Genomic DNA, 54,000 nt, shown 5'->3' on the forward strand with positions numbered 1-54,000 from the left:
TATATTCTTACTGGGGGTTCAGTGTTTATGATTGGTTGAGAAGAAGCATGGGGGTGGCTTGTTGGAATGACGGCTACTACCTGGTGATTAATACCCTTATTCAATAAACATTCACACAGTTAATGCGACTCCAACATTGCTCTATGCTTCAAGGGCAAGAGGAAATGTGGGAAAAAGGATTTGCATTCACAAAAAAAGCGTGGGAGTAGCTTGCTTGTTGCGGCGGTTACTACCCCAAACCAAATAAGCCTGATTCTTCACTTTCAATGCATATCCAAGCAGCTCTCTGCTTCAATGGCAGGGCGAATGAAGAAAAGAGGATTTATATTCAGACAACAACCAACAAGGACTAAATTGCACAGGCTGGGTAAACAAATAAGCGTGGGAGTACCTTGCTTGTTGCTGCGGTTACTATCCGGAACCAATCAAGCCTGATACTTCACTTTGAATATATATACAGCGTAGCTCAGTGCTTCAACAGCAGGGGGATTGAAGAAAAGAGGATTTATATCCAGACAACAACCAACAAGGACTAAATTGCACAGGCTAGGTAAACAAGCGTGGGAGTAGCTTGCTTATTGCGGCGGTTACTACCCCAAACCATTTAAGTTTGTTACTTCACTTTGATGCAGCTCCAGCACTGCTCTCTACATCAGTGGCAGGGGTGGAAGGAAATTAGAACAAAAAAGTTACCAATAAGGGCCCTGACCTCAGCAGTATGAGAAAAATAAGTGTGAAAGCTTGCTAGGCAGACTGGATGACCATTTGGTGGTCTTCTGCCGTCATTTCTATGTTTCTATAAGTTTCGGTTATCAGTTTAATTATATTTTAAATCATATTCTAATCAAGTATTTTTTGCTAGTATGTCCACAGTGGCTTTTGAAGAGAATACTGGAGGGCTGAGGTCACTGCAGGGGGTATATCTAAGGTGACAGCTTTGAAATCTGACTCTGTCTCCATGTGCTGGCAGGGGAGCATAACCCATTGGTCCTAAGTCCATCTGTCTACACTAAGGAAAGCAAAATTATCAGATAAGTAAATTTCTTCATTCTTCTTCATCCAGTCAGGCCAGACCATCACAAGTGGGTTATGCACGCCAACCGGCAGATAGAGATAGAATTCAAAGCTCATTGATGTCACCCTTCATATTCCTCAGCTTACTGGTATTCCCTTGTCTCCAGTAGATGATGGACTTGCTTCCTGTGCTGGAAGCTGAGGCATGGCTAGGCCAGGTGAACAGGAAAATGAAGGGCTTCTCCTGAAGTGACAGCTTAGTTCTCCTTCCCTCGAGTGAGCATGGACTTGGAGTAGACTGCTTTGCTTCTTGAAGAGGCTCCTGAAGTGATAGATTTCTTCTTCCTCCCTCAATAGAGCCTAACCCTTTTCCAGAAGGTCTGCTAGGCAGCTCTGGAGGTGACAGCCTGAGCTTCCTCCCTCCATGGTGCAGGCTGGGTCAGAGGTTTTCCAGTTTGGTAGTTTCTTGACTTTTCCCCTTTCCTCACTTTCCCTCTGCCTTTTCCTCTTCCATCCACCCTGCTGTCTTTCACTCATCCCTTGCAAAAGAAAAGTATTATTTTCTTTGTTTAAATTAAAAAAAAAAAGAGCAAGCAAGCGAGTGGACAGGATGGTGCACAAGCCAGATATTCCACAGGAGCAGCTCTGATGAGTCTGGGGTGTTCCCGGCCAGGATGGTGAGCGTTTCAGCACCTTGGACAGTGCAATTACAAATGGGTCCCGAGGCTCTAAGGGGGCCTGATAGTGCCTTAGTGCAGATCTGGGTTTTTTTGTGAGGGGTTGGGTTGCTAACTCCAGGAGCGGGGAGGGCTGGGGGAGGTTACCCTAATTAAGTGATTTGTTCCCACTGGAAGAAAGGGCACAGCAGCCATTTTGGTCCATGCAGAGAACTGCATTCTGCAGTTCTTCCTGGCTTAGAGGCAACAAATGTGGGCTTTTGCAAGCAAGGAGTGGCCAGGAGGACAACGATTTGGAGCTGGGGCAGCCTATTGCCACAAGGGTGTTTAGCACCACATTTCACCCAGCCGTGTACTAGTTCCCGCCAACAGGAATGGCAGCCATGCTTAGGGACAACGAGAGTGAAAGAAGCAATACCCTCCCTCAATTCTGCGGCATGCAGTTAGTTAAGCTGCCTTTCTGAGAGCAGCTGAAAAGCTCTCAGTTTGGTCTAAGGAGGCTGCTTCTTCCTATTGAGTTTATGCAAAACAATAAAGAAGATTCCAGAATGGATGGTTGCCAATGCTTATGGTCCTTCCTCTGTAGCAGCCGTCTGTGGCAAGATTCTCAGTAGCTGATGTAAGGGGTTTTGCAGAATCAGTTTTCGGTTCTATAGCCTGCCTCAAGGCTTTTGCCCCTCCTTTTGCAGTATTTTTTTTTACTCTTTATTTACATCATCAGAGTAGATCATCACAACCCATATCATCCTTCTGTTACAGCTGTTCAGTATATTCAGATTATAAAGCTTAATACATCCAAGGTGTCCTAAGTTTCTGAAGAGATTGTTATTAACCCACACGAGCACAAAACATATGAACTGGTGAATATATGAGCAACCTAATGTATCGATAGAAGCTGGGAGTCCTGTGTATCATATCCCAATAAAGGAAAATGAATGAGGGTATGGATCCCTTCCCCAGTGAAACCAATAGGGTGGCCAAATCATCATATAGTAACACGTTCTGATCAGGTAGGTAAGTTCTATCAGAGCAATTTCATGTACCTGCCTATACCAACAGGCAACCACAGAGGCAGATCTCCATAGACTAGTTATCATAAACCTGAGTGCATGAATTTGTTGACCATTTCCCCAAAAAACAATGTTGGCATAAAGGTCTATATCCACTCCCAAGATGCGACGAATCTCTGTTCTGAACTTTTTCCAGAACTCCATCACAAATGGACAGGTTCACCACCTGTGCAGATAAGTACCTGTCTGTCTGCAGCTTGATGAGCCCAAGGAGAATCTAGAATAGAATAAAGGGAATCTATGCTCAATGGAGAATCTTAACCATCAGCTATACCCTTCTAGATACCTCTCCAATCTTCAGGTTTCAAATCCAATTGAAAATCTCTATTCCAATCTGACTCCAGTCCCAAAATAAGATCTCACTCCATCTGGCAACTTTGTAGCGCCTTATAGAATTTTGATATTCCTCACCTGGGGAGATCATCTTTGTGTAATCACCTCCACTGGGTTGGGAACCTGTGGTTCCCATCCTTTCTTCTTGTATCCCTCCATCTCTTCCACCATCTGCAGGAAGAAGGGTTAAGACTCCATCATCACCCTACATTCTGCCCTGACTTTAAAAGATTTAATTCCGACACTATCTTCCTCCCATAGTATGTCTCAGAAATTTCAGGCCTAGTTTCCACCATTCGATCACCTCCATAAGTAACGTGGAAGCCGCAAGCCTTAGATTACACCTTATGGGCATAAGTGCCAATAAAGGCTGTGATAAGGACCCAAGGCTCCTACTCGTTGATTTCCAGACCTTCAGAGTATGTGAAATAGGTAGCTCGTAAAACCCAGCTCTCCAAGGAGCAGTTCAGATTGAATCAATAACATTGGTTGGTCTAGCCTCACGTCCACCCTCAGCTTGTCACTCCGGATCTTGACCTTTTGCTTGGTCCTGTCCATGATTGCCTGACACCTGACTTCCTTCCTGAACCCAATTATGATTGCCTACCTCATGGACCTGACCTCTTGCCTAGACCCAGCTATTCTTGCTCGCTGCCTGTCCTGATCCTGGCCTTCCTCTGTCTTCCATAAGCTTGCCATCTCCTTGGTCTTTGGTGTGTTTCTGGGCTCTACCACGTCTGTCCTAGGAACCGGCCAAAGTTCTGCCATCTGTTAGAATCCAGGGCTCAACCTGCGGAGGAGGTGACTGATAAAGGTGAAGCTCCAGACTGTTCCGCTACAGGGCCTGTTGACCAGCTGCCAGTGTAGGCCTTGGGGGCTCACCCTTGAGGCTGCTTTAACTCTGCCACAGCACTAAGGGCTCACACACCCCCTTATCCCTTACCCAGGACATCAATCTGCGCAAGATGTTCATTTTCAGCATGCTTATTTTATCAGTCTATGAGAGAAAATATCCCATATCCTCTGGTCTTTCAGGATATGGTCTACCACTGGGCTGTAATTAAATTTGTATAAATCAGTTGGTCTATGATTCCCTCCCTTGCTTTCTCGAAGGATGAGAAGCATTGATGAATATCATTGACACTGGCAGATCCGACACCTCTGACTTGGAATAGTTAATCTTGTAGGCAGAAAATCTGTATGCCGACAAGATTGTCAACAGCTTTAAATCGGATGCAAGTGGGTTTGTTAAGAGTAAAACATCTGCATATAATGAAATGGTATGCTCTGTTCCTTCTGCCTTGAATCCCATCATGCCTGGTATAAGAACATAAGAAATTGCCATGCTGGGTCAGACCAAGGGTCCATCAAGCCCAGCATGCTGTTTCCAACAGAGGCCAAAACCAGGCCACAAGAACCTGGCAATTACCCAAACACTAAGAAGATCCCATGCTACTGATGCAATCAATAGCAGTGGCTATTCCCTAAGTATAATTGATTAATAGCAGTTAATGGACTTCTCCTCCAAGAACTTATCCAAACCTTTTTTGAACCCAGCTACACTAACTGCACTAACCACATCCTCTGGCAACAAATTCCAGAGCTTTATTGTGCGTTGAGTGAAAAAGAATTTTCTCCAATTAGTCTTAAATGTGCTACAGTATCTTCTGTGCCAGCACTGCTAAATCAAACAAGAGGGGAGAGGTGACAACCCTGTCTGGTACCTCTTGAAACAGGAAAAGAACCCTGGCTTTAGGGTGAGAATAGAGAGCTCAGATCCATACCTTAATCTCAGGTGAGAATCCTACCTTGTCAAGAATAAAGAACAAGAAAGGCCAATGTAGATAGTCAAAGGCCTTCTCTGTGTCCAAAGCTGCCACCAATCCCACCCCTCGCTTTTGCTTGGCCAGGGATGTAATATTGAACAGCCTCCTAGTATTAGTAGTAGATAAGTGACCTTTTATGAATCCAGTTTGATCCTCTCCTATCAAACCTGGCATTATAGTCTCCAACCTTAGTTGGAGAATTTTGGCTAATATTTTTATGTCAGCATTGAGGAGGGAGAAAGGCTGAAGAGGTTAGGGCTGTTCAGCTTGGAGAAGAGACGGCTGAGGGGGGATATGATAGAGGTCTTTAAGATCATGAGAGGTCTTGAACGAGTAGATGTGAATCGGTTATTTACACTTTCGAATAATAGAAAGACTAGGGGGCATTCCATGAAGTTAGCAAGTAGCACATTTAAGACTAATCGGAGAAAATTCTTTTTCACTCAACGCACAATAAAGTTCTGGAATTTGTTGCCAGAGGATGTGGTTAGTGCACTTAGTGTAGCTAACCACATCCTCAAAAAAAGTTTGGTTAAGTTCTTGAAGAAGTCTATTAACGGCTATTAATCAAATTTTACTTAGGGAATAGCCCCTGCTATTAATTGCATCAGTAACATGGGATCTTCTTAGTGTTTGGGTAATTGCCAGGTTCGTGTGGCCTGGTTTGGCCTCTGTTGGAAACAGGATGCTGGGCTTGATGGACCCTTGGTCTGACCCAGCATGGCAATTTCTTATGTTTCTTAAATCTTTTCCTTCATCTCTCTAATTTCTGGGATTAAACCCCCTCACCCTCTACCTATGGGTCCCACAGTGTTTAATATGGCCCTGCAAGAGGGTGAAAAGACAGCAGATACAGAGTGTTGCTAAAAATTAAAAAGGTTTTGTTGTCACTGCTATGAAATCCCACGTAGGATGGAGTAAGCATGAGTAGGGGACTGACCTCAATGCCCGGCCATGTTAACCTTGGGCTCCCCAAGAAATTTAAATTCTGGCCAGGCCCCTGGCTCAAGTTCCAACAGATTGAGACGCTGTGGGACAGAGAAATACCAGCTGTACTTGACTGTAATTCTCCTGAAACTCAAGTTTGCAAAGGTGAATACTAAAACCTAATTAAAATCCAAATCTTCCCCCCTACCTCGGTGGCTGAAGGGGCAGAAGCTAGGGGCCAAGGGCTGAGGTTTAGGGAGGACTGGCCCACGTTTGTTTATCTTTTCTGGGTTGGTCTTTTCCACTCCCTGCCTACCACGACCTATCTGTCCTGATTATTGCTGAGGAGCCTTGAGCAAGTCCGGAAACAGAGGGAAATAAATACGGAAGATGATGGCAAATAAGGATAAGAAGTGGATTCGTGCTCCTCCCGCCCTTGTTCCTGTATGGCCGCGACCGGTGACGTCACAGACTGCGACGGCTCAGGCCTCCCGGACGAATCTCGCACTACAAGTCCCAGCAGGCGATGGGGGAGGGATGACGTAAGGAACCTCTCATGGTACTACATATCCCGGCGTGCCGCGGAGCGGGGACGAGCCTGCCCCCGCCCCCCCTACAGGTCCCGGCGTGCAGGGTTGAGGTCCCGGTACTAGCCCGTTCTGTAAAGTTGCGGCATGGGCTGGCGGAAGCCGGTGATGCTAAGTTGGGCCCGCGTTTCCGGACTACACGGGGAGGCGGCGTCCCAGAGCCTGCTGCTCTTCCAGCACCAGCGGCCGCTCTTCTTTCGGCTTTTGCGCCTGTTTTGCGCCGGCCAGGCTGGGTTCTGGCTCTACCTGGCGCATTTCAGCTTCAGCACTCTGCGGGGAGCCCCCGGGGGGAGGAAGGCGGCGCTAGACGGGGAGCCCCCGGCCCTTCCCCTCCGCACCGTGCTGTGGCGCTGGGGATTCACCCTGAGCTGCCTGACCCTGGGTGAGAGGACTTCCCAAACCCATCCTGGGAATTTGCAACCAGTGGGGGGGGGGGGGGGGGGTTTTCAGGATATCCGCATAAAGTGGAGACCTATTAGATGCACATTTATCTCATGCATATACAAAGTTCACGGTTGTTGCTTGGGGTGGGGTGGGGTGGGATTGCTGTTGGGAGGGGATTGTCTGGGACTGCCTCTAGCTTTCTTTTGTTTCTTGTTGCAGGATCTGTGATCGTCATTGGGGGGTGGCTCTTCTCTCGGCGCTCTGTAAATCGGATCGTCTTGCATCGTGGCGGGCAACAGGTCACGGTCAGCACGTCTGACCTTTTCGGCCTGAGCTCGTCCTACACCGTGCCTTTACGTCACGTGTCCTGCATGGCGCATCGCAGCGAAGTGCCCTCCATGATTCCTGTCAAGATCAAAGGGTATCGCTTCTATTTCCTGCTGGACAAGGAGGGACAGATGTACAACCCCAAACTCTTCGATGTCACTATCGGCACCTATAGGAAACTGTAGATCTGACGGTAGTGAGTGCTGTAACAACACATGATCTTTATGCTCTTCTTAGGGAGAGTCAGAGAAGGGCAGAATCTCATCCCCCTGCTCTAGATATAGTGAAACAACATGTTGTACTATCCAGTGCCTGAACCTAGGAAGGAAACAGGAGGATCCCCGTTGTATCCTGACACCTGACATTTTTTGCAGATGAGCCAGACTGTTCTAATATCTTTGTCTAGGGTAAAAGCTCATTCAAATCATACATCTTATTTTATATTAATTAATGACCAAATTGTTCCGTGCCCTTCAGGTGTCTTCATTTGTGGAAGGAAGAAGGGATGGCTTGTGGGGTGGGGAGATGGTTTGTGATCTGATGTTGAAAGGAAGGAGTCTCTTCAATAGATGGTACTAATCACATGTGGTTATAAGTGCATGTGGATAGGTACTAAATATGCATTAGGCACAGTTGGCATGTCACCCTGTGTCATGATAGAAGTGCCAATCACTCCGTCTTAGGTCCAGCATGGCATTGTTCCCTGCTCTGTCCTGCATCTCAGTCTGAATGGATTGCAGGGGCTGGTCTCTTGTTTTATCATGAAATGAGCAAATGGTGTATTTCTTAGTAATGAAACATAGGAAGGGTGTGGGTGTCTGTCACTTGGATCTCAGAGCAAACACAGCTACTTGTATTAAAAAGCATGAAAGCCTTGCATTGTGTGTAGTGTAAGTAATATCGGCGTGCCACTTGGTGGTCCTTCTGCTCCCACCTAGACCGCTGCAGGGATCTTCCTACAGATTAAACCATACACAGCATCCTCCAGCAAAAAATATATTTATCCTGCCAGTAAAGACTTCACCCACTGTGGCAAGTAAGCATTCATATTGCAAAGGAATCTGAAGAAATAGTATCATGTATATTCACCCTCCATAAACCAAACACATAACATACACTGTAACAACTGTAGAAAATTAAACATAGGCAATTCTCATTGCAGTTTTAACACAACCCCTCCTATCTTCACCTCACATTGATCCAGGGACTGGTCTGTAAACAGCAGCTACTGCAGGGGGAATCCTTCTGTGGTCTCTCTCTGTCCCATTGGGGGCTGGGAATCAGATAGCTGTTCAGGATGCTTTGACTGCCAGCACAAGCAAGTCTTTCTTTCCTCTCTTATGCACTCCCAAAGCCTGCATTATTCATTTCAAAGACTCCTACTGGGAAAGATAGGAATTGCAGGAGCCGTGAAAGTCCTGCACCATTTCCAATAGCACTTCCTGCTGGGTGAGGCTGGAATTGCAGGAGCTACCAGTCAGAGCCTGCACTTCTATCCCATTTCCTTCAGCACCTACTGTTGGGAGAGGTGGGACAGGAAACTGTAAGCTCCCCCCCCCAGCTAGTACTGCCTCATTCCCTATAGCACCTTCTGTTGGGAGAAGCTAAGAACACAAGACCTGGGAGTTCCCCCAACAGCCAATATTCCTACACCATTCTCTACAATCCCTTCTGCTGGGAGTGACTGGGACTGCAGCAGCTGTCTATCCCCCTCTCTTCCAGCGAGTGCCCCTGTACTGTTCCCCATAGCCTTCTCCTGGGAGAGTAGGGGTTGCAGGAGCTGTGATATTGAGCCTTACAGCCACAGCTCCTACACCATTCCCTACAGTACCTCCTGCTGCGCTAGACCAGGGATTGCAAGCATCTGAGCTCCCCTGACACCAGCAACCATCTGCTTCTCTTTCTAAATGCTTCAGTGTCTGGCTTTTCCTCCCTCTATCTCCCTCCCCTTTGTTTTTTTTTTTGTTTACTATCTCTCTGCCTCCTCCCCTTTCCTTCTCTCTGGTCAGCTTCTTGCTTTGTGTGCTCAGTTTCATGCTGGCCCTCTGCTTTTGAGGGCAGCAGCATTGCCATGGAAACAGACACACACTCACCCTCTCCCTTCACATTGGCTGCCTGCAGGCAACAGTGGGCGCCTGACAGGGAGCAAAGGAGGAGGACTATTATTTTACCTGTGGATTTCCAGGGGAGGCTGAAGGAATGTGGAAAGGAGAACTGCTTTTCCATAGGCTGCAATCAGCATTTGCACTGACAAAGGAGACCAGCTTTTTTTTTTTTTTTTTCCCCCCAAGCTGGAATTAGTGTGCGTCTAAGCATTAAAAGAGGACTATGTTACCAGCCAGGAAATGGTTCTTCACTTGGCACCATGGAGCTTTTACTGGTCAGTGTGACCTCAAAGAAGCAGCGTACTGGAGCAGTGCTCTTGTTAGCCAATCACTGTTGGTGGGTAATCATCACTGATGGGCTCTGATTAGAGACTGTAAAGGGTCTTTAGAATTGATTTTCCAGTAAGAGTAATTGTTTTAGAGCAAGGCTAAGTCAGATTTTCCTGTTTCTGTCTCTGCATGTGGATAATGAGAGGGTAGATTCGGCAGTAAGTCAGGAAGCATTTGTTCACGGAGATGGCACTGGGTGCAGAGAGCAGGGCATAAACATAAGGACAAGGGGATCCTTAGCTGTGGGGAAGAGAAAGGTGATGCTTGGACTCGTGGGGGATCTGCTGGAGAATGGGGCAGAGGGGCTGTTGGTTTCTATGATGGCAGTACTGAGAGGGGGGGGGGGGAGAATGGATAAGAGCCTGGGAAGGGAGGCTGCCTGCCCCTGTGTTAGGGTTACTTGTGGGGCAGGCTGACACATTGTGGAATTCAGAACTACAAGTTCCAGCATAAACTGCAGCAGCAGCACTCGGGACTGTCAATTGTGACACGGAGTTACCAAGTAACACTGGAATCCTGAGCAGGGGGTTAGGGGAAGGGGAGGGAGACAGACAGACAGACAGAGCAACAGAGAGAAACCTCCACCTGTTCTACTTTGCTGTTCTTTTCACGCCCCCTGAATTCTCACCGGTGGTGAGGAAGGTGTTAAACTCTCTGAGACTTTGACAAAGGTGAGAAAATGTAGATGAAAGTTTGCAGTGTGATTCTCCCCTCTCTGCAGAGACAGCCCTTGGTCCTTTGCTTTACCAGCAGCTGGAAAGCGTTGGGGACGTGCTCTTCCAATGAGAAGAAGCAAAACAGCAATGAGAGAGAAAGTAAGGAGAGGAGGAGACTGCACTGCGATTCAGGAGAAGTCCTGATCCATGAGGTCAATGGTCTCCCCTGTCACTTGTCTCTCGCTCCTCCTGACCTGGGCAAGTATATTTGTCTCTCTGCTTGTCTTGGGGCAGTATGTGAGAATGTCTCATTGCTTCCTGTGTGATAGGGTGAATCTTTCTGGTTACTTGAGTGTCTAATCCCTCGAGGGGCAGGATATCTCTCTGCTCGCCCTGGTGTACAGTGACCTTTCTCAGTGCTCCCAATGGTTAAGAGGATCCATCTTTCATTGTTCTCTTTGGAGTAAGGTTGCTTTTCTCTCATTGCTTCCAGTGGGGCAGGGTCTCTACTATCCATGGTCTAGGGGGTCTCCCTCATTGCTCTCCATTTCGTAGGTTACCTCTGTCACTGCTCCCCATGCGGGGTAGAGTGTCCCTGCTCCCTTTGGGACTAAGTTGTCACTCAGCTCCCTTGAATTATAAAAGATCTTTCTTGGTGCTCTTCATGTTAGGGTGTTCACCTCTCCATTGCTTCTCCTGGGGTAGGGGGTTCTCTCTGTCAGTGTTCCCAGTGGTGCAAGGCTTCTCACGTTCATTGCTCTCTAATGAATGCGCCTGAGATGAATCTGCGTATAATGGAGCTCCAGCATATAGAACTAGGCCTCATGCGTATTCATTGAAGATATTCTGAAAACCCAACTGGCTGTTGCCAGGACAGGTTTGGAAAGCCCTGGGATAAGGTATTTCTTTCATTGCTCTCCACGGCATAAGGAATAAGAGAAAGAGGCGCCCTATTCCAGGTGGGGAGCAATGAGAGAAACACCTCATCCCAAGGGTAGGCCACGGAGCGTCACAAACGGGTCTGGTTTCCAGGATAACCCACGATGACGTTGCATGAGGTATATTTGCATGCACTGCCTCCATTGATCTGTTTGTGGCACTCAGGGCTGGAGCTGTCTACCCCTGTTTCTCTCATTGCTCCACATGGAGTAGGGTGCCTTATCTCTCTTATTGCGCCCCTTGGTGCTAGGATGTCTCTCTCGTTACTCCCCATGAGGTAGGGATTTTCTCTCATTGCTCCTCTCGGGGTAGGGCTTGACCTTTTATGTCTGACCCATTGCTTCCCTTGGCATAGGGTGTCACTTTTTTCCTCCCAAAGAAATAGCATAGGACTGGCTAATTCCAGTCCTAGAGCCAAAAGCAGGCCTGATTTTCAGATGGTCTATTTTGGAACAAAGAAGGGCGACCAAAATGATAAAGGGAATGGAGCAGCTCCCCTATGAGGAAAGACTAAAGAGGTTAGGACTTTTCAGCTTGGAGAAGAGACGGCTGAGGGGCGATATAATAGAGGTGTTTAAAATCATGAGAGGTCTAGAACGGGTAGATGTGAATCAGTTATTTACTCTTTCGGATAGTAGAAAGACTAGGGGGTACTCCATGAAGTTAGCATGGGGCACATTTAAAACTAATCGGAGAAAGTTCTTTTTTACTCAATGCACAATTAAACTCTGGAATTTGTTGGCAGGGGATGTGGTTAGTGCACTTAGTATAGCTGTGTTTAAAAAAGGATTGGATAAGTTCTTGGAGGAGAAGTCCATTACCTGCTATTAATCAAATTGACTTAGGGAATAGCCACTGCTATTAGCAACGGTAACATGGAATAGACTTAGTTTTTGGGTACTTGCCAGGTTCTTATGGCCTGGATTGGCCACTGTTGGAAACAGGATGCTGGGCTTGATGGACCCTTGGTCTGACCCAGTATGGCATGTTCTTATGCATGAGAGAGTACATACACTGTTTTTATTGTATACAAATGTATCTCATGCATATTTATTATGGATATCCTGAAAACAAAGCCTGTTTGTGGCTCTTGAGGACTGAAGTTGGCCACCCTGTTATTGTTCCCCCATGGGATAGGAGGGTGTCTCATTACGTCACTTGGGGTAGGGGGTCATTGCTGCTTGTGAAGTAGTGCATCTCTTCTTGCTCCCCATGGGATAGGGTTTGTGTGTGTGTCTAAGTGCTCCTCATAGGGTAGGGGTTCTCTCTCTCTTATTGTTTTCCATAGGGTAGAGGTTGTCTTCTTCCGTCGAAGCTCTCCTTGGATTAAGGTTTCTACCTCATTGCTTCACATGGGGTAGGAAATTCTTTCTCTTTTATGACTATCCTTGGGTTAACATGTCTCTCTTGTTGTATGCACCCTTTGAGATAAGATGTCTCCCTCTCATTGCTTCCTGTTGGTTAAGGCAGGGGTGGCCAACTCTGGTCCTCAAACAAACTGGCCAGATGTTCAGGATATTCAGAGTGAATATGCATGAGAGATTTGCATGCATGGCCTCCATGGAATACAAATCTATCTCATACATATTCATTCTGGATATTCAGAAATCCTAGCCCATTTGTGGATCTCAAGGACTAGAGTTAGCCACTCCTGAATTACACTACTCCATAGTGAATCAATGAATCTCGCTCTCTCTTATTGTTCCCCATGGGAGTAGGGCTTCTCTCTCCTAGCTCCCCTTGGATATAAGGTGCCACCTCATTATTTTCTGTGTGTTATGATGTCTCTCTCTCTCTCTCTCTCTCTCATTGCTTCTTTTGGGGCAAGGTATGTGTTTCTCTTTCTTATTGCTCCCCATGGGGATAGGGATTCTCTCTCATGGCTTCTCTTCGGGTAGGATGTCTTTCTTATTGAGTCGCTCAAGGTAAGGTGTCTCACTCTTATTGCTTTCTGCGGGTTAAGGTTTCCCCTCTGTTATTGCTGCCTCTGGGGTAGGGCATGTATCTGTTTCTCATTGCTATGCATGGAGCAAGTGTTCTCTCATGGCTCCCTTTGGGTAGGGTGTCCTCCTCTTATTATGCCCCTTAAGGTAAGGCGTCTCTCTCCTTGCTCCCCCATGGAGTAAGGTGCCTCTTTTGTTGCTCTCTGTGAGATAGGGTATGTCTCTCTCTCTCTCTCGTTCTCTTATCATTGTTCTCCATGAGGCAGGGTGTCTTTCTGCTCCCCCCCCCCCCCCCCCCCCCAGTGTAGAGTGAGTGTCTCTTTAACAGTCTTGCTCGATTCTGTAAATGAGCTGGGCGGGGAAGTTGAAGAGCAGAGGATTATTATTTTCTTTCCCTGCCTATCAGCTGTTGCAAGTACTGGAAGGAGATGCCGGGAGCTGCGTTGTGGGAAAGGGAGCGGAAGACGGAGGGAAGGAAAAACTATAGGGGGGGGGGGAGAGAGAGTGAGTGATAGGGGACAAAAATGGAGATATATAGAGGAGTGGGAATTATAGGGAGAGGCTTGGGGTAGGGAGAGAGAGAGAGTGTTGTCCTTGGTACTGACAGGAGTTGGCAGAAAGCAGAAGTCCCAGCTGGCAACAGCTTCCATCCTGTTCGCCCCCCCTGGCCAGGGAGCTTTGTCCCTGGCTGCAGGCTGGACAGCTTTCTGCATATTGCTGAAACATGGTGAGGACTGAACCTGATGACTTTGGATTATTATCTCTGTTTTGCCGATGTTTCCCCTCTCCCTGGAGAGCAGGATGCACAAGTGGCGTCTGGCCAGCTCCTGTAAGTTTCTGATCTTTTTTTGTCTCTGCAGGGCAAGTGGCATGAAGTGCACCTAGAGCCTGGCTATAGGCAGAGGGAACGACAGCCGACGTGGAGGTTAGGCTGCCCCCCGCTCCCATGCCTGTGAAAAGGGCCCTCCTGGAGACCGTGACTTCTGACTCCAGCACTATCCTGGTGATGCCCGGTGGCTCCCCAGCCCCGGGCTGCTGCTGCTTCTGCTGTGATCTCCCTCTGAGTGAAGACACCGCCCGCTTCCTTCTGCTGGCTGCTCTCATGCTGGGGTACCTGCTGTGCGGGGCAGCCATTTTCTCCGCCCTGGAGCATCCTGTGGAGCTGCAGAACCAACAGCGCTGGCATCGGACCCTGGCCACGGCCTCCCAGAAATTCAACGTGAGCCCAATGCAGCTCCGCAGCTTGCTCAAGGAATATGAGCTGGCCATGGCAGCGGGGGTTAGGATGGATGCCCTCCGACCCAGGTGGGACTTTCCGGGTGCTTTCTACTTTGTTAGCACCGTAGTGTCCACTATAGGTAAGAAATGAATCTCAATGTGCACTATGCACCTGACAAACTCTGCCTCTAGGATAGGCCACAGAGTAGCTGTGTGTGTGTGTGTCTCTCTCTCTCTCTCTTTCTCTCTCTCTCTATCCCCTCTCCCTCCTCTTTCTCTTTAACATAGAGGTTTATCTGCTCCTCTCCTAGGGGTCACAGTAGAGGAAGAAGGGCTGTTCCTCACCTCCCTGGGCTAGGCCTCACTGAAGATCGCTCCCAGCTATGGTAGCCCCAGCCTGTTGCTAAGCAACTCGGGCAGCAGGAAGGCAGTTCTGCTTTCTGGAAGCCCATCAGTCAGACAGATGTAATATTACACTGTTATTCTTGCCTGCTATTCTAGAAGAGCACCATCCTGGGGGCAGGTGATGAAGTTCCATGAATAAAGAATGTTGGGTTACAGTATTTGGGGTGCAGGCTTTCTGTTGGGTTTCCGTTCCAGCCTATATTGTCTGGAGTTAATGTTGGATCCCAGACAGAAACATTGAATGCATAGGCATGGTTTGACTGTTTAATCTGAGGTATGGGCAAAGGGGTGGGGGTCAGATTGTCAGGAAAGGGGGTACTAACCTTCTCCCCCCCCCCCTCACTCATGGATTAATGGGGGGGGGGGAGATATACTTTCTCTGCCCCCTCCACTCACATACAAATAGGCACTCTTATACTCTTGCCCCCTTTGTTCATGTGAGCCCAGTGCTGTCCCTTCCTGACCCCAGCAGTCTCCTCTTTCCCTCCCCCTCCAGCCTCCAAGCCTACATCTCATCTGTTAATCTACTGTTTCTTCACCTGTTTCTTGGCAATAGAAGGGGCAGCTTCCTTGTCCTTCTGGCCTATGTGGGACAAGGCCTGTGAAGCCTGCGTGGAACAGTGCAAGCACAGCCTTCTCTTCACCTTTGGGCTGCCAGAGGCATTGCCAATGTGTCCTTCGTCTGGCCCACATGGGCCACTTTCAAGCACAGTCACAGTTAATCCTTGATAAAGTAGGCAGCTGCTCATAGCTATCCATGGTTTGGGGTTTTGTTTACAATTTTTATTTTCTCATTTTATTTATGGACTAGCTGAAAGGCCCTATCACAAAAATAAAAGGCAGACGTGGCCGCTGCAAGTTAGGCTACCACAGCCCAAAGTGTCCCTCCCTGTGGCCAAGGCAGAGCCATGCCCCTCCCTGGTGCTTCTTCCTGCTTCATTGTCCCGTCACACTTTGGGCCTAGTCGGGCCCCCTGCACCACTGACCATCGGTAACCCGGGCCGCCACAGAAGCAGGGGGTGTGCACAGTACGTGGCTGACTCAAGACCGCCTGTGCTTACAGTGGCCTTCTGCACGACTGGGTGCATCCTGAGTCAGCCGCTCACTGTACATGGCCCTCTGTGCAGCAGGCGCGTGTCAATAGGCACAGAAGCAAGGGCAGCACAAGTTCTGCTCGGATGTGACTCATGCATGTGCACACCTGCCACATGAGAGAGACAGACATCACCTACACACAAACTGCTGCTGGAATATTGTTTTTGTTTTAACCCTGTTGTAGGTTGCTGTGATCAGTTTTCTGTAAGGGCAGTTAACATGGTTTTAAATTCAGTTACCGTACTGTATGGGAGATTGCGTCTGGTTGTGCTCCCTCTCTTTTCCTCCCTCCGTCTTTCCCATATTATTTTTTTTCTGTTCTCTTCCTCTTTCATCCGTCATCTTTCCCCTCTCTCTTGCCTCCTCCCAGAAGCTGCGAGAGATGCCGCTTGTCTGGATTTTAATAAGGCTTTTGACAGTGATCCATACAGCAAATTGGTGAAGAAGCTGGGCAGTAGGAGAGTGGGACAGAAAGGTGTAGATTGATTGAGGGACTGGTTGAACAGCAGGATGTGGAAGCAGTGGGGGGTCAATGGAGTTCACTCTGATGAAGATAAAGTGACCCAATGGGATACCCCCAAGGCTCAACTTAGGACTGGTGCCTAGCTACATTATAGAAGGTCTTGAGGGAAAAATGTACTCTCTGATAAGAGAAGACACACAGGAAGGGTGAAAAAAAAATGTAAGGAGTTGGAAATCGAGTTTCGCCGCTATGAAGTGTAAACTCCTGCCCACTAGTTGCGTATCTTTTAAAAGGACAATAATTGGAAACTTGTCAAACAAGAAAGAGATCTAGGAGTAATTATTTCTGATGACCTCCAGGTAGTCAAGCGATGTAATAAAGCAAGAGCATGCTTTGCGTATGTAAGTAGAGATATCAGGAAAAAAAGGAGATGGCGCCCTTGTGTTGGGTCACTATGTTGAGTTCCATAGGCCTTACCTTTATAAGAGAATTGAAGGAACCGGAGCAGTTCAGAGAAGGGTTCAAGAAATGGCGCAAGGCTTACAACGCCAACCCTACAAAGAAAGGCTCAACACACTCAAAATGCACTCCCTGGAGAAGAGGGGATATCATAGAAACATTCTGATATTTAATAAGCTTCAACAGATTTTAGGAAAGTGACATTTTCTATAGGAAAGGAGTTTCAAGAACAAAGGGCGACAAAGGTGACATAAGACAACAACAAAACTTGAATAAGAAGCAATATCCGACATGCAGTCAAGCTTCTAAGGCTACAGCGGGCATATGTCTTTAGTAGTGAGAACTGGAATAACTGGGCAAACTAGATGAACCGTTTGGTTTTATTCCACCATCATCTCTACCAGGGGGTGCGCAAACGGGGCGCCGCAAATGAGATTCCAGGGGTACGCGAATAACGTACCACGGGGGAAGGTGCATGCGGCCAGCAGTGGGCCCAATCCCACCAGCAGCTGAAAACACAGAGAGGCTTCATCCCGCCAGCGGCTGAGCAGAGAAGGGCACCCAATCTGTGCAGGCCCATGGGATTAAAATTTGTGAGAGTAGCAAGTGCTAATCCCGCAAAGTTTTAATATCATGGGACCTGCACAGAGGAGGAGGCAGCAGAACAGGCTTCAGGGTCAGAAGCAGCGATGAGTGATTGGCTCCTCCCCAACAGCCACGCGGCAGTGGTGATGGCGGCAGCAGGAATGAGAGAGACTCTGAGGCTGCTGGCAAAACAAAGAGAGGGAGCCTGCCTTCAGTATGTGTATGTGTATGAATGGGAGCTTGCCTGGGAGTTGATCTGTGTGTGTTTGTGTGAGAAAATGGGTGGTTGCCTGGGGGTTGGTGTGTGTGTGTGTGTGTGTGTGTGTGTGTGAAAATGTTCAGCTTGGAGAAGAGACGGCTGAGGGGGGGATATGATAGAGGTCTTTAAGATCATGAGAGATCTTGAACGAGTAGATGTGACTCGGTTATTTACACTTTTGAATAATAGAAGGACTAGGGGGGATTCCATGAAGTTAGCAAGTAGCACATTTAAGACTAATCGGAGAAAATTCTTTTTCACTCAATGCACAATAAAGCTCTGGAATTTGTTGCCAGAGGATGTGGTTAGTGCAGGTAGTGTAGCTGGTTTCAAAAAAGATTTGGATAAGTTCTTGGAGGAGAAGTCCATTAATGTCTATTTATCAAATTTACTTACAGGTTGACGCGCTAGCTTTACCCCTTATTCAGTAAGGGGTAATAGCGCGTCGAAAACGAGTGTACAACCCCCCCCCCCCCGAGATTAATAGCACCCACAACATGCAAATGCATGTTGATGGCCCTATTAGTCATTCCCGCATGATACAGTAAGTAAAATGTGCAGCAAAGCCGCACATTTTACTTTAAGAAATTAGCATCAACTCAAAGGTAGGGATTAATTTCTGCCAGCGCCAGGGAGGTCCACAGAAAAGCAGTTTTTACTGCTTTTCTGTGCACCCTCCGACTTAATATCATGGCGATATTAAGTCGAAGGTCCCAAAAGTAAAAAAAAAAAGTTAAAAAAAAAAAAAAAATGTAAAAGCCTGCGGCTCGCGGGTTGAAAACCGGACGCTTAATTTTGCTCTCGTCCGGTTTCCGAGCCCGTGGCTGTCAGCGGGCTTGAGAACTGACGCCAGCAAAATTGAGCGGCGGCTGTCAAACCCGCTGACAGCCGCCGCTCGTGTCCAAAAAGAGGCGCTAGGGATGCGCTAGTGTCCCTAGCGCCTCTTTTTACTGCGGGCCCTAATTTAAATATTTTGTTTTACTGTATCATGCACACAGGACACTGGCTTGTGCGCGTGTCGGGAGAGCGGGCGTTCACCCGCTCTTCCACGAACTTTACTGTATCGGCCTGTTAGGAAATAGCCACTGCTATTAATTGCATCAGTAGCATGGGATCTTCTTAGTGTTTGGGTAATTGCCAGGTTCTTGTGGCCTGGTTTGGCCTCTGTTGGAAACAGGATGCTGGGCTTGATGGACCCTTGGTCTGACCCAGCATGGCAATTTCTTATGTTCTTATGTTCTTAAAATGGGTGGTTGCCTGGGGGTTGATCTGTGTGTGTGTGTGTGTGTGAGAGAGAGAGAGAGAGAGAGAGAGAAAAAGAATGGGTGTCTGCCTAGGGTCGGTCTGATTGTGTGAGAATGGGTGCCTGTCTTGGGTCTGTGTGTGTGTGAGAGAATGAATGGGTACCTGCCTGAGGGTCTGTGTGGTGAGATCCTGTGTGTGTATGAGGAAATCTGTAGGAATAAGACCTTTTGTGTGCATGGGGGAGGAGAGGGACTTAGCCTGTGTATGAGAGTGCGTGGGTATGTATGAGAGCAGGTATGTATGTGTATGTGTGAGAGAGAATGAACATGTGAATGTGTGTGTGAACAAGAGAGGATAAAGGTTGGGTATCCCCCTAGCTCTTGACAATCTCAGGGTGATTGGAAATCAAATTCCCAGGTATGAACAGCAAGGGCTTTTTTTTTTTTTTTTTTTTTTTTTAATGCTCATTAGTTTTAATTATTGGGTGTTATTTGATATTTATTTATTTATTTATTTATTTATTTAAGAGTTTTTTATATACCGGGGCACGTTAAAAACATCACCCCGGTTCACAGTGTAACGTAACGTAGCAACGGGCTTTACAATAATTTAGAGTAGATAAACATAGATAATGTAGCAACAGGCTTTACAATAATTTAGAGTAGATAAACATAGGTAAACATTATTTAGATTTACAGCTATTCACAAGGTGTCCGGTCTTTAACTATTCACAAAGGTGTCAGGTATATGGTATTGGAGGGGAGAAGGAGGATGGGGTGTTGGGTTGGGTTGGGAGGAGGAGGAGGAGGAGGAGGGTGGGAGGGGGAGGAGGAGGGTGGGAGGGGGGGTACAGTGATGTGGGGGGAAAGAGGGGGGTAATGGTTGTTAAGTTCAGGGGGGCGTGTCAGTCGAGGGTCGTATCTTTAGTCGGGGTATGCTAGTTTGAAGAGCCAGGTTTTCAGATTCTGTTTGAATTTTTTATGGCAAGGTTCCTGGCGTAGGTGGGGTGGCATTTTGTGATATGTGTGCTGTTTTGTGATATGTGTGCTGTTTTGAAATATTTTATGGGTGCATGGAAAATTTAAAAAAATGTATATAACTTTAATAGATGTTCTATTTGTCAGTAGTTTTTAAATATTTTATTAGTATGATTTTACTATATTAATTGATGTTTCTTGATTTTATTGTTTTATGAGAAATGGTGGTTCTGTTTTTCCATTGTTACACTGTAGACAAGAGTCTGGCTTCTTGGAGTTTCCATTTCAGTTTTTGTCTGCATATTGCTGGTTCGGATTTGTGATCCTTTATTGTGTATTTGGTGAGGGTCTGTCTCTGCTCTGCGCAGAGGTAAGAGATTTTGCTAATGTATTGAGTTTGTATAGGGATCTATAGCAATCGGGTTTGTTTTGTTTCCCCAGTAGGTGGTGTATTGGTATTCTGGGACCAGTGTAATATTTACAGTGCTGCTTTTTCACAGGTAGGGTTCTTGTTTGAGTTCTTGGCATTACTACTGTTAGGTTATAAGTTTGCTGTATAGATTTGAGTGTCTTTTTTGCGAGGTTTTGTATTAGTTCACAATGTGTCTGGTAGTGGAAGGAGTTTGTGCTGCTATTACTGTGAGCTGCCTGTTTGGATGTGGTGTGGTATCTGCCTCTCTTTGCTGATTGGTTGATGAGATACTTTGACATATATATATATAAGAAGTCAAACCCTTGTCTACAGTGTAACAATGGAAAAACAGAACACCGTTCCTCATAAAACAATACAATCAAGAAACATAAAGAAACAATTATAATAGTAAAATCATACTAATAAAATAATAAATATTTCAAAACTACTGACAAATAGAACAGCATATATTAAAGTTATATACATTTTTTTGTCAAAGTATCTCATATATATATATATATATATAGCATAAACAAAATGGCAGATGAAAACAAAAATTTTGTTCCTAATAATTACAAAATATATAACAAACCAGATAAGGAACAATATCATATATTTAGAAATGCATAATTGTTTTTTTAATTTACCCATATATACAGATTACTTAATAAAAAATATTTATATTTGATTAAAGGTAAATTTTTCTTATAATACAATAAAATTCAATAATACGTACAAAATTCACAAGAAGCGTCCACTTAATAAAGACAACATCATAGATCTTCTTACTTCAAAGCAGTTCCTCAAATGTTTTCACTTGCACTTACGTGCTTACGTATCACTGTTATCCAGTGGACACTTAAAGTGTTGATTACTTAAAACAATGGATCCAAGAAAGTGGCAAATCAAATGAAGTACTACTGAGCCAAGCCGCTCTCAGTCCCACTGCAAAGCAGTTCCTCAAATGTTTTCACTTGCACCTTCATGCTTGCACATGGTATTATCAGATAAACAACAGGAATATTAGTTACTTAAAACAAATAGTTGCAAGAAAGTGGCAAAACAAAAGGAATTACTCTTTCTTCTTGAATAGCAGAACCTAGCGGTCCTCAGTCCCGACAAGGGCCCGACTATTTCGCCGTCCTCGGCTTCCTCGGGGGAACATTCTTTCATATTATGCCACAAACATAAAACACATCTGTTGTATTAAATAGAAATACAGAAGCTCAAAGACATCTAATATTTCATTAGAGTTTTCAATCTTGGTAAAACGCTGAGTACTGACAAACATGTCGATATAAAAACTTTTTTAATGCATTTCTAAATATATCTGGTTTGTTTTGTATATAAAAAGAGAGAATTTAAAACAAACATACATATATATATACTTGACATATATATATAGAGAGAGAGAGAGAGAGAGAGAGATACTTTGACACACACACATAAACATGAAACAACACATCTCACAGAAAATAAAGGAAGGATACGCAAAACTTATGATCCTGAGGAGACTAAAACCTCTAGTAACGATTAACAATTTTCGCACAGTTCTACAAGCAATGATATTCGCAAGCACAGATTATTGTAACTCCCTGCTGTTAGGACTACCTCAATCCACGATTAGGCCTCTGCAAATATTGCAAAATTCCGCTGCCAGAGTTTTGACAGGCAAAAAAAAGAGTGACCATATTACAGGAACACTTGCTGAACTCCACTGGCTTCCAATTGAACAAAGAATACAATACAAAGCACTTTGTATAATCCATAAACTAATCCACGATGATAAAGCCGACCGGCTTAACACGGCACTGCGCGTACATGTACCACAAAGAAACCTGAGATCTGCAAATAAAGCTCTACTAAGTGTCCCCTCTGTCAAATCAGCACATCTCACGCAAGTAAGGGAAAGAGCACTGTCACTGGCTGGTCCTGTACACTGGAATACCAAGCCACTCGAAATAAGACTACAGACAAATCTGAAATTATTCAAAACCAATCTGAAAACCTGACTTTTTAAACAAGCATTTTATAAAGATAAAGAAAAGGAGAAAAACAGATGATGGATAAAGATGCACCAAGCTAGAAGCTGTTATTTTTAACCTACAAATGCATAGTAATGATAAAACCAAACCGCCTAATATGTTCCCAACAAACAAGCTTAACATACACACTTAGTTTATAATTATGAATTGTTACCGTACTATGATGGCACACGACCAATTTGTAATCTATACCACCCATATGTTTCATTGCTGTGCCCTTCTGTAAACCGTTGTGATGGTTATCTAACTTAACGACGGTATAGAAAAGTTTTTAAATAAATAAAATAAATAAATATATGTCAAAGTATCTCATCAACCAATCAGCTGTTGAACCATTTGCCAAATAGCAGCAATGAGACAGCCAGAATCTCAAAATTCCAGTTGTGAAATCTTCAGGTTGCTGATAGGAGCAATCAGATATGCACAAGCACAAAGAGAGGCTTTAAATAGAAGTGATATGTGGGTATCTAAAATGGTATAATCCGTCAGAGAACCATAAAATTATGGGGTAAGTAACACCGTAATGTTTTAAAGGATTTGAAAGATGCTTAATGTTGCAAGCTTTATTACACAATGGCAAAGAATATCACAACTATTCGAAAGAAAGAGCTGGCACAATAACACACACATATATTGATCAATTGTCCTAGTCAAGCATTCCTCATTCACACTTCTTCTAAACTCTCTTTAGGGTCATGCATTTACAACATGTATAAATGCCAATGTAAACATTGCCAAAATATGTACAGTGCTTGTAATGAAACAATAAAACACTTGCAATAGAGTTGAACTTGAAGAAAGATACTTTGTGACTTGCAAATGAGTCACATGAAAGACACCTTCATTAGAAAGGGGATACAGCTGACCCACAGTCCTCAAGAAAGGATACTTTGTAATCGTTTCACAGGAATGTCGTGTAGAGCCCCGTGCATATCTTTATAATTTCATATAGGTTCCACTCATATTTCGGTGTCCTGTATTGACTCTATCCCAGTGATTTTTCTGTATCCTGTGTAGTCTCTGTTATATTTCTGCTATATTCTGTATGCTCTCTGTCCCTACAAAGGCCTCTGTTTTTGCCATACAGGCTTCTTCAGGGAAATCATGCTTCATAACTATTCTTGCGTTGATACCATGGACTGTATTTAGTGAAGAAAACTCGATCTCTTATTGTTGATTCTTTATATGTCGATTTGCAAATTCAGTATCTCAAGACTTCAACTGTTGTTAATTAGCAGCTTGCTAAATGCAGCATAATCATCTGTGAACGTCCAGTGTCTTCTCAGCATGTTGGAAACCTTCCCATGTCTATTTGTCAGAACTGCACATCTGTAGCAGACTTCAGTGCCTCCTTGCAGTACAAACACAGTGATGTTAGTGGGCAATATATATGATATGTGAAGTGCTCTGTGTTATTTACTTAAAAAAAAAAACCAAAACCCAAAAAGGGAAAAGCACATTCATGTGAAGACAATAAAAACCAATTGTATCCAAAAGTTATCCATGTTAAAATAAGTGAGCACTGCCTGTTATAGTCAATTTAAAAAAAACCAAATATAGTACAATGTATTACAGCATATTTGTATTTTAACAAATAACTCTAGGACACAACCTAATACGAGCTCAAAACGTGGGCAAAAAATGTATTACATGATACTAACAGTTACTTAACAATCAGGTGTCTATGTCAAATATTCATTACACATTTAAACAATAGATTATATGGCCACAAAGATATACACAAACATACTACCCATTCATACACACAAAGAGACGACAAGCTATGGTATGTGATGCCCCAGGTTAACAGATAACAAGACCCTCGTATTGCCAGTAAAGGCTTCCTCAGGGTGAACCCTGGCAGAGTAGACACCATTCAGAATCTATTTCAGATGTTGCACTATCTATGAACTGTGGCAGGGCACATTTACTACTGTGTCGAATATGTTGTCACTACCTGGGAGAGGTGGCTAGGAAATCTAAAGTGCTTTGAATGACAGACTCCCCAGCTATTATTCTCTGGACGCTGTGAATTGAATAGAGCAGCTTTGCTTGAACGATTATTTCAAAACTCGCCATGTTTCTGTGCCAAAAACTGTCATGATCTAGATGCCAAGATGAAAAGAAAGAGAAGTTACGAGCTGGTTCAGCTGCTCGCACAGCGTGGCGGCAGAGCATCGGATATCAGTGTATTTCGCAAAGTTTTTAACCGCATAACCAGGCGCATAACAAGTTTCATAGCTGCAGCCTTCCTCTGCCACTGGGTTGTGTGCAGGAATCAAAACGAGCCTTGGTTATGCGGTAAAAACATTTTGGGTCCCGCCATAGTTGCTGCAGGAGGATGGAAATGGCAGGTATTCTAGTCAACAACCCTACACGCCAGTGCATTACTAAACACATTCTTAAAGCAGACATTGGCTGTGATTCGATTTGCAGATATTCCAGTCAACAACCCCACACGCCGGTGCATTATTAGACATTCATAAAGCAGACCCAGCGATGCAACCTTTAAATATGATCATGGCATTCTTTCCGACATCGTGCCAGGTCCCTGGACTGTTGCATTGCACTTACAGGCAGTGATGGAACCTGCTGGGTCCCCGTTCCTGTGACGTCCAGTCATCTGATGTTAGTTAAAGTGAACGTTACACGTGAAAACGTAATCCTTATAGACAGGGCCATGGCAGCGTTCCACGCTCTCAATGGTGAATTTCTGATTTTGCATTCCTGATACCCACGCAACGTGGGCATTTCACATTAACACCCAGGATTGTTTCCCTCCAACTCTTCGTATTAATAGGCAAAAGTCATCACAGTGTATCATTTGCAACAACAGGTAAAAGTTATCGCATTGTACCATCATATTGCATCATTTGCAACAAAAGGCAAATGCCATTATATTGTATCAGGTCCTTTATGATGTGCCGTTACTACATTGGTTGTTGTTGAGTTTGTTTCAAACTATAGATACTTCTGTATCATACTCTATGTTGTCAAACTGCTTTAATAGCCCTAGTCAGTTAGCAGTTTCCTATCTGAATATTACTGATTGATATTTTGTTTTGATCTCTTGTGTATGCTCACTTATTTTATTGTGTATATCTTGTTAATAAAGAACTATTGTTTTTAATTTGGAATATCACTTTTGGACGTTATACATCAGTGCTTTTTTCCCCTCATTGGGTATTTCATTGGCGTGTATAGATGGATAGATTTATACACACACAATGTAACCCAACTTTGGTAGGGGGGAGGGGGTGTGTGCCCAACAAATTGTATGGATGAAAGGGGGAGGACCAAGGCTGAAAACGTTTCCTCACCTCTGATCTATAGAAAGTTATGATGAAATGGGGATTTATTTATTTATTTATTTAAAGGCTTTTATATACCGGAGTTCATGCACTAGTGCATACCACTTCGGTTTACACAGAACAAGGAACAGAAAATTACATCAAACAGATTGAACAATTAAACAAATATACAATTACAATCTCCCGGGATGGGAGAAGAAAGAGATTGGAAAGGAAGGAGATTAGATAGGATGGAAATAGAGGTCATCTTATTCTATCGACTGTCTCCAATTGTTCCACCTCCCATCCCTTATCCATCTCCTTCCTACTGCCTAACCCTTTCCTTCCACCCCTGATTTCCCCATTCCCTGCCATCTACTCCTCACTCCTAAATGACTGGAGTCTCCTCTCTTTCTCCTCTCTCAGGGTACGGCCTGACCACACCAGCTACCACCACAGGAAAGGCCTTCCTCGTCTTCTACGGGATGTTGGGTTGCTCTGGCACCATCCTCTTCTTCAACCTCTTCCTGGAAAGACTCATCACATTGCTGGGGGCTGCCATGCGGGCCTTCCGGCTCCACCAGCTGCGGAGACGCGGGGTCTTTCCCAGGCTCCCAGAAGAGCTGCGGAAACAGGACGAAGAGAGCTGGAAGCCCTCTGTCTACACTGTCATGCTGATCCTGGGCCTGGGCGCCGTGGCCATCTCCTGCACGGCCTCTGCTGTCTACAGCCCAGCGGAAGGCTGGCGCTACCTCGACTCCTTATACTTCTGCTTTGTAACCTTCAGCACCATTGGTTTTGGAGACCTAGTGAGTGTCCAGCACCACTCCTATGAGCAGCCGGCACTCTACGGCCTGGGAAACTTTCTCTTTGTCTTGCTGGGTGTCTGCTGCATCTACTCTCTCTTCAACGTCATCTCCATTGTCATCAAGCAGGCACTCAACTGGCTGCTGTGCTGCTGTGCCTGCCGACAGCCACACCGCCGGAGGCACCGCGTCGCAACCGGGCCCGCTCCTGCCAGGCCCGCCAGGAGTGAGGTGTCTGCAGACACAGAGGCTGTCTTCGAGAGTGAGGCCGAGGTCCGCCACATGTCGCTGGAGATGAGCGCCATCCGGGATTTTCTGGCTGCATCCTCCTGCTCCTCCCCGACAGCACCCAGCTCAGCCACAGTGAAAGCCTCAGGAGCTGAGGTCACCAATGGGCACCTGAGAGTCGCCTGGAGTGACCTGGCTAATGGCTTCAAGGGTACAAGCAGCCTCCCCACCTGTAAGAGCTACGAGGCCCCAGACTTTGGCTACCAGAAGGGGATCCTGGATGACATTGGCTCATTGGCCGTTATGAACAACAAGTTAGCTGAAACCAGCGAACAAAGCTGTCCTACAAGCTCTGTGGCTGGGGACAGCAGTAGTGACCATGAGCCTCGGACCTCTTCGGCCCCCATGCTCCGCATCCAGCGATATCATTTCCCAGGGCTCCCAGCACCCATGGAGGAAGCCAGCAAGGTAGACCCAGGAGATTCCAGTGGTATGGGATCTCTGGCCGATGTCAGTGACAGCCGCATGCTCAACAGCACAGGGGAGTCCTGTGACACGACCATGTCCAGCGGGGTGGGGTCATCCCTGCGGGGGAAAGGCACAGAAAACTTGGGGGCTGGCAGCATGCACAGACTGAGTGAGGACCTTGATTCTTCTGAGCTGATGCCCAGGGGCCTGTGGCCCCAGCGGTGAGGACTCGACCACCTCGGTCATTGTTTTTTTTGGAGCCTGGATGGAGCTGTAGAAGAGTAAAGCCCTCATCATGGAGAACACAAAGTGCCCTGGAAACCACGGGAGGTATTTGGGGGGGGGCTCAAGACCAGGTCACCAATCTTGGGAATCAATAAGGTCACGCAAGCACCTTCTTGGCCAGGACGTCTCCCTTTATGGTGTTGGGATGTAGGCAAGCTGCACCTGGATTGGATCTTGTGGCTGATGAGCAGGGGGAGGGGGTGGCTTCTAGAGAAAAGGGTCTTCTCAGGAGCTGTTCTGTAAGTGCTGAAAGCACCTGAGATCTGCTTGAATTAGTTTGATAAGGAAGCCAGATCATCGAGCGCCTGATAGTAAGCTCTCATGAAGTTAAAGGCAAGATGCACAAGTGTTACTTTACAAGAGCTCTTTCAGAATGAATTGGATTTGTTAATTGTCTGCTATCTCTATGGGTGGCCGGCTCACTAATTTGCAACATAATGAATACAGATGTGAAATTCTCTGTGAGCCAATAATTGTTTCCGAGTGTGTGTGTGTGTGTGTGAGAGAGAGTTTCTGTGACTCCCTTTGAGTGTTATCTGTTTGTGTGTCTGGGACTGACTTTTGTTGCTGTGTCTTCTCGCTGATGCATTTTAGTGTGTATGTGTGTGTGTCTGCTGTGACTCCAGGTGCTATCTCTGTGTGCACGTGTGTGTGTGTGTGCCTTATCCCTTTGGCTGCTGTGTGTGTCTCTGATCTGTGACTTTCCTTGGGTACTTCCTGTTTATGCCTGTCTGATCTGGGCCTGGCTCCAGTTTACTGAGGTCAGTGGAGATCATGCCCTTACTTTCTGTCTGCAGGGATAGTGTCCTCTATCCTGGCACAATGACTTGTGCTGTAAAAGTGTGCAGTTGGCTTGGCATGGAGGAGTGGCCTGGTGCTTAGAGCAGTGAGGCCGAGAACGAGACAGACCAAGGTTTAAATTCTGCTTCTCCTACTGACACTCTGTGATCCTGGGCATCAGCTTTGCTGCAGTTTTCAAGTTGGTACAATAGGCAATGGAATGGAGGGGTGGAGTGAGTTGCCCAGGGTCACAAGGAACATCAATGAGAAAAGCCAGAAATTCAAAACTACAAGCCCAGGCCTGCACTGGGGCAAAAACAGCCTGTTCTATAGGACCTGGAGTAACTTACGGGCCGATACAGTACAGTGCGCTGCGGTGGAGCGCACTGTTAGCCTGGGTTTGGCTGCGCGTTTGACGCATTAACCTTTCCCCTTATACAGTAAGGGGTAATAGCGCGTCGAAAACACGCGGCCAACCCCCCAAAACTAATAGCGCCCGCAACATGCAAATGCATGTCGATGGCCCTATTATTCCCGCCCGATCCAGAAAGCAAAATGTGCAGCGAAGCCACACATTTTACTTTCAAAAATTAACGCCTGCCCAAAGGCTGGTGTTAATTTCTGCCGGCGCCCGGGAAGTGCACAGAAAAGCAGCGATATTAAGTCGGAGGCCCCAAAATTTAAAAAAAAAAAATTTTTAATCATTCCGCGGGTTGGAAGACGGACGCTCAGTTATGCCGGCATCCGTTTTCCGAACCCGTGGCTGTCAGTGGGTTTGAGAACCGACGCCGGCAAAATCGTGCGTCGGCTGCCAAACCCGCTGACAGCCGCCGCTCCTGTCAAAAAGGAGGCGCTAGGGACGCGCTGGCGTCCCTAGCGCCTCTTTTTACCGCGGGCCCTCGTTTGCATACTAAATCGCGCGCACAGGAGAGTGGCCTGTGCGCGCGTCGGGAGAGCCGGCGCTCGCCTCGGAGCGCCGGCTCTCCCACGGGTTTTACTGTACCGGCCTGTTAGCTGGTTAGAACTAATCCTGCTGAGCTACGTTGTGTATTCAGTGGCACAGCAAAGCCGCTGAATGTGTGTGCACACTGCACTGGATAAGTCTACTCGGTTAAGTTTAGACCTAATGTATGGGGCATCTAAACTCGGATGTAAATGTGGCTAATTCTGAATTTCGGTAGCCAGTCATATAAGTTATACGGCTACCTCGCTTCACCCCTGATCTGCCCGGTGCCTGCCTACTTGTAAGGGACTTATAGGGCTAAGCAGCAGCCGCCGAACACATGTGCATATTCAGAGGCCATTACTTATCCGCACAAGTCCTCCTTATCCAACTAAAAGGCACTGAATGCGTTTTGAATATTTTGCCCAGGACAGACTCTGACTTTGATAGAAAACTGCAGTCTGAACATGCAGAAACACTCCAGAGCATTCAGCACAAAACAGCATTTGTTATTTCTCGTAGCTCGACTAGGCCCATGCAGCCCTGTGCAATGGTGAGAAGTATTCAGGTTACAATAAGTCCCTGCCCCAAAGAGCCTGGTTTACTGGGGATTTTCTCCCATTCGGTGTCCTTGGAGCCCTGTTTGTGCTTGAGGCAACGGAGGATGAAGTGACTTGCTCAAGTCCATAAGGAGCATGAGCGGGAGAAGCGGGATTTGAACCTTTATCTCCTGCCCAATGATTCTCTTAACCACTGGGCCCATCCTTTTCAATATCAAGATGTGAAAACGTTGAAGGGAAAAGGAGACAGAAAAGGATCAGAAGGCATTAGTGCCACTCCAGAGCATTTACCAGAGGACAGTGCCTCACGATGACATGAAGCTGGGGGGAGGGCTTGGAAAATCGCTGACGCGGACGTCGGGTCAGGCCGTTTCCCGCGAGGGACTGGGGCTCAGAGGAGAAAAACGAATGAGTTTATTTGCAGGATAACCGCTATTACTTAACATTTCTATAGCACTACTAGACGCTAGCGAGTCCCTGCTCCATGGAGCTGACAATCTAGTTGAAACAGACAAGTTTCAATGAATGGAGTTAACTATTAGAGTAAAACAAGTTTAAAGGGCCAAGGCTAAGATCTGAGTGATTTTCATATTATTGCCTTCACGCGGCGTCTTTGCGTGTGAGCTGGGGTAGCTGCACACGCAGCTTTCCTTGGGGGGTGTGATGATGATGATGATGGATCATGCCAGCACGCTCGGATAGCTGAAGACAGCCACCTCTGTCTCTTTATTGCTGTGCTCTCTCTCCAGACCGAAACAATTTTTTTGTAAGTGGATAATTTTCATGCATTCACCCTTTTCCTGCTCGCTGTGGATTTTTTGTTTTTTTTTGTGTGTGAATTTGGAATCCAGACGATTTACTCATTAATATAGAATCCTCTTTGGTGTGTTCTCGCTTCGGTTCTTGTATAACTGTAATTTTAAACAATAAGCCACGTTGTGCCTTCACATGGAAGCAGCCAAACCAAACCTTTGCAAAGTTGCGATAACCTTCCTTGCACTAACCTGAAGAATGACGACTTCTGTATCCCATCAGGGCGGGGGGCAGTGCAGGTGAGCTGAGCCCCAGGTATCTCTTTTTGTCTCTGTCACAAGGTAGTGGGACTCCGTGCAAGCAGCCTACGTGTCCCGCAGGCCAGCGGGGACCGCAGGAGGGTCACGTGTCCTAGTCACAGCAGGGACACAGCAAAGAGCTGTCTCGGTACTGAGAGGTCTGAGGATGGGGACCCATCTGACCCTAAACGCCGACGTACAATAATATTGATGCTTAAGTCCAATAAAAGATATCAGAGCCTTCCAGAGATTCATTGTCCTTCAGGGGGAACAGCAGTGTAAATACCATCCAGAACTATGCAAAAGGCCGGGCAGAGATGATTCATCTTTTATAACTTTGGCACTGCTGGATCACTCTGGACAGTGGAGGGAGACTGCGGCTCCCATCACCTCATGTCCAGTCCGCGCCTCTGGAGGAAAGTGGGGGTTGGAAAGGAGCAGGAATTACAAAAAATGACCTGCCAGCCTGACTCCTGCTGAATAAAGGGAGGGTGTGAAATACCTGAGCTCTTTGTTAAATCTCCCAGGCTGGTGATAAGTGCGTGCCCTGTTCAGGGGATGCTGGCTCGGCCTTCTCTCCCCCCCCCCCCCCCCCCCTTCTTCCATGGGCACCGTGGTGGGAAGGGGTGAGAGTGGGCAAATTGTGTGTGTGGCGAGCTTACAATTGTCGCCTCATCTCAAAACCAAAAGCGGCGGCCGTATTCAGAGGGCATCAAGCCAGCAGCCAGCCCAAAGGACTTCACCCGTGCAAGCTCCTCCGCCTGACGATCCTGCCCACGAAAACAGCAAGAGGTTAGGAAAAAAAACACTTTATTCAACATAGCAAACGTAGCGCAAGGTCACACTTCCATGTGAAAACGTGAAGCACACAGTTCTTGTTGCAAAAAAACAAAATGTCCTGGCCTTCCACCAAGGTGCACAAAATGAAGGCTGAGGCCCGAGAACGAGAGAGGCCTCAGCCTTCAGTCCAGGGTGAGGGGTGCGGCTGCCTTGTAGCTCCTCAGGACCATGAGATTCTCTGCTGCCGGACATGACAATATATATGAATGATAGAGGAATTCATATCATAATTTAAGGAGCTATCTGTGTGCTTGGCGTTTGGAGAGGAGTTCATGGGGGCAAGGGCAGGGAGAGAGCCTGCAGCTGAGCAAGCCTGGGGAGTGCCTAGGATCCAGGCAGGCTGGGTTCCCCCAGGAAGGGGTTGATGTCTCCGGGCGAGGGCGGCTCGTTAACCAAAGGCTTCCTGGGAGGCGTAGGTTATGTACAGGAAGCCGTCTTCATCCCGGTTCTCAGCGTGGACCTCGGCCATGCTCAGAGACATGCTGACCAGGCTCTGGTTGTTCACCAGGAAGTAGACGGCCTGGGAGGGGCTGATGGGCATCCGGTTCCTGTGCAGAGAAAGGGGCCCGGTCAATCCAGGGATCAGGACAAGAGACGGCTCTAGATGACGCCATCGCCTGACTGTGCATCGTACACCTAGAGTCCCCCAAGCTCCAACACAAATCCCAAAGCACAGGCACGAGTGACTGTCGAACCTCAAAGTCAACTAGACCTGCCGGCAGCACTGAAATCCTGCAACTGCTGTCATTTGCAAGACGATGGATGCAAGAAGCTGGTTTCCCCTGCAGTTCAGAGCTTCTCCTGGTCTCCCTGGATTACCAAATTAAAATCCCCCAAAAAACCAGAAGCCCTAGTTATGGTGCAGCATCACAGTACTCCTGGAGAAATTCTGGACCAAAAACTTGGAACACTGCATCCTTGAGACATAACTGGTTTTTCTTTATTTCAGTTTAAATTCAGAGTTGCTCAACAACAGGGATAAAGTATTGCACTCTTTGGACAGAGTATGCAGAATCTAAAGATATGCACAGAATTCCCCTCAGGAATAATCAGTTTGCATAGGGAAGGGGGAGAAAGTGTGTTTACTGTTCTTACTCATAACACGAAATTCTCCACAGTCCCCAGAGCAGGCCGGGCTACGGTGATACTGCACCTCCAGCAAGCAGAACAGGCCTTAGGAGGAGGGAGGCGTGGAGCACCCACGTTGCGAGGGCTGCGTCAGGGACTTCTCACCGGCATCCAACAGCCTTTCAATCCCAGTTTAGACAGCTGCGGGACCTGGGGACTCCTGGCCAGAAGCTGGAAGTCAGCACTGCCTTAGGTTGGGAACTGGGAGGGTGGGGGGAGGGGGGGAGCTGTCTGGGACCTGCAGCCCAGGGATCCCCTGGGCCTAGATCCCGGGGTCAGAGACTTGCACCCGTGGCAGTGCCGTACGGGCACCCACAGAGCAAAGCAAACCCGCAAAGGGGAGCGGGTGATATTCGGAGAGCCCGAGCACGGGAAAACGAGGGAGAGCTGGCGTCCCACTCACCTGATAACCGCCGCGAACTGCCCCAAGGTCAGCTCCTGGGGCACCAAAAACTTTGTTTTTTCTAAGCCGGGCAGAACTTTCTCTTTGGGGTAACGCTCCACAATTACCTGAAACAGAGAGGGAGAGAGAGATTCCAGAAAAAAAGCAAATGCGAGAGAGAGAGACTGGAAAAGCTTCCCTTGTGGAGAAAGGCTAAACAGATCAAGGCTCTTTAGCTTGGAAAAAGAGACGACTGAGAGGGGACAGGACTGAAATTTATAAAAATCATGGGGTGAGGTGGAACGGATAGAGAGGGAACAATTATTTACCCTTTCAAACAACACTCCACGAAAGTAGCAACCAGCAAACGTAAAACAAATTGTAGGAAGTGTTTTTTTTCCGCTCGGCGGCACAGTCAGGCTGTGGGATCTGTCACGAGAGGGTGTGATCAAGGCAACGGACATGGGGGTCCTTGCAATAAAGTGTGCCCGGCCTGGCACCCAAGTTAACGAGCCGCTGGACGCACGAGTCTGACCCCCGATGCAGTAAGGGGATCAGGGCGCCCAGAACTGCATAGGCTGACGGCGCTCACCGCCTGTAAATTCCATGTAGACGAGGCAATTAGCTATTACCCCTCTCCGATGCAGAAAATCCCCGGGGCACTCAACACACACTTTTTAATGCAGCAAATTTAACTCCAGCCCCGGAGCTGGCGTCAAGTCATGGGCTTATGAAAACAAATCCAAAATACTGTTCTCCGTGGTTCCCTCTCCACAGAGGAGGAACCACGGAGAACAGTAGATCCACTGCTTTTGGTGATTAATAGTAAAGAATTAATGTAATGGATCAATTGCAAATAAAAAAAAAAATTAAAAAAATGTACACGCTCCAGGCTGATTTCGCCCCTTGCTATTGTGCGTCCAGAAAAAGGGTTGGTTTTTTTTTGTAATTGATCCATTGCATTAATTCTTGAGCACCTACAACAATTGCATTGAGCTCCCGTAGCAATATATATATAAGCGCACAGTCACGTCTCCTGGGCGCCCGATGCATTTGAGCACTAGGGACGCACAATTTCTCCCTGGCGTGCCTCTTTTAATGCACCGGCGTTTAAATATAACATTGGGCGCCCAGGAGAGGTGGCCGGGCGCTGGTTAGGAAAACGCGTTTTGTTGCAGCGGCTTAATAGTGGGGGTTCAAAAAAGGGGTTGGACAAGTTCCTGAAGGAAAAGTGACCATAAACAGTTATTAGCCAGGTGGACTTGGGAGAGCCGGCGCTTATCCCTGGGAATGAGAAATAGATCAATTATTGGGGACCTGCCAGGGACTTGTGACCCAGACAGGCCTCTGTGAGACACCCCCCCAATGCTTGATGGACCTTGCTGGGACCTTCTGTGTCCCTCCATCCCTCCCCAGAATTGCAGTTCTAGAGGGGGGGGGGGGGCAGCGAAGCAGAGAGAGTTCCCAGGATACTCAAACGCAGCTTCAAGCAACGTCTGCTCACCGGAAGCTTCCGGGGAAACTTCTTTCTCATCGCAGTCACTTCATCCTTCCTCATAGCTGAAAGAGAGAGAAAGCGGCAGCTGAACACAAGTTCCTTGAAAATGCACAGGGACCCGCGCGGTGAAACGCGCGCCGAAAACGGGCGCCCGATGCAATATTTAAAAGAGAGGCAGTGTTAAAAACCGCACACTAAAAGGAAAATCGTGCATCTGTAGTGCTCAATAGTTTATTGCATCGGGTGCCCGATTGCAGCAAGCACGCAACAGGCGTGTCCATTTTTATCCCGCTTGCCTTTTTTTGTTATAATTCACTTCAGCAGCCTCAGCAAGATATTAGGTGCCCTTGCTATGGATGACTAAATTGTGTGGCCATAAGGAAAGTGGGTTTCTTTTAATCTAGTCAAAATATACAATTCTCCACCAAAAGTCGTAAAGTGTCCCAATGATATTAAGGAGGAGGACACATTTATCACAACCCAAAAAAAACCTATTTTTTCATGTTTTTTCACGAGCCCTTGACTGCAAGTTGACTTTTCGCCACCTCTGAGGCTGGAGTTAAATTTGCCGCGTTACCAAATGTGCATTGGGTGTCCAGAACTTAACTGCATCAGGGGATAATATCTAATGCCCTCATCCACATGCAATTTACAGCTGACGGGCATTGCTGGGTTCTCAGTTGTTTGGGCGCTCGTTTTGGACCCGCTAATCTCCCTATTGCTAGTCTAGCGCGTCCAAAACGTGTGCCCGACCACGCGTAAACCCATGCGTTAGGCTGAGCTGCACACTTTGTTGCATCGGCCCTATAATGCACAACACAGGCCCCCAGCCAAAGAAACAGTAATACAGCAACGCAATATATACGGCCAGTGCAATGATTGTAACAATACATGCCCCCAGCATAACAGCATTGACACAACAACATCCTGTGCAGAGACTCTAACCCAGCACCCCCCCAGTCCAGGTCAGAGCCCAACTCAAGACAAACAGCCAGTGAAGAGGCAGCAGCACATGACCCCCGAATCCAGGAGCAGCAATGCAACACGTACAGCCAGTGCAGGGACCATAGCGCAACGCGTGCCACCGATCCATAAGTACAACACGACAGCTCATACAGCCAGAACAGGGGCAACACAACACATACAGCCAGACCAGGGGTAACACAACTCATACAGCCAGAACAGGGGCAACACAACACATACAGCCAGAACAGGGGTAACACAACACATACAGCCAGAACAAGGGCAACACAACACATACAGCCAGACCAGGGGTAACACAACACATACAGCCAGAACAAGGGCAACACAACACATACAGCCAGACCAGGGGTAACACAACACATACAGCCAGACCAGGGGTAACACAACACATACAGCCAGAACAAGGGCAACACAACACATACAGCCAGAACAGGGGTAACACAACACATACAGCCAGACCAGGGGTAACACAACACATACAGCCAGAACAGGGGCAACACAACACATACAGCCAGACCAGGGGCAACACAACACATACAGCCAGACCAGGGGTAACACAACTCATACAGCCAGACCAGGGGCAACACAACACATACAGCCAGACCAGGGGTAACACAACACATACAGCCAGACCAGGGGTAACACAACTCATACAGCCAGACCAGGGGCAACACAACACATACAGCCAGACCAGGGGTAACACAACTCATACAGCCAGACCAGGGGCAACACAACACATACAGCCAGACCAGGGGTAACACAACACATACAGCCAGACCAGGGGTAACACAACTCATACAGCCAGACCAGGGGCAACACAACACATACAGCCAGACCAGGGGTAACACAAACTCATACAGCCAGACCAGGGGCAACACAACACATACAGCCAGACCAGGGGTAACACAACTCATACAGCCAGACCAGGGGCAACACAACACATACAGCCAGAACAGGGGTAACACAACACATACAGCCAGACCAGGGGTAACACAACTCATACAGCCAGACCAGGGGTAACACAACACATACAGCCAGAACAGGGGTAACACAACACATACAGCCAGAACAGGGGCAACACAACACATACAGCCAGACCAGGGGTAACACAACTCATACAGCCAGACCAGGGGTAACACAACACATACAGCCAGAACAGGGGTAACACAACACATACAGCCAGACCAGGGGTAACACAACTCATACAGCCAGACCAGGGGTAACACAACACATACAGCCAGAACAGGGGTAACACAACACATACAGCCAGAACAGGGGCAACACAACTCATACAGCCAGACCAGGGGTAACACAACTCATACAGCCAGACCAGGGGTAACACAACACATACAGCCAGACCAGGGGTAACACAACTCATACAGCCAGACCAGGGGCAACACAACACATACAGCCAGAACAGGGGTAACACAACACATACAGCCAGACCAGGGGTAACACAACTCATACAGCCAGACCAGGGGTAACACAACACATACAGCCAGAACAGGGGTAACACAACACATACAGCCAGAACAGGGGCAACACAACTCATACAGCCAGACCAGGGGTAACACAACTCATACAGCCAGACCAGGGGTAACACAACTCATACAGCCAGACCAGGGGTAACACAACACATACAGCCAGAACAGGGGTAACACAACACATACAGCCAGACCAGGGGTAACACAACTCATACAGCCAGACCAGGGGTAACACAACACATACAGCCAGAACAGGGGTAACACAACACATACAGCCAGAACAGGGGCAACACAACTCATACAGCCAGACCAGGGGTAACACAACTCATACAGCCAGACCAGGGGCAACACAACACATACAGCCAGACCAGGGGTAACACAACTCATACAGCCAGACCAGGGGTAACACAACACATACAGCCAGAACAGGGGTAACACAACACATACAGCCAGACCAGGGGTAACACAACTCATACAGCCAGACCAGGGGTAACACAACACATACAGCCAGAACAGGGGTAACACAACACATACAGCCAGAACAGGGGCAACACAACTCATACAGCCAGACCAGGGGTAACACAACTCATACAGCCAGACCAGGGGTAACACAACACATACAGCCAGACCAGGGGTAACACAACTCATACAGCCAGACCAGGGGCAACACAACACATACAGCCAGACCAGGGGTAACACAACTCATACAGCCAGACCAGGGGTAACACAACACATACAGCCAGAACAGGGGTAACACAACACATACAGCCAGAACAGGGGCAACACAACACATACAGCCAGACCAGGGGTAACACAACTCATACAGCCAGACCAGGGGTAACACAACACATACAGCCAGAACAGGGGTAACACAACACATACAGCCAGAACAGGGGTAACACAACACATACAGCCAGAACAAGGGCAACACAACACATACAGCCAGACCAGGGGTAACACAACACATACAGCCAGAACAGGGGCAACACAACACATACAGCCAGACCAGGGGTAACACAACTCATACAGCCAGACCAGGGGTAACACAACACATACAGCCAGAACAGGGGTAACACAACACATACAGCCAGAACAGGGGTAACACAACACATACAGCCAGAACAAGGGCAACACAACACATACAGCCAGACCAGGGGCAACACAACTCATACAGCCAGGGTAAGGACAACACCACCTTCCAGGAGGGGAGCAGTAGCCCATCATATAACATAGCATATACAGGCAGTGCATGCACACAGCGGTAGCAAAACACCTCCAGCCAGTTTAGTGCTATTAACAAGACAAACACACACAGGCAGTGCAAGGACCACCCCAGAAGCCATGCCCCCAGCCTAGGAGCAGCAGCGTAACACAAACAGCCAGGGCAGGCTGGTCACCTGCTAGTGCTCCCCGCTCCCAGGACTAAGATAGGATCACTGAAGATTTGGGGGGGGGGGGGGGTGAGCAGCTTTTCCTCACCCAAACACTTCCTCTGTTTGAAGGGTCTGCACTCCAAGTCTGGGCTCCTCTCCACAGGGGGCATGGCCAGGACTTGCACCCTGCTCCCTCGCAGCCTTCAAATAAAGCCCTGGAGCGTGGGCACAGACTGAGCAAAAACACCCAGATCAGCTCCAGTCTCTCTCTGTAAGCATTAATCTCCCCCACCCTTCCCTTCTCATCTCCTCCCTCCGACACTCCCCCTCCCTCCTTTACTCCTCCCTGCTCCTCCTCTCTCCCCTACTCATCTCCTTCATCCAACACTCTCCTCACCCTTCTCTGCTCATCCTTGTCCCTCCTACACCCAACCCCTTCCCCGCTCTTCCTGCTCCTCCTCAATCCTCTCCCCTCCCTCTACCACTTCCTTCCCTCACCCCTTCCCCACTATAGCCCCTCCTTTCCTTCTCATCTGTGCCTCTCCTACAACCACTTTCTCCCTCTTTTAGACATCTTTTCCTCTCTCCTCCATTCTACGCACCCACCTTCCCCTATTCATTCTCCCTAAATATCCCTTACCCACTCCCTTTTTGCCTTATTCTCCTATTATTCTGACTCCCATCCTCATCCTTCTCTCTCCACCCCACTCTCCTTCCTTTTCTTCTTGATCCCATAAAGTCAAACAGTTCCCCCCCCCCCCCCATCCCTTCCTCTCTCTTGGGTGGTGGCGAGCTCTTCGGTGCAGGGACCTCCCTCCCTGCTGTGCCCCTGTTGGGTGTCATTTTATCCCTGGGTTAGCCTCCCTTGTTGCTGCTGCTGCTGTATATAAAGGAGATATCCCTGAAACCAAGAAAAAAGTAAAAAGGGACTGGATGGATCGGGAAAATGTCCTCCCCCCAGTGTTACAGAGCCTTTCACATCTAGGTCATCGGTTGAGCTGTGGCAAGGATATGGGATGAGCTCAGGGCAGGGCATGTCCTGTCCAGCAGGTGGCGCTGCAGGATCAGAAACAGACAGGCAGACCCTAGCCCCGCCCCCAGGCAGAGAAGCAACCCTGCCCCGCCCCCCTCTGAGCAGCTGAGGGTTTCCCCTCGGGGGAGGGCAGAAAGCAGGATTTCAGGGCATCCGGTGGAGAAGGCGGACCTTCCTCCCTGGCTGGGTGGCGTCCCTCCCCCTCTCTCTCTCAGCCTGGTCCCCCCCCCCCCCCCCTGAGCTGCACCCATCCAGTCCCCCCCATCGGTGGCATTTATAAGCCGGCAGTGTGGGGGGAGACAGGAAGCACCACCTCCCCGTCTCTCTGCAGCTGCGTCTTTCTCCTCCTCGTCCTCCTTAGAGCTGCCCTTTCAGCTGAACGGGTTATTTCTGTTCTGCTTCCTTTCGTTCATGTCCGGACACCTCGAACGCCCACCCGCTGAATGGCATCGAAATAGGACACAAAATAAATGAAAAGCCCACGGGCTTGGCAAAACTTTCCCCCTTCCTGCCCGGACCCTGCTGCTGCCCCTTCATGTACCCCAGCAGAGGGCTCCACCAGGTGGGGGCAGGAAGTGATGAGACCCAGTGGCCCCTGCCGGTGCTGCACCCCCAGAATGGCACCGACCCGTCCGGCTAATCCCGGTCCACTTTCTCCAAGCGAAGCCACAAGCTGCTGGGCTGGAGGGCACTGCTGCACAGGTTTTATAAACAGGCACTGCCTTGGCATCTGCAGCAGAGGTGGGGGCAGTGACGGGAACGGGATCTGGGCACTGAAACCCCAGGACTGCCCAAGGCACGTGGCGGGTAGCGGCAGCACCAGACTCCCTGGTCGGAGATGCAGCCACCTGGCAAGGGTGGCGCTGGCTGCAGGAACTGCCTCTGAGGCAAGAGAAGTGGTTGCAACAGCAGACATATAGTGCCAGCCCCTGAGACTGGGGGCATTCAGAGGGAGTTTCTGTCCCCATCTTAACCTGGCACTGGGGGCTGGTCCTTAGGGTGGGCTGAGCTGGGGGTTTCAGCACCACTGGCGTCAGCCCCATTGCCTCTGGTTGAATTCACATCCATTCCCCATGCCCAGCCACTCGCCCAGTTGGGGCAGGAGGAGTGGCATCAGCTCCCTAAGCCGCCCCGGGGGCCAGTCTTGCAGCATGAACCATGAGATCGCCTAAATGCAGTGCAGGATGATGTTCAAGGCCACCCTCAGGTGGATGATAAAGTGAGGCGATTGTCTTGGCCCCGGGCATTAGAGGACCCCGCACACCGGGGGACAAAGCTCCTGCTGCTATTTCCCCTTACTCGTTTCTCCTCTGCTGGCAGGGGGCGCTATGATCCAGCATCTGAGGGGGAGAGGAAGGAGACTGGATATCACACCTTTACCCCACCCCCACCCCCCTGCTCTGGCTTATTTGTCCCGGACCTTGCACCTTTCTCGGACCAGCCCTGCTGACCTGCTATGAAGCACTGCTCCTCCTGACAGTCAGTGGTGGGCACAGAGAAGAGCCGGGTATGCACAGGGAGGGGAGGAGAAGACTGACAATGTCAGAAAACAGAAGGGAGGGAGAGACCTACATTTTACTTCAATCTTTTTTTGTGTACATTTGATATTTAGGGGTGGTGGGGGGCAGGGAGAAGGAGACTGCACATGGAGTGGTGGTGGGAGGTAGGGAGACTTACATTATATGTAAGTATGTGTAGAGGCTGCATGTAAATATTAGAAATAAATATGGGGTGGCAGGGAGAGGGGACTGTACATAGAGTAGCGGAGGGTACATGGGTGATGGGGGAGTGGACAAAGGGCGGCATATATGAGGGGTGAGGGGAGAGGGAAAAGACATTCCTGGGATGGTGGGGGGAGGGATCGTGTACATAGGATGGGGGATGAGTGTTCCCATCCCGGGGAGAGAGTACTTGGGATGTCAACAGAAGAGAAGAGGGTCCAAAACAGAGGGATGAGACCCCATCTCCGGGTGCTGTCTTAACACCGAAGGGGGCCCCAGCAGAGTGCTATAGGTCTTGGGTCTGGAGCAAAGCGCGCTAGGCTCTCTCACAACGCTGTGAGAGAGCTAGTGCGCATGGGAGAAGGAATTTCTCCTTCAAGACCTTGAGTGGCAGGGGTGACACTGTAAGCTCTTTTCCCTGGGAAAGGTATAAGCCTTTCACTACCGTGGATACTATTTTTCAGCCATATTGAGGGAGGGCATTTTTCAGATAAAACAATTTTATGTGTGTCAGTGGTTTTGAATGCATTTTCTTCCTAATAGTGACTTTTAAGTGCAGTGGCTCAGAGAAAGAAGAGAGCCCTCCCTCTAAGTACAGATGCTGAGAAAGTCCTTGACACACGCGCTGCCTAGGAGGTGATTTTACACAATGAATATGATTACTTTATCAGTATCCTGGGCCCGTGGAAGCTGCTGCCACCATGATAGGGCTCTGGAGCGCCCCTCCTTAAAATCAAACAAGGTCCAGTGGGATAGGGGAGGCAGTCTGTGCTGCTCTGGAGGCTGCGCTTACAGTGGCCGGTTTTCTGCCCTCTGCCAGCCCTTTATGAAAAGAAAAAAAAACCAAAAAACTGTCAGGTCACCTACGTAACCGGACACTTTGGCGACCCTAGGTTTCACCCTTTAAGGATACAGTGGTACGGGGTAGATGGCCACCTCCCTTCCCCCCCCCCCCCCGAGGTGATACAGTGGTTAAAGGGGGTGCCCTCTTCCTGCCTGGGGTGCTCCTCGCTCTGAAGCATCAGGCTGCCTGAGCAGCAGCCCCCCTCCTGTCGGATCAGCCCCTCCCTTAAAGGCACAGGCATGGGCAGGTTATGTGTCTTAACACTGTGGTCTTCACTATTTTTTTCAAGTGGGATTTACGTTGGCAAAATAAAAAACTTCAGCGTGAGAGCCAGGGCTGTTCTTGCACTAAAGGTGGGGGGCATCCTCCCAGCCATGACTAACTGGCCTGGGTGATGAGGGGCCGGAGCGCTTTGATAATGCAGCCACGCTCGTCTGCTCAGGTACATTCAGAGCAGCTCGTCTGACTAAAATTAATTCTGCTGCCCCCACACTCTCTCTCCCTCCCTCCCTCAGCCTGGCTTCCTTTAACACACTCTCCCCCCAGCTCCTCTCCCCCGTACGCTGTCTTCCCCCAATACCCACTCTCCCCTAAATCTATCCTAGCCCGCCTCAACTCCCACCCGCCTCCTGCCCCCACTCCTCCTCCGCCGTTAGGTTGTTCCCTGTTCTACCTTCTCCAGATGTTTGCTGCCAGCACCGGCTCCACGGCAGCAGCTTTCCTCTCCTCCAGCACTGCGCCGCTCTCAGTGACTTTGAACCGCGGGCCGTTATTTTATCCCAGCCTGGGAGCTGCGGCAGCGCAGAGCCAGAATGAACGGGCGGTGCTGGAATGAAACGGAGCTGCTATTTTGGGAGGCAGCGCCGGCTGCAGGCCCTTCCGGAGAAGGTGGACCCGAGCCAGGGAGCTCCCGCCGGTCCCTGGGCCCTGGCAGGAAGGGACCCTGTACGTTTGAGGTACGATGCCGCCGGCGGCTCATTTACTTCTCGTGTGGGTGCCCGTTGTGCACGGCGCGTGGCTTTCCTTGCCCATGGGTAGGCACGCGTTTCCTGAAGGCGCCGCGCACGTGTGGCGCGTTGGGGGAGAAAGGCCCCCCCCCGGGATTGAGTGGCAGGAGCAGCAGGGGTCCGTGCCACCCCCAGTAGGCACACGTTTCCTGAAGGCGCCGCGCACGTGTGGCGCGTTGGGGGAGAAAGGCCCCCCCCAGGATTGAGTGGCAGGAGCAGCAGGGGTCCGTGCCACCCCCGGTAGGCACACGTTTCCTGAAGGCGCCGCGCACGTGTGGCGCGTTGGGGGAGAAAGGCCCCCCCCCCCGGAGATTGAGTGGCAGGAGCAGCAGGGGTCCGTGCCACCCCCGGTAGGCACGCGTTTCCTGAAGGCGCCGCGCACGTGTGGCGCGTTGGGGGAGAAAGGCCCCCCCCCCCGGGATTGAGTGGCAGGAGCAGCAGGGGTCCGTGCCACCCCCGGAAGGAGCAGTGGGGACTCCATTACTGCCATCGGAGAGTTGGAGGAGTTGTGGGTGTCCTTGTGGGCAGTGCCATTGCTGCTTGCAAATCTCCGTTGATGCCCCCGGGGGGGAGGGGGGGGGGGGAATATGTTGAGGGAAAGGTGAGTAGTGCTTCCCTGCAAGGCCTGTGGCATTCCTTTTCCAACTTCTTGATAATCCAACACAAGTATTTCTGGCAGGCGGTGTTGAAAAGTATTAGAACCAGAGCTGGAGTCAAGATTCCTGTAATCAAAAGGTTGCCTGACCCTGATGGGATTATAGAAGAGTCCGTCCAGTGTTAACTTGAACATCACAACATTATTATCGTTATCTCTGTTAGCAGCTGAAATGAACAGAGCAAAAACCACTTCATGTAACCTTGTGGCATTTAGTTGTGCATGATTTGATGGAAATGAACAGATTCACGCCTCTTTAAAAAAAAAAGTGCTACAGTATGAAAAAATTGTTTCTTACCTGCTAATTTTCTTTCCTTGAGTCCTACCAGACCAGACCAGATGAATGGGTTTTTCTCCCCGACCAGCAGATGGAGACAGAGAAGAAAAGCTTTTACTGTTCTGTTGGTACTTAGGAAACTGTACCACCTGCAGTCTCTCAGTAAATAGGCAACCAAGCTAAACACAAAACCCCCTTACTCTCAAGCAGGGGAAAGAGAAAATCAATTGGTAAATACAAAATTTAGACTTGAAACCCCTCCAATAAGAGGATCTGAATGCTAAAAAACCACTATATATATATATATATATATATATATATATATATATATATATATATATGTACATACTCACAGCAGAGTGATCTTCAGGAGTAAAGAGCAGGACTCTGGACTGATCTGGTAGGACTCAAACAGAGAAAATTAGCAGGTAAGAACCAATTTTCCTTCCTTATTGCCCGCCAGACCAGTCCAGACAAATAGGATGTACCCAAGCCTCCATAAACTTGGCAAGAACCTGAAAGACCCACTCGCAAGACACTCCCCCCAAATCACTCTGGTGCCCAGAGCCTGAACATCCAGCCTGTAATGTTTTGAAAAAGTGTCTAATGAAGACCAAGGTTGCCGCCTTACAAATCTGGAGCAACACCAACTGCTACTCTGCCCAAGATGCTGCCTGAGCCCTAGAAGAATGAGCTTGAAGACCTACAGGCACCTTTAGACCTTTGCAAATGTAAGTTGATGCAATCACCTCCTTCCCGATTCCTGACGCCAATTCTAGAACACCTTCCAAACATACACATATGCCAAAGAAGTTAAAGACTTTCTAGCTTGGAGCAAAGTCGTAAAGACATCTTCCAAATAGCCCTTTTACTTTCAATCTTCTCTCAAAAACCAGGCCATGAGACAAAAGTGATCCGCCTGATCCAAGAAAATCAGACCCTGCTATTGCCCCATTTAAGTTACCTCTTTCAAACCGAACTCCGCCTTAAAGAAATGCCAGAAAAGAATCTTTAGTCTCATTTGGAGAAGTAGACCTCCAAGAGTGGCTGGCTCAGTTCTCTATCAGTGTAAATCAAGGGGTGGGCTGGGTGACCCTAATATTAAGAAGTACTATGTGGCTTCTCAATTGCGAGCAATCATTGATTGGCATGGAGTAAGGGACCCTAAGCAATGGGTCATTGTAGACAAGCTTTTCTTGGCTCTCCCCCTTTGCAGGGCTACATTTGTCTATCTAAAAGATCCTAGGTCTCTATGGAAGTCACCTCTCCTGTTATTCAATTAACTTTAGGGTTGTGGTCTTCTTGGAAATCATGTTTGGTAAGGGTCAGGGACTACTTTTATTGTTCTCCTCTCCGATTTAACGTACTATTTAGCCCAGGAAACTCCTTGATAATTTTAGGAGAAGGGAGGGGCTGTGGATCTCCAAGCATGGACAGGTTTGGAAGAACCAGGAGGTGAGTTCTTTTGATTCTCTGTGTGGCAAATATCACCTCATGGAGAATGATAAATTCCTGTATTTCCAATGAAAACATTTTGTAGCTGCCTTGGTGGTCAGGTTAGATATGCAAAAGGGGAAAACAATATTGCAAGGCTTCTGTGAAAAGGCTGATAGTGTTAAAGGCGTGACATCTAAGTTATTCTAAGCTTATTGGGGAATTAGGAGTCTTACTCAGGCACATTGAGGCTTGGGAGAAGGATCTGGACATGCGTTCTGCAGAAAGCTGTCTGGGATTCCTGTTTCTTGTAGGCTGGCACGAGCTCTGTTTCATCTTGGCTGGTGCAGAATTGCTATAAGATGCTACATTTATAGACTTTGTATTTATTTATTTCGACATTTTATATACCGTCATTCCATGTCAAGATCACAGATAGTATCTGATTCCCAAGTATCCCAAGGTATCAGATGGTTGTTGGCATGAATTTGGTGGAGTGGGTACTTTCCTACACATTTGATGGGATTGTCCAGTGATATTAAAATTTTGGGATGAGATGGTGGGCTTGATTAGGGAGATCACTAATTTTTCAGTTGGCGGAGACCCTAAAATATTCCTGCTGAGATATGTAATTGCTGACATCCCTCAGACTTCCCAGTTATTGATTTCTCAAATCATGTTAACAGCTCATTGTGTAATGGCTGCCTGATGGAAGAAACTTCATATGCCATCATTAATTCTTGTTGGCCAGAGACTTAAGATGATTTCCTGTTTGGGAAGGTTAACTGCTACTAGGAACAATTCCATTGTTAAATTTGATAAGATATAGAAACCCTTTCAACTCTGGTTGACCAAGCACTTATAGGACCGTATAGTCTTGCTCAGCAATGATCTGCTTTTACCTTCCTTGTGTTGGTATGACCAACCCTTTGGTTTGTTATTAGATGGCCCTAGGTCCCTTACTATCTAGACTAGTAACAACATGGGATTTCTATTCTCTTTCAGTCACTCCACAGAGCTGACTGTGATTTAATATCCCGGTGGCACAAGGCAGAGTTAGAGGTAGAGTGTGGGGTTTCAGTGTGAGGAGCCAATGCAATAAAACACGTACAGCAAATGCTTGTATTGAGTGCCCGTTTTCCTAATGCGCACACAGCCACCTCTCCTGCTATATTTAAATGAGCTGGTGTGTTAAAATGGACGCGATAGGGAGAAATTGTGCATCCCTAGCGCTCAAAGGCATCGGGTACCCAGGAGACGTGACTGTGTGCTTACATATTGCTACGGGTGCTCAATATTGTTGCTACAGGTGCTTAAGAATTAATGTGATGGATCAGTTACAAAAAACTTTTTCTGGACGCACAATATATACGTATAATAGTAAGGGGCGAAATCGGCCTGGAGCATGTGTCCAGACATTTTTTTTTTTGTAATCAATCATTTCATGAATTCTTTATTTTTAATCACTAAAAGCAGTAGATCTACTGTTCTCTGTGGTTCCTCCTCTGTGGAAAACCACAGAGACCCATGTCTTGTGGAATGACATAACGTCAGTTCCAGGGCTGGATTTAAATTTGCCATATTAAAAAGTGTGCATTTGGTGCCTGGGGATTTACTGCATCAGGGGGTTAATAGCTAATTACCTCGTCTTCAGCAGTGCCTGTTCCAGTCTGCTTCCAGTTGTTTCTGCTCCTCTCCTGGTTTGCCTCTGTGTCTGTTCATTTGGTCCTTGTTCCTCTCGCTCTCTTGTCCCCTTTTGGATCTGCTCTCTGCCTGCCTTGATTCTGGACCAGATTTCGAGTTTGCCTTCCTCTCTGCCTGCCTAAACCCCGGACTGGACGTCAACTCTACCTTGACCTCAGCTCGGCCTGCTGGCCACTGGAATCTACAGATTCAACCCATGGGGGAGGTGGTTGGCTAAGCAGAAGACCTCAGCCCTGGTGTGACATAGGCAAGGTCCCAATGAGCAAAGGACGTCCAGGATCAGGCCAATGGAGTGGAGGAGTAGCCTAGTGGTTAAAGCAGTGGGCTATGAACCAGAAGACCAGGGTTCAAGTCCTGCTGTCACTCCTTGTGACCTTGGGCAAATCCCTTTACCCTCCATTACCTCAGGTACAAACTTAGATTGTAAGGCCCTCTGGGGATAGGGAAATACCTACAGTACCTGAATGTAATCCACTTTAAAGTACAAAAAGCAGACTATAAAAAAATCAATGGTTAGGGCAGGTAGTGTGCAGGCAAAAGTCATGAACCAGCCAGGAGACAGAGCAGGTGGTGTGCAGGCAGTTGAATACCAGGCAGAAGTTAAGGCATTAGGCTGTTACAGTACAGTGTGCTCTGGTGGAGCGCACTGTTAACCTGCATTTGGACGTGCGTTTTCAATGCGTTAGTGTTACCCCTTATTCAGTAAGGGGTAATAGCGCGTCCAAACCCCCCCCCCCCTCCCCAGACTAATAAAGCCCACAACATGCAAATGTATGTTGATGGCCCTATTAGTCATTCCCGTGTGATACAGAAAGTAAAATGTGCAGCCAAGCCGCACATTTTACTTTCAGAAATTAGCGCCTACCCAAAGGTAGGCGCTAATTTCTTCGGGCACCGGGAAAGTGCACAGAAAAGCAAAAACTGCTTTTCTGTGCACCCTCCAACTTAATATCATGGCGATATTAATTCGGAGGTCCCGAAAGTTAAAGAAAGTTAAAAAAAAATAAATTTTGAAATTGGCCCACAGCTTGAAAACCGGACGCTCAATTTTGCCGGTGTCCGGTTTCCAAACCCGTGGCTGTCAGCAGGCTCGAGAACCGACGCCGGCAAAATTGAGCGTCGGTTGTCAAACCCGCTGACAGCCGCCACTCCTGTCAAAAAAGAGGCGCTAGGGACGCGCTAGTGTCCCTAGTGCCTCTTTTTACCGCCGGCCCTAATTTAAATATTTTAGTTTACTGAATTGTGCGCACAGGACACTGGCCTGTGCGCGCACAGGACACTGGCCTGTGCGCGCACCGGGAGAGTGCCCACTCTCCCGCTCTCCTGCAAACTTTACTGTATCGGCCTGCTAGGCAGAGTCAGATCAGGCCAAGGTCATGCACGAGAGATCAGTCTGAAAGGAAGCAAGGTCAAGGCAAGGAGAAGAGGCAGGCATGAGCAGGACAAGGGTAGGAGCAGGGAAAACAGACGGAAGTGCAGCAGATTGGGTACAATAGCTCCCCCTGGCAATTTTCAGACCAATTCGAACCCAGGTAGTGGCTTTGAAAATTGTCCCTGTGTAAGCTTGGCTGCTTTTCAGATGATTGACACTGGATCTCTATGTGTAACTCTCTCAGCGCCGACCTGATGACTCAATAGCGGTGCTGAATGCAGCCATGCCGACCACTGGGGTTCAATTCCTGAACCTGGCTTCTATTTCATGGGACGGCCCGGGGCTGGGAAAGTTGTAGAAGCAGCACTGATATCCCCCGGCTGGAGAGGGACCTCAGGTGCTCACACACCAAACCCCAGAGAGAGTCACAGTCTGTGGCCCTTGTAGGGTCGCCAACTGATGCCCTCTAGAAATAGAGCTAAACTCTCTGCCCCCATCGTGGTCCTCGGCTCTCCCTCACCCCATGCTCTTCCTATCTCCTAAAGCATGAAGCAGATGTTGGCAGAGCCGGCTCTTCCGTTAGGCAGGCAAGGCGGTCGCCTGGACTGTAGCAGTTTTAGGGGCAGCACCAGGTGCTTTGCAATGCATGAGCACACAGGGCTGTGCTCCCCCCCTGTCCCGATGACTCTATTGGCCAGTACCCAGAATCTCAGCCTCTTCACTCCCCTCACAGGCAGTGTGCAAGAAACAGGAGGGGAGAGGTGTGAGGTTAGAGAGGACAGGACAGCAGAAGGAAGAGCCATTCTACTCTCTGATCCAGATCCTCCCCCCTGCAGAGAACAGGAGGGGTGGGGGAGAAGCTAGAGTGGACAGAGCAAAGCAAAAAGAGCCTCTCCACTCCCTAATCCAGCCCCTCCCCTCCTGCTTCACATTTCTTCCTGTCCTGCAGAGAACAGGAGGGGTGGGGTGAAGCTAGAGTGGACAGAACAAAGCAAAAAAGAGCCTCTCCACTCCCTAATCCAGCCCCTCCCCTCCTGCTTCACATTTCTTCCTGTCCTGCAGAGAACAGGAGGGGTGGGGTGAAGCTAGAGTGGACAGAACAAAGCAAAAAAGAGCCTCTCCACTCCCTAATCCAGCCCCTCCCCTCCTGCTTCACATTTCTTCCTGTCCTGCAGTGAACAGGAGGGGAGGAGGTGAGACTGCAGCAGTCAAAAGTTCATTTTTGCCTGCATATTTCTATTTATAATTTGTGGGTCAATGAATCAGTATTTGTGAGGGTTTTTCTCTCTTCTGTGTGTACGAGCAATAGGAGGTAATCTGCTAACCTGCAGTTTCTGTGTAGTCAAGCTTATTCTGTTTTCCAAATAGGAGGTATATTACTAATAATCAAATACGATTTTTAGCTCACCTTTCCAAATAATGCTCAAGGTGGCTTACAGCATTTTTTAAATTCATGGTACAGGAAGTCCTTTCCCCAAAGAGTTTACAATCTAACTGAGTATTAAAAAAAATGCATGCTGGCTTCGAGAACACATTTTTAACGTTCAGGTTAATTTTTTTTTTTTTTAACTCCCAATGTAGTAACCTAATGTTATGCAAATGCATTGGGAGTTAAAAAAAACCCAACCAAAACTGTAAAATGTGTGTTCGCACATTTTAATTCAGGAAAGTGGGTGGAAGCAGCCTGGTAAGGAGAGAAAAATTGAGCCCTCCCGATCCTTGGTCACTTCAAACAAGCTGAAAAAAAAATTGAATCGGAGTTAGTTTCTATTTTCCAATCTGTACAAATTAATTTTTATAGCAATCGTATGTTGAAATGCGATTTTCCCTTCTTCTCCATGCACCGGTCCTTTACCCACGTAAACCCGGATCAGTAATGATCTATCCGGCTATCTGGCAGCGGGAGCCACTGTCACTTAGCCGGATAAGTATGTATCATGCTAATTAGCGGTGACCCGCACCCGATACCCAGATAAGTACCGACTTAAGTGACAGTGGTTCGCCGCTGCCAGATAGATCAGTACTTATCTGAGTAAGCGGACAATGGACAGGTGCCCAGAAACTTAAATCCAGTTTTATCTAAAATCAAAAGCTCTGATTTATTCCAGGGTGTGGGCATCTCGGGTTTGTGTTCCTTCCCCCTCCCTTTTCCTTCTCCCCCGCCGGGAGCTGAATGTTACGCCCGTCGGTCACAGATGGCTGCGACCACTCGTGCTCACCTCCTTTTTCCCTGCACCGTCAAACCTAGGAAGAATGGCGGCTTCCGCCAGCCACCGCCGACCTCCCCAGCGTTCCCGGGATGGCGTGGGCGCTGCCGACCGCCATCTTGTCTCCGGAATCACCTAAGGTGCAGGCATGCAAGGTCCTCCTTTGTACACGTCATGGCGGGAACCTCAGGAGCGTCCCCTCCGGATGACGTCAACCCGCTGCTGTACTTAAGCTGACCGGTCCTCTGCTAGTATGAGTTAGCAAGGAGTTCCCTTGTTGTTGAATCTGCTCCATTCTTGGACTTCCAGATCCAGATTCCTCTCTTGGCAAGTGGACACTCTGGGTATCCGCTCCTTGGGGGCCCTTCCGTGTTCTTGGCTATCCGCTCCTCGGAGGGCCTTCCTGCCTTGGACCACTATCTGACCCACTTCTTGGGTCACTCTCCTGGAACTACCTCTTGTGAGTACCTTACTACAGACTTCAACGATAATAGCTTTACTGAAGCTTCTCTGCGGTGTACCCCGTGCCTCGGGCCACTACCGTTTTCTTTTCAGTGGAAGCTGTTCCAGTATACCCTGTGCTGCAGGGTATTGCCGCACCAACTACAGGATCCACTTCCGGGTTCCTGCACCTCAGACTATCTCATCATCTTCAGCACAGTCATCCTCAGTGTACCCTGCTCTGTGGGCCACTACCAGATCTGCACTTCTGAGGTAATCTCTACTCATCTGAAGGGACTTCCTGGTGTATCCCGCTCTGGAGGCCACTAATCTATACTCATTTGAAGGGACTTCCTGGTATATCCCGCTCTGGAGGCCACTAATCTATACTCATTTGAAGGGACTTCCTGGTATATCCCGCTCTGGAGGCCACTAATCTATACTCATTTGAAGGGACTTCCTGGTATATCCCGCTCTGCAGGCCACTAATCTATACTCATTTGAAGGGACTTCCTGGTATATCCCGCTCTGCAGGCCACTAATCTATACTCATTTGAAGGGACTTCCTGGTGTATCCCGCTCTGCAGGCCACTAATCTATACTCATTTGAAGGGACTTCCTGGTGTATCCCGCTCTGGAGGCCACTAATCTACACTCATTTGAAGGGACTTCCTGGTATATCCCGCTCTGCAGGCCACTAATCTATACTCATTTGAAGGGACTTCCTGGTATATCCCGCTCTGGAGGCCACTAATCTACACTCATTTGAAGGGACTTCCTGGTATATCCCGCTCTGGAGGCCACTAATCTATACTCATTTGAAGGGACTTCCTGGTATATCCCGCTCTGGAGGCCACTAATCTATACTCATTTGAAGGGACTTCCTGGTATATCCCGCTCTGGAGGCCACTAATCTACACTCATTTGAAGGGACTTCCTGGTATATCCCGCTCTGGAGGCCACTAATCTATACTCATTTGAAGGGACTTCCTGGTATATCCCGCTCTGGAGGCCACTAATCTATACTCATTTGAAGGGACTTCCTGGTATATCCCGCTCTGGAGGCCACTAATCTATACTCATTTGAAGGGACTTCCTGGTATATCCCGCTCTGCAGGCCACTAATCTATACTCATTTGAAGGAACTTCCTGGTATATCCCGCTCTGGAGGCCACCTCCGGATCTTCACATCAGTGGTATACCCCACTGCTCAGAACTGTACTATTTGCATCTCCCACTCTGCGGGCTCTGCTTTTCCTTCCTACATAATAAAGTCTCTATCATACAGCTGTGTCCTATACCGCTGAGACCGCGCCTACCGACGGTGAGGCTCACAGGGCTCCTCCCTGTGGGTGGAGACACCTCTCATCTCGGCCCAGGGTTCACATCCTTACAAAACCATAACTCTGAAGATGGGAATCCGCCTCCTTACTGCTCTTTCCTCCGCCCCCTTCCCTATGGGTTGGCCGCTCATTGCACCAATGACCCTCTTGGTCGCTGTCATTTAACTACGTGACACCGGCAGGAGGAGAACCCGTGCTGAATCTTCTTTCCCAGTGCAGTCCCAGCATTTGGAGCTCGCTCTGAGCTGATCCTTTTATTTTTCCTTTTTTCCCCCTTTCTTCTCTCCCTATTTTCGGCCGCTTACCGGGGCATCACACTAATGTTGGAAACTTCACTCCAGCTCTGACCCGGAGTTAAGTTTCCAGTGCTAAGAAAAGTGTGCTGGCTCTCTGCATCGGGCAGTAATGCTTAATGCCCTTGTTTGCATGCGATTTCCATTTCAGGGCACTAAGCAGTACTCCCACTTAGAAACGCGTATTTTCTGCATACAAAACTCCTCGTTGCATCAGCAGTAGGTTTTGCTCACAGAAAATCAGGGCAATGCGATATCGGCACACGGAAAACATGAGCGCCTGCTCTCCTAATGCGCGCCAATCGACCTTTTCGGGGCATCCACTGCCGAGGAGGTGCTAGGGGTGCAAATTTCCCCTAGCACCTCCTTTTTACTGTGGCGGCCCATTTGCATATTGCATCGGGTGCCTCGGAGAGATCGATCAGCGCGCATTAATCAATCATGAGCTCCTGTTTTTCACGTGCTGATATTGCATCGGCCTAAAAGGGACTTACTCAAGGTCACAGTGGTGGGAGAGGTTTTCCTGTTTCTTAGCCCATTGCTCTAACCAGTAGCCATTCCTTTTCCCGGCTGAAAAGAACAATAATGCTGTTCTAGGGTCTGGTATACTTGTATTGTGCTTTCTCATAGCTAAGGCTGAAGCGCAAACAGGATTAGGCATAGTGGTATGCCAACACACACTGCAAAGTGGTAGAACCTGTTGCTGAGGCACTGGCTGGTTGTAAGGAACTTCCTTATATACTCATGCAGGATGTGATGTCATGAACCAGTACCACAGGAAGTCCCGGCTGGAGGACCTATAAAAGAAATCCAGAGCTACAGGAAGTTCAGCCATGTTCTTTGGATGTAGCATGATGCTGGAGGCAAACCTTGAAAGCCACCAGGAGAAATTTAATCTGGTTTTCCCAAGCAGGGGTATCTTGAACTTGAAATTCTGCAACTGAGGACTCCAGCGTGAGAGAAGGGCTTCTGCAATGGTCTCATATGAGCAGACGTCCAAGGAACCATGTCTAGAGTAGACAACATGGAGCCCAGTACCTGAAGATAATCCCAAACTCTGGGAACCTTCATACGCAACAACTAACGTATCTGGTCCTGCAGTTTTATGCTTCTGTCTGTTGTAAGAAACACTTTGCCTATGCTTGTCTCGAAACAGGCCCCCAGGTATTCCAAATTCTCCAATGGAAATAGCTTGCTCTTGGCAAAATGCACCACCTAGCCTAGGTCTGCAACAGAAGGACCACCCTGTGAATGGAACAATGGCAATCTTCCCTTCACTTTTCTCGA

The 54,000-nt window shown here is 48.1% G+C and overlaps 3 protein-coding genes across 4 annotated transcripts; 2 read left to right on the top strand and 1 right to left on the bottom strand.

Moving 5' to 3' along the window:
- Window positions 1–6,449: 6,449 nt before the first annotated feature.
- TMEM223 (transmembrane protein 223) lies at window positions 6,450–8,921 on the top strand. Its single transcript, XM_029614836.1, has 2 exons — window positions 6,450–6,816; window positions 7,038–8,921. Exons 1-2 carry the CDS (start codon window positions 6,522–6,524, stop codon window positions 7,328–7,330), a joined length of 588 nt encoding a protein of 195 aa, XP_029470696.1. The 5' UTR covers window positions 6,450–6,521; the 3' UTR covers window positions 7,331–8,921.
- Window positions 8,922–9,094: 173 nt separating this feature from the next.
- On the top strand, window positions 9,095–28,371 carry LOC115098308 (potassium channel subfamily K member 12-like). 2 transcript variants are annotated; one of them, XM_029614834.1, is made up of 3 exons: window positions 9,095–9,587; window positions 13,979–14,476; window positions 25,998–28,371. In XM_029614834.1, exons 2-3 carry the CDS (start codon window positions 14,065–14,067, stop codon window positions 27,296–27,298), a joined length of 1,713 nt encoding a protein of 570 aa, XP_029470694.1. In that variant the 5' UTR covers window positions 9,095–9,587; window positions 13,979–14,064; the 3' UTR covers window positions 27,299–28,371. The 2 variants fall into 2 exon arrangements, with proteins under 2 accessions (XP_029470694.1, XP_029470693.1); XM_029614833.1 differs by lacking the exon at window positions 9,095–9,587 and adding an exon at window positions 13,698–13,845.
- Window positions 28,372–31,395: 3,024 nt separating this feature from the next.
- On the bottom strand, window positions 31,396–38,662 carry LOC115097237 (microtubule-associated proteins 1A/1B light chain 3C-like). Its single transcript, XM_029612871.1, has 4 exons — window positions 38,489–38,662; window positions 34,548–34,603; window positions 33,065–33,171; window positions 31,396–32,081 (listed from the first exon to the last, which is right to left on the bottom strand). Exons 1-4 carry the CDS (start codon window positions 38,550–38,552, stop codon window positions 31,922–31,924), a joined length of 387 nt encoding a protein of 128 aa, XP_029468731.1. The 5' UTR covers window positions 38,553–38,662; the 3' UTR covers window positions 31,396–31,921.
- Window positions 38,663–54,000: the final 15,338 nt, after the last annotated feature.

Source organism: Rhinatrema bivittatum, chromosome 8, assembly GCF_901001135.1.
Source record: "Rhinatrema bivittatum chromosome 8, aRhiBiv1.1, whole genome shotgun sequence".
Taxonomy (NCBI): Eukaryota; Metazoa; Chordata; class Amphibia; order Gymnophiona; family Rhinatrematidae; genus Rhinatrema; species Rhinatrema bivittatum.

Coding starts and splice junctions, on each gene's coding strand:
- TMEM223 (XM_029614836.1), top strand. CDS start 6,522: ATGGGCTGGCGGAAGCCGGTGATGCTAAGTTGGGCCCGCGTTTCCGGA. Junction 6,817..7,037: donor CCTGAGCTGCCTGACCCTGG/GTGAGAGGACTT, acceptor TTCTTGTTGCAG/GATCTGTGATCGTCATTGGG.
- LOC115097237 (XM_029612871.1), bottom strand. CDS start 38,552: ATGCCCCCTGTGGAGAGGAGCCCAGACTTGGAGTGCAGACCCTTCAAA. Junction 33,172..34,547: donor AGTTTCCCCGGAAGCTTCCG/GTGAGCAGACGT, acceptor TCTCTGTTTCAG/GTAATTGTGGAGCGTTACCC. Junction 32,082..33,064: donor CAGTTCGCGGCGGTTATCAG/GTGAGTGGGACG, acceptor TTCTCTGCACAG/GAACCGGATGCCCATCAGCC.
- LOC115098308 (XM_029614834.1), top strand. CDS start 14,065: ATGCCTGTGAAAAGGGCCCTCCTGGAGACCGTGACTTCTGACTCCAGC. Junction 14,477..25,997: donor CACCGTAGTGTCCACTATAG/GTAAGAAATGAA, acceptor CTCCTCTCTCAG/GGTACGGCCTGACCACACCA.